Source organism: Homalodisca vitripennis, unplaced genomic scaffold (genome assembly GCF_021130785.1).
Source record: "Homalodisca vitripennis isolate AUS2020 unplaced genomic scaffold, UT_GWSS_2.1 ScUCBcl_9629;HRSCAF=18181, whole genome shotgun sequence".
NCBI classification, from domain to species: Eukaryota; Metazoa; Arthropoda; class Insecta; order Hemiptera; family Cicadellidae; genus Homalodisca; species Homalodisca vitripennis.
In genome coordinates, this window is record NW_025785830.1 from 14,827 (window position 1) to 77,996 (window position 63,170).

Genomic DNA, 63,170 nt, shown 5'->3' on the forward strand with positions numbered 1-63,170 from the left:
TACTAAAGCACCAAAAGTTAATCACGGATTAGAAAAAATAAATTATGAATCGTTATTTACTGAGCTAGGTGGAATGGGACTGGGTTGATGTTATAAGTTAATCATCTTTGTCTGGAGCTTTCGAGTTACTAATTTACAACATTAATACAGCAGTTAAAAATAACACCCACTCTTACAAAACCACGAGTAGAAATAAAAAACTCACACCTTGGATAACTGAAGTCTTGTGTAAACGTTTTAAAAACAGAAGAAAAATATATAACTTATTGAGAGCGAATCCTCATGACGAAAGAATGAAATTATATTACAGACGATACAGAAATAGTTTGTGCTAATATAAGAACTAGGAAAGACGAATATTACATGATTCAGTTTATAAATTGTGACGGAAACCCTAAGGCTCAGTGGAAATTAATAAATAACTTAATAGGCGAAAGTATAAGCAAACCTTCAGTTAGTGAGTTGTTTGTCAATGGTGAAAAAATGTTACCGATAAACAACAAATTGCAACAGAGTTTAATAGGTTTTTTCTTAGTACTGCAGATAAGTTGAGAAGTACCATCAACTATACAAAGGTAATTAACAACTCTTAAATTACATGAAAAACATAAAACCAATATTTAAAACTTTAATTTGTTTTGTGAGGCCTTTCAATAGCAAGGCTATCATCTTCAGACACATCACAAAAGTAAATACAAAAAGTAAATTTGATTATTAATAATAGTTAACATTATGTGATTTAATATTAATTTGTCCTGTGTGGCGTAGTGTGTAAATACAATTAAATTATTACTGGTATTATACTATATAAATTTTGAATGTTATTTTTGTAGTCTTCGTTTAAGTAATATTGAATTTTGTATTGGTCCATCTTCTTGATTTAATAGATCTTCTGTATTTGTTTGATTAATGTAATATGACTCCCATGCATTTAAATATCTTGGAGTCTTAACATGTTTTAATAGTTTTAGGTTTTTCTGTGTGATATAGTGTGTCCAGTATTGATACAGTGGTGTGTGACAGCCGATTTTTCTTTTCTGTTGAATTTTATGTGGGAGCAATGTTCTTTATATCGTGTATGAATTTTTCTTCTTGTTTGTCAAATGTATTTTTTGTTGCAGTCATCACATTTAATTTGGTATATACCTGATTTATTAATAATTTCTTCTTCATCTTTTGGATTTTTTAATTTATTCTTCAATTGACTTGTTGTTTTATATGTGACGTTTTTATTTGTATGTTTTTTGAATGATTTTTGTACATCTTTAGATATATTTGTCCATGTAGTGCTTATCCAATTTGTGTTTGTGTCTTTAATAGGTAAAAGTGTTGTCTTTGACTTTTTGTCATGTTTTCTTTTTTGCTTTTTTTAAATATATGTTCGACTAAATCTGTTTTATATCCATTAAAAACGGCAACATCTTTTATATACTGAAGTTCTTTTTTGAATTTTTCTTTTGATAGAGGAGTGTTTAATAATCTATATATCAATGAGTGGAAGACTGCTCGTTTTTGTGTTGGTGGATGATTTGAGTCATTTGTTATAAAACGATCAGTGTGTGTTGGTTTACGATATATATCGAATTCTAATCGCTTTGAAATTGTGTTTTTTATTACTAAAATATCTAAAAATGGAAGTGAGTTGTTGGATTCAATTTCATGAGTAAATTTAATGCTGGAGTAAAATGAATTTAGGTGATTTATAAAGTTATCAAGGTTTTCATTTTTGTTGAACACTGCAAATATATCGTCAACATATCGAATCCAAATTCTTGGAAAGTATGGTAGAGATTCTTTAACTAAAATTTCAAAGTGACTCATGAAAATATTTGCAATGAAGCATGACAAAGGATTTTCCATTGCTGTTCCATCAGTTTGAAAATAAAATAAGTTTTTGAATTGAAAACAATTTTGATTCATACATAGATTAATTAGAAGCATGAACTCTTCAACTTCTTTGCTTGATAAATGTATAGACTGAAGCCAATCTTGTATTAAGAGAATCGTAGTGTTCATAGGTACGTTAGGATATAGAGAAGTAACGTCAAAAGATACTAAGTACTCATCATCTTCAATTTCAATATTTTTTACTAAATTTAAAAATTCATATCTGTTTTTTATTGCTAATAAAGGAAATTGTGGTAGCTCTTTAAGTCTGGTTTGCAACCATTTAGACAGTAAATATGTTGGAGAATTTATTGATGACACTATAGGTCTCATTTCCTTTCCAGGTTTGTGAACTTTCGGTAAACAGTATAATCGAGGTAGAATGGGGTTTGATATTATAAGCTTTCTATATATTTCACTATTGATTACTATTTTACATTGTCTCATAGACTCTGATGTGGAATGGGTAAATTTTGAAAGTGGATTTTTTGTTGAAAGTTGTGTTGGGTCCTTTACTTAACATACTGTTTACTCTTTCATAATAATCGTCTTGATTCAAGATTACTATTGAATTTCCTTTATCTGATTTTAAATAAAAGACATTTTTATTTTGTAACTTGTGTAATGCGTCTTTATTTTTCTTATCTTCATTGCGGAATGTTAGCTTTTTAGACCTATTTAAGCCATTAGATATAGCTGAGTAAACATCAGATCTAATTAATGTTTTTTGATTTGAGTTTAAATTTTGAATGTTTGTTTCAATATCAATCACTAATGACTCATTGTTTTTTGAATCACGGAAGTTGAAGTTTAAAAAAGATTAATTGATTTTTTCAAGTCTACAAACTTTTTAAGTGAAAATCAGTATGGGTTTAGGCAAGGCCTAAGTACAGAAGATGCCTTAATTGATTTCATGGATAATATATACAACTCTGTTAACAGTGAAAATAAATGTGCTGCCTTATTTGTTGACATAACAAAAGCATTTGATACAGTTGATCAGTATACTTTTAAATAAATTATGGTTGGCAGGAGTACGGGGTCATGCTTATGAATGGTTAGTAAGCTACCTACAAGATAGAGAACAATATGTGAAAATTTATGGCAAATTTAGTGAGTGTGACATTATTAGATATGGAGTGCCCCAAGGTTCAGTTCTTAGCCCAGTCTTATTTTTAGTATATATTAATGAACTGCGCAAAGGCAGGTTACATGGCCGACTGACAGCGTTTGCTGATGACACAGCGCTATCATACACTAATCCAAATCTATTAGTAATTCGCAACTTAATGCTGGTTGTAGATTTAAATTATTTGCGTTTTTGGTTTGATAAGAATTTTATGATATTAACTGAAAAAACAAAAATACATTGTTTTTTTATGCAAAAAGCAAAATAATTTTTGAAAATCCACTATGTTATCATGACTTAGAATGTAAAAATAATAGCAACTGTAATTGCTTAAAGTTGGAATCGGTGACTCAAATGAAATACTTAGGTTTAATAATAGACTCAAATCTTTCTTGGAAGAGCCATGTAAAACACATTAAAGAGAGAGCTGGTGAGAACTGTTAAGGAGTTTTTACTTGTTAAGGAACATTTGTCCAAAACAAGTCCTGATTAACATGTATCATGGCTTAGTTGGATCTCGATTAAGATATGGACTGGCATGCTGGGGAGGCACTTACGTCAGCACATTATATCCTATCATAATCCTCCAAAAGTCCTTCCTCAGAATCATAACCAATTCCTGTTTTACTGATCATTCCTGGCCATTATTTATGGAGTTAAAAATTCTTCCCTTTCGTAATTTGTATATCTATAAAATTCTAAAAATATTTTTTATCAGAAGTTCAAAATATTTTGACGAACGGAATTTACCTTATACATTAAGAAGCAATTCTGTTTTTGTTCCTAAATCAAATCTAACTATGGTTCAACAATTTTTTTCGTGGAGTGCACCGAGGATATTCAATTTAATTTCTAAATATATTGATAAAAATGTTTCCTTAAACGTATATCTTAAAAATTTTAAATCGTTCCTTTTAAGTTTACCAGATTGTAAAAGCTTTCTCAGGGTAATTTTTTAAGAGAAGTATCCATGTCATAAATTGGCATAGGGTTCTCTAGGAACTGCTAGGCTATTAATTTGTAAGCACTTTATGTATTATAAAAAGGATTTATTACTTTTAATAATATATTTCTAATTCAATTACCGTACTTGTTTTGCAAAGTCTTTTTATTTAGTAATTTTATTAGATTTGAAATTGTGTGCACAAACTTGTATATCTGAAGTTATGTGCTTTGTAGTAATGCAGCACAGCCATCCTCCAAGTTGTTTTTTGTTAATAATAGGGATGGCTACCCCAAACAGGCTTGCCTAGGGGGTATGTCTACTATTTCACAGCTTTGTAGATACCTAGAAAAGTATTTATAATTTAAGAAAAACTGTATAAATTAATCAACCAAATTTTCTCTTTATGTTAATGTCTATTTCAGTTATTGTTTATTTTAAGCAATGTATATTATATCCTATATGTATATCATATGTGTGTAAATGTAAACTGTTTATCAAAGTTGTGGAATAAAAATTTTTTGACATTGAACTGAAATTGACTTTTCTTGCAGCAAAACATTATTTGAGGACCCTAGAAGTAAAGGGGTATAAGTGACAAAAAGCTAAATTTGAGTAAACGCTGTTTAAAGTTGAGCCTTCACTGTAATTGCCACGATGTTTAAATGATAGTTTTTCTTCTCCAGTTTAGTAACTGTAGTCATTACTAATATTATTAGTAAAACAAACTCATGATTTTATTAATATTACTCATTTTGAAGCTATTTTTATATTGCTAAGCAGCACTTGTACCCTTTTACTTCTAAGATAAAGGCCAAAAACGTGAAGAGATTATAAAGTTTGAGTGAAAATGTATTATTTACAATAAAACTAATACATAATTAACGTCATTGATCTATGATTCATCATCAGTGTCATAATTGTGATCTTCAATTTGGTCTTCTTCCTGTTCAGTTTGGCCTTCTCCTTGTTCAGCATCTTCTATGTTTGTTCGTTCTTCATCATGTTGACCATCATGTCGGAGAGTTATGAAAACCCATGGTAAATTGGAGGTACATAGTTCAGCAACTGCTGTAGATTTGAATATTTAGCTTGCTTAATACGAGGCCTTTTTTTCAATCGGTACTGGCAACAGATTTAGCAGAATGGCAGGGATTTTGCCAGCTCGAGTGGACTTCATAGATAGCTCATTAAACTCTTCCAAGTCACTTGCAGCTGTCTTCTTGTAAAACAGGGTGAAAGGCTTGTCCTGTTGGAAATGTGACCACTTCATACTCTGTATTCCATTTACGCTTTTCTTGAAGAATGGTGCAAGTGTGTGAAAGTCTAAAAAATCGTCATTTTCCATCTGTACTGTAAAGAACTTTCTACTTGTAGAAGTAACTAGCTCCATCCAATGTTGAGGCACATACAGGTCCTTTTGGGTTTTTTCCTTTTTCAACTCTGTTAAACCAAAGGCTTAGTCACACTCGTTATAAGAATGGCCACTTACAAAAAATCTATGATCTACAGTTTTTAATATTAGTGTTTCTGACAATGTAGAGCCAAAATTGTACTGTCAGATGACTCTTATTTTGGCCCCCACAGTTGTCACTAAATGCAGTTATGTGTTTCACAGATGGCGGAAGGCTTCTGATATATTTTAGGAGACAAGATGATATTTTCTGACATCCACGTGACGCCTGACCTTCGTGCCACATAAAGAAATGGGTTGTTCCAGTCTGTAGGTTATGAACACCTACGTTAAAAGTCCATAGTTGCCTAAGTAATATGCTTTAGAAGTCGATACATTAGGAGTTGGCATAGTCTTTTGCAAGTCAAAGATCATCGCAACTCTGTTATCATCCTTTAGCTTATGACACTCTTATTTTGCTGTTCTTACGGCTTCCGCCTTACGTATATTTTCAAGTAAAAATAAAAATAAAATCATAATATTGCTTTAGAGCAGCAATACCATTACCCATTTACAATGAAAACAAACTCAATTGACAGTCTGACACAGTGGAACAGGGGTACAAGTGCACTTGTACCTCTTCTCTTCCAAGCCCTACTGATAGTTGGCTTGGAGGTTAAGTGCTTTGCTGCTAGATAGCAGCACTTGTTGGACTCATCACTTAGATCTCTTTACTACCAAATAGAATAATTTATTTCCAGTTCAGTGATGCAGTTATCTTAATATTAAAAAAAATGTCACTTATAACCCCTTTACTTCTAGGGTCCTCATTTGATTTCCACCTTTAATTCTAGTTTTCATCTCATCAATAAAAAGCTGAACAATTTGGATTTTAAGGAACAAGGTCATTATCTTATAACCACTTAGAACATTGCACAGTGTTTATAAAAACATTTCGAGCCAATATCTGCATATTCATCGACATTGTTCTTGTCGTTGTCACTAACCTTCTCCTACATAAATGAAATGACAACAGCTGGTAATGACATCACTAGTCTAAATAATGAAAGCTGGCAATAATTATTTATGAATATCTACAGGTCAAACGTCGTATTCGATAGTATCGATATTTACAATCGATAATCATAATCCGATTGTGATGGTGGCTGCTTATTATACAGTGGCCAAATATTACTCTGTGCGAGAAAAGTAATTTCATTTTAAATGTTCTATAACTTCAGTATTTGTAATTTCACACAATGAAACCTTTTATTATTTTCTTCAAGAAGACATTAGCTAAAGGTTAATAACGCCAAACTCTTATTAGGCCGGATTGGACATAACTCCACATTGCTTTGTTTTTTTATTCACCATAACATAATTACTTTTTAAACTGGAATTTGAAATATCTATAACATAATTTGGTTTACGTTGAATATACTCTTGAATATCAATGATTCGATATTATCGATCATTCAAGTGTTTGGTGCTTCTTTCTGTTTATTGCTTACATTAAAAATTACGATAACTAAGTTGAAATTAAATGTTTAAAAATTGTAATACTGAATTATTCATTTGGATAAATAATCAATCCATTCGATAATAATAATCAAATGAGTGTAGGCCTCTTTAAATCTACTCATTTTGTATACTATGTGAAAAATTCATCTCAAGATTAAAGGAATGTAAAGTTTGAGGGAATTTTAGTGTGTGAAGAAAATTAACCTAGTTGTGATCATGGGTTCAATCAGTCACACTGACCTTTCACACTAGATTACAAATAAGTTTACTACAATTAAGTAAACTTAAACCTATTAAATAAAAATAATTCTACAGTTGGCAAATAGCTTACTTCTTAAGGGTGTCTTCTGGAATAGAAGACAATTTTATTTTGTCTTCAAAAATAACGCCAGGCATCTTCTGACTGTATTCCTACTTATTGGGTAAAAATATAGCAAAACTACAAAATAAAACAAGAGCACGTGTGTAAAACACTTGTCTCAAAATGTATAAACAGAAACTTTGACACAATAAGAACAAATTAGGTATCTTATTGGAAAACTACACGACTCCGCACAACGACATCAGTAATGCAACTGCACAATCCATTCCTACTTTCTTCAACTTTTTCTATGCATAGTTTTCTCTTTTACAAACAATAACAATAAAACCACGTACCACCGAAATTTACTCTTGGCGGCAAACTAATCCCGCCATAATTTCAACACATGATCTTTATATTTATTTTTAATACAAAGAGTATAAACTTTCTCTGTAACGAGGACGTCTAAGAAAGGTTTTTATTCATAAACACAGCTTGAATTCCAAACCATGTTTTAACCACATTAAATTACTTGTTATAAATTTCTTTCATTTAGTTATAAATAATTTACTTTGCCTTTATTCATTATATTATTTGACTAAATAGTAGTACTGAGTACTTATAAAATTATGAAGTATGATATATAAAATTGTTAAATTATTAATCACTCGATTCTAGCATTATCAATTAATAACCTTCAAAATTATAATTATTCACGAAAACAATAAAACAAAAGGGAAACATTGCCATGTAAACACTTATTTGCAAAATGTACTAAAATGATATATGTACCCCACCTGTAAAGGTGCTACTATCTTCAATCCAACCATTTACGCTGTTACATTCGGAAGACAAAAAAAGACAACGATACAGAGAATCTGACTTTGTCGTAATTTAACGCAACTGACTTTTATTTCATGCTTTAATACAACATAATTATCAGCATTCATTCATATCTATTACTTTGAAATATCGTTTACTGTATTTAGAAGCAAAATAACTACTTATACGTATCCAACTAAAATCAGATCTTAGTCCAGAAATAATCGCGTTAAAAATCGCATACTGTTTTTTATACATAGCTATTAAGGATTTCGACTCTCATAATCCTTCACGACTAGCATATGAAAATCAAAAGGGGAGTATGAGAAATTAATTAAAATATCAAAATAGGATAAAATACTAACAAAGACTTCGTCTTCATATAACAGATCAAAAACCAATTGTGAATAATTCTGAGAAGCCTTTGAAATTCAAGAATGTGTTAAAAGTAACGTTAACTTATACGGGTAGAAATATAATTTCAGATCCCTTAGAGGTTGCAAACACTGTTAATGAATTTTATTTCATGTTGGAGCATGGCAAACGTCATATCAACGAGTTTATTGCAGTAACTTCAAACAACTTGAGACATTGATTGTACCTCAATCAGGTTACCGAGGATTAGGTATCTAAAACAACACTTTCCTTGAAACCAAAACCTTCACGTAGTTCTGACGGAATTTCACCCAAAGTGTTTAGGCAGGTACACGAAGCCATTTATAATCCCTTTGCATCCCTTATTAACATGTCATTTCAAGAGGGTATACAGATTTACTTAAACATGCGATTGTGACACCATTGCAGAAAAAAGGGAAATGAGATGGTTGCTGCAACTATACTATCGTTAGAGTTGACTTTATCCAAACCCTTAAAAAGGTTTTCCTAAATAGACTATTGCCTTTTCCAAAAAAATACAATGTACTTCACTCTAACCAATTCAGATTCGTTAAGGGCAAATTGACGATTGAGGCTATTCACAATGTGGATTCATTCGTGTCGCAAGCTCTTGACTGAATAATCGGCTATGGGAGTATTTTTTTATCTAACCAATGCCTTCGATATGGTCTATCACAATTTGCTCCTGCGAAAACTTGACTATTACGGTATTAGAGGAGTTTCCCACTTATGGATCTCTTCATATCTCACGAGAATGACTGAGGCAGTTCGGGTTCCCTTCAGGAATTCTACAGATTATAAAGTTCTGTTTTATAAAATTCAAAGGAGATAAAGTCATGGGTTTCTCAAGGGTTAGTCCTACATCCTTTACTTTTTATCCTATTTATTAACGAACTGCCATCTTGTATTACAGGCATAAATGCTAGAGTCTCTCTGTTTTGCAGATTACACTTCTATCTCCATAAAGGCTCAGAGACGAACCGAACCTGAAATTTTTGCTAGAGAAACCAGTAATTTAATCGATTGGTTTCAAAGAAATCAGCTATTGCTGAATAAATAAAAAACTAAAGTCCTAGATTTCTGTATCACCAATAGATACAAACTATCGGAGTAGCCAAAATTGGTTTTGGGGGAGATTGCGGTGTCGTTTTTGTACGTCTCAAAGTTTCTTGGGGGTGTATATTGACAACCAACTAAAGTTCCAGGATCACATTGATTTTGTATGCAACAAATTGAGTTCATGAATATTTTTAATTCGTACCTTATCCAAGTTTGCGGACATTCGAGTAACTTTGGCCGCATACTATGGGGTGAAGTATCCAACCTGTCATGCTGTGGCCAATTAGAAATTAGAATGTCAACGCACTAGGCTAATATTCAAACTTCAAAGGAGAGCGTTGAGAGCAGCATTTTGGAAACCTTTCCGGTCTTCCTGCAGACCAATCTTCAAGGATTCCAATACTTTTAACTTTCAATAAATTTTCATTTTGAGTTGTTTAATCTTTGTGCGAAAACACATTGAATTGCTTCACGTAACAAACACAGCAATTCATTACAATCTTAGGCGGTTCAACAACATCAAAACACCTAAGCAACGCACAAGTTCCTCCGATCGGTATCTCCGTATTTTTTAATTTTTGTAAGGAGAATCCGATACCCCTTTTAAGCCTTATTCTGCCCGTCCTCATGGGCCACTGGCCTGTGCGAGGATCTTATCAAACAGAATAAGGAGGAGAATCGATACAATACAAGGTCGATGGCACTGATATATCAACGGTACTAAGCTTTTAATGCACTGCCTGACTCCCTCAAGGCCGAAAGTGACGTAAAAGCTTTCAAGAAAAGCATGAAAATTCTTCTGTTGAACAGTTGCCCCTACAGCGTTCAGGAATATTTAAACCGTATTATTACGGCCACCTGAATGTTAAATAATTTAGTACATGTATATTTTTTAAATTGCAATAGTTATTACTTTGTAATATATGTTTGTGAAAACTGATCCTAATGACGCTATTGCACAGTTGAACATTGTGCATAGTAAAGAATTTTGAGTTCTGAGAGTTCTTATCCAAATCTTGCAACAAATTACTGGCCAAACCTAACTTGCCTTCCTTCTTCAAATGTAATGTTTAGAACTTGTCGTCTAACTGCAAGTGTGATATGTAATTATCCATGTTATGTTAAGTTTCTTACACAAAAAACAGTACATTGTATGTTTATGTATGTAAGACTAGGGACGTCCGAATAGTCGGGCAATCGGGGATAGCTGTCCCAGACATCGCAATTTTAGGCTGAGGGAAGAGACGCACATCTTTCGGTTGAAGCAGAAGCATAGCAAAAGTCTACGCTTACTCGTATTAAATTATGAAATCGCAATAGAAAGCATACGTGCAAATAATATTCTAAATCATAGATAAATTTAATTAGGTAAGATAATCGTTATGATTTAACTTTTTATACTGTTGGTGGAGGGCGCCGAGGCTACGCTTACCCCAGATAACAACAAACCCTAGAAACAGACCTGCCTAGGATCACGTAATTAAAGTAACGTAATTACTTACGTTTTCAAGTACCTAATTAAAACAGGTAACGGTGACTAATAACCTAGATATGACATTAATTAGGTACAATTATTGTCCATTTGCTTATAGCTGAAAGACGCATTCAATGCAACTCAAAGGAAGTTAAAAAAAAAAAATAGAAATAAGTGTAAAACTTTTTTTTCCTCATGTTTGTAATTCTATGATAAACTTTGTGATGTGTCGAAGAAGATAACATTCCTATTGAAGGGCCTCACAAAATAATAAGCTGTGAAAATATTAGTTGTTAAAATTTTTCAATGTAGACTTTGAAGAAAAAAGCCAACCTTAATTTATTGTAAGTCCCCTACCGATGGAGAACGGCTGGAAACACACGTTTACCTCGAATCAGTAAGAGGTGCTAGGCGATGTGACTGATTCTTATTTCATATCAACAGATACAATCTGGGCTGCTGGATCTCGCAGCCTTTTGTTTAAGCGTCAAAACGTCAACAAAACAAGACAGTATACATAGTTTCAAAATTAAATCTTGTTCTATAAATAACAAAACCATGCGTGAATCAAACATCAAATATTCTTTGATCATAATTAGTCATGTCAAAAACTGGGCGTGAAAAAAGACATGACATCAAAAGAAGGAAAGGTTTTTAGCGTTGAAATTGTAGAGACTTGATCATGATTACCAAAAAGAAGAATCATGAGGAATCGGATTAAATATTACAATACGCAGTTGACGTAAGGGGGTACACTTTCAAGATAAAATTAAGCAAATTACAATTTTACTGGATAAAGACCGGCTTCTTGTTTTCTTAAGAGGGGTTTAGTACTGGTAATGTATCAAGCAATAACCGAATAATTTATAAACTTTGTCAAATTCAAAGAAAAAAGAAAGTGTGGATAGTTACAAAAATTGTTTGGATCTAAATTAAATCACGGATCACAATATACATCAAGTTATCAGCCAAGGAAAAGTATCTGAATATGCTTGTACGGCGAAGTAACTAAAAAGTAGCTGTCGCTAATGTTTATTTTTTAATTTATTTTTTTAAAGGTTTAATGTGTATAAAAAGTAACATTCCCTTTCTCCGGACGGGCTAGATACTATTTAACTTTGAACTCAGTCAATTGAGATTAGTCATTAGTTCTTCGGTCTAGTTGAATGTATCTTATAATTTGTAAACCTTTGGTTGAAACACAAACATTTCTTGGCTCTTGTTATTTTGTACTATATTATCTGGTTTTGCACATCGGACTATAAGAACCCTTTTGCCCAGTTTGAAGTTTTTTTCAGTGCGCTAACCTCAATTTTGTTACTGCTTCAGTACAAGTAAAATTATGAATAAATTATAGCTCATCGTTGAACTAGCATAATATGGGTTATGTGTAAGATATAAAGATCGACGTTTGTGTTAGTGAGATTAACTTGTGGTTGCCAACTATCGTTATCCATACCTAAACCTCACAGACCGTTATCCAAATATTTATATTTCTAGTATTTTAGTTTTATGTTTACATTGTAACTTTCTTCTTCCATAGTTTACTTTCGTTAACCTTCTTTCATTATTTTAGAAAACATTGTTATAATCTAATCCTGTCCACCCAAATTTAACCTATAGAATAGTTTATTTCCGCGCACGTTTAGGCTGGACCTGAGATGTCCGAATCAGGTCCAGCCAATCCAAGCCAAATGGCTACTAATGATTTGGAGCTTGAAAAAGCCGTGTGAATCTATTATGAATCCAAATGACCCCATTAATATGGATTTAGATCACACTTATTGTAGTAATGCTAACATTGACAGTAAAGAGTTAAAACGGAAAAGAGATCAGGCCAATGAGGAGTATAATTCTAATAAAAATGGGTTAGCTGCCAAAACTAATGCTAAAAAAAGTTTTATCAAAAGGTACTATACAGCTAAAAATAAAGGACCATATGAAATAATTATTCAACATAAAGATAAACACAAACTAAATCCATTTCAAGTGGGAAAAATAATCAAACAACACCACAATGATATAGATTTTATTACACGTGCTGGTAATAATCTATCAGTCATTTGCAAAAATTACACTGCTGCAAATAACTTAATTGATTCACATCAATTAATGAACTACAATGTTTTTGTACCCACCATCAGAATTTATTTCTGTAGGAGTTGTATATGTAGAACCTGAAGTAAGCGAGGATGAAATACTAAATGAATCTGTAAGTGAACACCCTCTAATTCAAGTTCATAGAATTAAAAAAAAGGGTAAACAATAATTTGGTTGATACAAACTTTGTAAAAATAACATTTGAATCAGATAATCTTCCAGATTTTATTAAATTAATTATGTTCGTATGAAGGTTTGAAACTTTTGTTATTCCTGTTAAACAGTGCTACAGATGCTTTTCATACGGACACGTGGCTAATTCACCATGTAAAAATGAGAAAGATTATGCAGAGATTGTGGAGACAAATTCCATTCGGAATCTGAACCTTGTTCACAACCTAAGAAATGTTGTACATTGTTATGGTCCACATAGTAGTTTCATCGAAGTTTTGTCCGGAGTTCAAAAGGCAGAAACTTATTAAAAACAGAATGAGCGTCAATAAGGAAGATTATTTTACTGCTAGTGCACACTATCCTATAACCTATAAAATAACAAGAGATAACCGTTTTATAAAACAATCTTATGCAGAAAAAATTAAAAACAAACAATGATTCGGATTATCCAGAACTACCTGTAACTGGCAATAACAAACCATCTTACTACCATCCCTAATAATAGATTTTTCACCTCTGAGTAATTAGTTGAAAATGATAATAGTGCTAGTTATAGTGCCTACACATACAGAAAACCTAAATCTAAAGTAAAAATACCTTCAGTTACAGTAGTAACATGAACTCCAGACAAATCCCTTCAAATAGATTTGGTAACACAAACAAGCCAAATCAAGGTACAGGTTCAGACAACATCGAAGAAAACATACTCTACGCTATCAACAGACAATGAAAGTAATAGAGAGCAATTAAAAACCTTTTGCAGGATAAAATTTACGAGTTAAGGGGTAAATGCCTTAAAATTAACCTATCAAATACTAACACAGCAAAAAAAACAAATTGAAGAGATCTTTTCTTCTTACCTTTATAGGCATAAATAAAGATAACACAAGCAAAGGTGAAAATGTAAGACCTCCTGAAAAACCGAACAAATTAGGTATAAATAGTAAAGGCAATAGCTTTACTAAAAATAAATAATGTCATCCTTACTTAACCTTCATCAATCTATTTTTGAGATCACTGAAACTAAATTATTAAAACTAACAATATTTAGCAACAATGGAAAATACATAATTTAAAAAAGTATTTCAGTGGAATGCCAGGTCATTGAAACATAAATGGCCTGAGGTAAATGCAATTCTTTTTCCAATCAGGGCATTCATATTGGTGCGGTACAAGAAACTTGGCTAACCAATCATGACAAGTTGATTGACAACAATTATTATCTACTAAGACTAGACAGATTTTATGGATATGGTGGCATAGCACTAAATAGTACACAAAGCCATAAACTACTCAAGTAGTTAGAGAAATTAATACAGAATCTACCCAACTCCTTAGTATTACCACCACCAATTTGAAGTATCCAATTAAAAATCATAAACTTGTATAGCACCAAGAAGAAAATAAACAAGGAATTTTGGTTTGAAAATTTATTTTCTGATGATAAAGGGGTATACTCTAGTGTGCGGTGATTTCAATGCCCACCACCTTTTTGGGGTTGCAATAAAGCTAACAGTAGAGGTAATGATATATACAACCATTACAATAACTCCCTATTCATACTTGCAAACTCAGATAATCCAACCACAGCTCCAGCTTTATACCATCAACAGTCTATAATAGATTTAACATTTGTTTTCACCTAAGTTATACTCAACGATGCTCAGTTGGGATGTATTGCATGATCCAATGGGGAGTGATCATTTTCCAATTACAATCAGCTTTCAAATTAGTCAATTGTATTCTAACATAAATCTAAACAAGAAATTATACTACAAATGTTAAGAGAGCTAATTGGGAAGTGTATACAAACTACATAGAGCAGGTGTTAGCGGATATCCCATCCCTGACCATTCATCGGTAGATATAAATAAATTTTATAACTTAATGACGGAGGCAATAAATATGGCAACTCCTTGTGCAAGAAAGGCAAACATTGCTGAAAAAGTTAGGTTTTTGTTCCTAAAACTTGGTGGACTGAACCAGTGTTTCTCTGGCAGTTGCTCAGAGGGAGGCTGTCTTTTAAAATATTTAAACAAAATATGACTGCACTTACATATAGAAAATTATCAAATTGCTCAACACAAAGCTCAGGTAGTAATTCAACAAGCGAAAAAACAGGGTTGGGTCTAATCTATGCAATCAGATTAGTGACAGAAAGTCATCAAACCTTATGCTTGGAAAATTATTAAACAAAACTAAGGAACAACACAATGGCCCACAATCATGAATTTGATAATAATACTGAATTGGCAGAAAAAATTTATGAGTCATATTGTTCCAGATTATGTAGCTCAAGTCAATGAAAATTAACTACCCCATAATCAATATTACCAGTCAAGGAAGCTTTCTTGAAGATAGTTTTAATATGAAAGAACTTCATAATGCTATTTATTCTAAGAAAAAGGATACATCCCCAGGATTAGATGGAGTCACATATAGTATGATAAAGAACCTCCCAATGAGTGCACTCTGTATTCTGCTAAATTGTTACAATAATATATGGAACTATAAAGTGGAATTACCTAAACAATGGAAAGAAATTAAAATAATAGCTTATCTTAAACCTAATAAAAATAAAGGTAATGAACAGTCATATAGGCCTATCTCATTAATCTCCCTGTCTAATGAAGATCATGAATACAATGATCAAGAATAGGTTTGAGTGGCTAATTAACAAACAAAAATTAATTCCTGAAAATCAATTTGGATTTCGGAAGAAGCGTGGCTGCTCAGATTATTTACTTACCTTAACCACAGATATACAGGTTGCGCTAACTCAAAGAGAAAATGTTATTGTTGCAGCACTTGACATTTCAGGTGCTTATGATAATGTAGCTATTCCACTCCTACTGAGGAAAATTTATACATGCAAGGTATACCAACAAAGTTTATACATCATTTTAGTAAATGGTCATAGGAAGAAGTCTACATCTGATTCTTCCAAATGAAACAATTACCAGACATTGCCTACAAAGGTTTGCCTCAAGGAAGTGTAATAAGTCCTCTTCTTTTTTCATTGTACGTCTCTGATTTAAAGAACATCCTACCTGAAGAAATACAGACAGTACAGTTTGCTGATGATATATCTCTTTACACTTGTCATAAGAACTATGACACAGCATTCAACAATATGCAAATTGCACTCAACAACATTGTTAAAAGCTTTGATAAACTATATCTTGAGCTTAATGCCACCAAAAGTAATATTACAGTATTTTCAAGTAAAAGAAATAATGATAATGAACAGTACGGATATTTTTATGTTAATGGTCACAAAGTAACACCTAAAAATACTATCAAACTGTTAGGTGTGACAATAGATAATAAACTGTCATTTTCAGATCATATAATAACCTATGCAACCAATGTCAAAAAGACTTAAAATATCCTTAAACTGTTAGCATGTGGAAGACAGGGATCTCATCCGGACTTCATAATTAAAGTATACAGAAGTCTCTACTGGCTAAACTGGATTATTGTAGTTTTTTGTTTGGTCATGTATCTGCAAAGTTACTAAATAAACTTGAAGTTATACAAAATCAAGCCTTGAGGATAAACCATGGATGCATTTAAATCTACACCTATCATAGCTTTACAAACCGAAACCTCTACATTACCATTAAGTATGAGGCGTACTGCCATTGCAGAAAGAGTCATATACAAACTAATATATGATGAAGAACATCCAGCACACTATAAAAATTAATTATCTCAATCTATTAATCAGCATGTCAAGTTATTGGAAGAATAGGAAAATCCCTCTGTATATAAAAGCCATACATAAGATTGGTGAAGTGGATCATAATTACTTTGACCATAAACTTAAAATACCAAAACCACTGGATTGGGCTGTCCAATTTTATTGACTAATCCAAATGTAGTATTTAATACATTAAATAGATAATGAAAGTTACAGTAAAAAGACCTGTAATGCGGCGGTAATCCATCAGGGAATAAATAGAATGTTTGTAACAAAATATAAAGATTGTTTGGCAGTTTTTCACAGATGGTTCAAAATGCAATGAAAAGGTTGGAGCTGTGTTTATATTCCTTCACTACAAATAGAACACAAATTTAAGCTAAGCCAGTATATGTCGAGTTACTCTGCAGAAATATATGCAATTTATTTAGCAGTTGAGTTTGTTCTACCATTAAATGAAGTCAGCATAGTTATATGCACTGACTCTTTATCAGCCATCATAGCATTGGAAAAACTGCAGTAAGGGACATAAAGAAAATGGTATTATCATGATGATTTTTAAACTGTTGGTGGAAACACAGAAAAGAATATATATTCAGTGGATACCTGACATATAGGAATCCATTATAATGAAAGGGTGGATAAATTAGCTAAGGATAGCAGCTAATGATGGAGTGGAAACACAATACCTGCCAGTACCTATTGATGATTTTAAAGCCTTCCAGAAAAAATTTTATGGTTTACAATTTACAAATCTCTTACAACAATCCTCAAAAGCTGGGTGGTTTAAACAGATACAGAGCCAATTTACAAAATACCCATGGTTTAAATCATGTAATTTTAGCAGGTGGGAAATCATTAATATCAGTAGATTGAGGCTTGGTCATGGCAATGTAAATTCATGTCTATACAGAATAAAAAAAATACTTCACTCCGCTATGCCTAAACTGCACAATGGCTAAGATAGAGACAATGGAACATGTTTTGCTGGAATGTCCCAAGTACTCTTATGCCAGGCAACTTAGTTACAAGAAAGTAAATCAATCAAGATACAAAGCCAATCAACAGAATTCGAATATTATATTAATCGATTTGCTGCGAAAAGCAGACACTCAAATTTTATAAAGAAATTAATGATTTTTTAAAAAATAGTAAGTAGAACCATGTAAATTTGATTAGGTTGTGTGGAAACACTTAGAATACATTCAGTGGCAGTGAAAAATATCAAAATCACTATCATATAATCCAATCAAAGAGATTTCCTTAGTTTTTCCTTCTCCTAACTAACCATAAAATTACACAGAACATGTTAGAAATTATGGTTCTAGGGTATGGATTTTACTCTACATAACCTTCATAGAAAACAAACAAAATGAAATAAACATCTGATAAGCTAATAGCAATATAGTAAATTACAAAAAAGAAGAAAAAAAACACATGAATTGGAAAATGCAAAGACTAAACTAATTGTTCATAGCTTGGCCGGCAACCACAAGGTTCATATGTAAAAAGTGAATACGGCAAATAACTAGAAAGAAGACATAACAAGTGTACTACGTGGCCGCATTATAAGATTATAAAGGCCAGCCAACAGGCAAAAAAGAAAAAAAAAAAAAAAAAAAAAAAAAAAAAAAAACCCTTTTGCCATATTTGAAATATTACCAATAAGATTTATTAATTATTAAATGTTGATAATTGTCTGCACAGATAATTGTCTAACAGATTGTCTGCATTCTTCTTGAAATGAGAGGCCTTTAACAGGCTAAGAAAATTTAGATAGGTCTTAATAAGGTCCAATTTAGTAAATTAACGCGCGCATGTGTATTTCACTTATTGTAATGAAAAACAACGGAAGTTTCTATGTTTCATAGGATTCTATACCCACATCTTCAGGAAGCAGGAAACATACAAAAGAATAATATAAAATTAACAATAATCACAACAACAAGAAAATAACCATAACATGTAAATACTGAGCTAAAGCATTCAAATGCCCAGCTTTTATATTAGTGTCATATATATTATTGTCACATGTGTTTTTTTCTACATATTTATACACTGCAAACTTATTTTATTTCAAACCAGAATAGAACGATTTATAATCAGTGTGTTTATTTTATGAGAGTTATTATATTTATACTGTTCGTTGTAGTTAATATAGTTAGGTAATTGTTGTTTGTTATTTTTTAACTACAATACTTTTTATTTATAAATTGCGTTCAGAATCAAAATGCTAAAAATAAACATACGCCAAAAACGAAAAAATCCTAAAATAATGTATAATAACTGTATAGTTTACCGCAGAAAAAACAAACAATCGCGTTATGTTCGGCGTCGTTTGGAAAATGTGACTTTTTATACTTATAATACTTTTTAAACCAGACAGTTTTATAAGTATTGACTATTGACGTATAGTAGGGGTAAGGCTGCGACTCTCTAACCAACACGTCACGCGTTCGATTCACGGCGAGGTTTTAATACTTGATACACGGCGAGGTTAACTGTTTGATACCGGTACAAACTGACATTTCCTTCTAATTTTTAAACCTGTTCGAACTCAAATACAATTTTACTGTCTATGGCGGGAATATTTTTTATTTTCAACTTCTATAAAGATGTTAATGCATTAAAAGCAGATACAACTAATTACAGCAATTTATAACGAACATAAATTTAATTCTTAAACAAAGGTAATAAATAAGTAGTGGCAATAATTTGTAGTGGCTAAAGTTAACTCTGGGAGTGATATCCAGATATATAATATTTGACGGAAACAGAAGTTAGCTGTATCTCGACTTTTAGATGTAACTTCCACGTAGAATATTCTAGTAGTAGTAACTACTCATTAGATTCTAATTTGTTCCGGGCTGGATAAGCTGTCCAGTCCTGGGTTTCTTCAGCCGTGATTCCTTCTCTTTTTGGGGAAGACTAGCTTAAGGACCCCTGGCAAAATGACAAATTCCGAAGTAATAGAATATTCCTATACAATCATCACTAAATACATTATAATCTGTTACTGACCCAAACCATAAAACGAGATTGTATTGAACTAATAAAATTACATTGATCTTATCACATTTGAATACAGAAGTAATGTAACTTAAATTATCTCATCGATGAAACTAAAATGAAAAGAATCAAATTAAAAATAATAATGAGTATAAGGCAATCACACAATAGAGACTAACAAAGCAGCACGGTAAATTTCGTTAGCCTGCCACAATAGGAGTAATCGAGTAATGTATTTTGTAAACAAAATAAAAGGGACAGTGTGAGTATAATAAACAATAATAATAATACTTAAAAGAATGGAACTACTACTACCCCTCGACTAGAAGTGACTGTAACTGAAAACGGGGAATTCCTCCAAATCCAATAAAAGAAAGTATGTATTTGAACATCTACTAATGGAGTAGTTTAAGCAAATATTCAGCATCTGGTTTCCATGGCAGTTGCGAGGTTATGTCAAATTGAGTTATTAACCTTACAAATTAAGCCAATAAAGTAACTTCTATTCTGGTAGACCTATTTTGAGTTTTTGCAAAGATTTTAACCCTAAAATTTTAACAATTATAAATACTTCGATGTTATATGCAATAAGAACTATAACACATTAACAACAAGAATAATACCACAATTTTTAATTAAATACATTTTTAGAATATAGGTCATTCCATTTCAAATCCTGTAATTTTTTAAATTATATATATATGTGTATATATATACACACACACTTGTTTTATGTTTTTATGCTCTGTGAGGCATTTCTTAATAATTACCATGAACATAATGATAGATGTTAAGAGTTAAAAACCAATTTATAATAGCCTACAATACACAGTAATATGCACCCAAATAGAAATATGCATAAGTCCATACTCACGGTGGGAAAAAATTTAGTCGTAAATTTCGACTTTGCCAGTTTTAAGGATAAGTAACAGGCTCAAAAAAGTAGTTTTTGATCACGTCTTGGTATTTAATAAACAACGTAATTATATAAAACTATTAAAGCTAAAGAGCTCTAATTTACTACATTCTTTTCATCTGCAGTATAATAAGTGTCTAACTCTCAAGTGATCGATAATATCAATCGTCAATTTGAACGATTTAAATGGTGTCAAACATTTTTACTGTGTTAAGTAATTGTAACTACCCAAATTTAATAAAAAGAAAGTTGCATTATTTTCTATAATCTAAAATGCATATACTTCTTTGACATATAAAAACCATAGCATTACTATAATACAATCTTAAAAGTGTATAACTTATTTCTGTTCAACATTATTTTTTCAAAGTAATTGAAACAAAATTTAAATTGTGTATATGTTATTTGAGTATTGGCCGCTAGATATGGGAAATGCTGTTGTTTGTCAATACCAATTACAATATAATGTGTTGAGTTATTATGTTACTGTAACTTGTTTCCATGGTAGCATGTTAAATTTAAAAAATGTAACTAACTCACTACAATGTAATGTGTATACTGATAAATGAGCTGGTTGGAAATGAAAGTAGCATAAGTCCACATCGGTTGCTTTTGAGATATTGAGTGTTTTCTAAAAATAGCTATAAAAAACATGGGATGAAGATTTTGTTTCTTCTACAATATTTTAATTATAACTAGATACCACTGTATTTTCTGATAACAAATATATTGCTTTTTGAAAATTATTCTTTTGGTTTGAGCTAAAAAGGGACTTAAGCCATTTTCATTCTCAGGAATTCTGAGGTTTGGATGATTAAACATTTTGAGTATGTGAACAGTTTAATTTTTTTAGTTAAAAATTAAAAATCCAGATATACAAAAATAAGCACAAAAAAAATAAAAACTTAATACTACGTCTACTAAATATATTTTTGTACTAATAAAATTTGTTTAATAACTTAAATACAATGAGAATTCACTATTATCTATTTTCATTAAAAGAAAGAAGGCCCGTGGTACAATGTCTTATTTATAATTTCAATTTAAATATTTTGTTATTTAACACAAGGTAATGGTCTATTATCTTCATCTGGGACTTCTGTTGTTTTTAAATTGCTGAAAAATTCATGGTACAAAGGTGGTATGAAAGGCAAGAGGTCCAACATGTCTTGCTTTTTCAACACACTTATTGGCTTGCTGTTTGAATAAAGATTCTCCCAAGGCACATTGCTTAATGATAGAGTTGGTCTAACCCCTCTTATTACTATTTGGAGTTAAGTCCAGTACCTGAAAACCGACAAAATCTTGTAAAGTTTCTTTGTATTTCACTTGAAACGGACAATCTTTCTCAACCCTGATCCACTGGATTTTCAACCAGTTTACAGGTACTTTATCTGTATTCGTTTTTCTTCTGGTAATAATGTTTTCTAAATTTTTGGTCGAAAAGATCCAAGTTTTCATGACTTCGTACCAGTGTTGTGGTAGGTAGATTATCTTGTCCTTAGCTGCTTGTTCCACAGATCCAAAGTCTGAATCATTTGGCAAGAATGAGTGCCCCAACACTAAAAACTTCTGATCAATAACCTCAAGGCTTGTTTTGTTGCTCTGGACAAATCTCATCAATGCTAAGGTCACTTTTATTTTTCTGTTTTGTCCGGTGCAAGTATCACTGTAAATGGTAAGTTCCTTTTTGTTTCCAGCCTGTAATTTTAAATGTTTTATAATACAAGATGAAATTTCCTGAGATCCTCTGCCTCCTATGGTTTCGTTCCACACAGAAAAACCCATTATCTTTTTCAAGATCATGTACACCAAAGTTGTAACAGTATAAATTTTCTTTTATAATATGTATCTAATACTGTTAAGACTGGGAAAGGGGAGAGTCTTTTGAAGATCCACACTGCAGACATAGTTGTCTGGATTTTGTTTTGCTAATTCTGTATCATTTTTCATGCACTCTCTCGCTAGCTCTGTCTTCCTCAAATGAAGTCCATGTTCAGTTTGAAACTTTGCCTTTTCTTCTGGTCGTAGATCAGGATCATTAATTTTTACTTTTAAAATATCGCCCACGAAGAAGAAGCCAACGTATGTCGGAGCAAAGCTGTGGAACGCCATCCCACTAGAACTGAAGAGGAGAGACCGGCTGCAGTTTGGACACAAACTAAAACTCTGGCTTCAAGACCATCCATTTTACACGATAAATGAATTTTTAAATTGTACTGTTCTCTAAGAATATGTTCAATAAAAGAATTATTATTATTATTATCACATCTTTTTGAGTTTTCCCTTCTACCCAAACATTTCTCCTTATACAGCAAGAACATTTTTTCTTGTGACTCACATAGATACTTCCTGTTTCCGTTGTGCATTCTTGTGTAATAGCTCACGTAAGAAGATGGGAATGAACCTATGTAATCTATTAGTATACTTAATGATTACATCTATCTATGTATCTATACTTAATATCTTCTTCTGGTATTTTCCTAGATGCACATTTAACTCCACGAAGATCCTTACCTTGTGACTTACCATCTTCAAGTATTTTTAGAGGCCCTAATAACTCTACCTTCAGACAAAACAAGTGTTTTCAAAAAGAAGTGTTGACATACTTGGAAAGACATGTCTTCAGCTGTTTTTAAGAAATATTTATTCATACCCTTTCTTAATAAACTTCCTTCCTTTCTTGGGCGCCTCCTTTTCACTTCATTTTTTTTTTAATCAAACCACAAATATAAGAATTTTTTGATTTCCAAAATCTGCTATATTCCAAAATGATTAAAAAAAGTTGTTCTTTTCTCTCATTGCTTGATATTTTCTCATAACTTCATTTTTTCAAAATATATGTTATTTATACTATAAATGACTACATATATGCATCTTCAGAATAGGACATAAATGGGACCTATTTTAAGAAATAGTTTGCTGCTGGAGTACACACTAGTTTGGTGTGAGCAGCTAATGTTATGTACATTAAGTAAGGTACTTTGTTCTGCCATCAGTTAGGTATGAAATTACCTTCTTTTACTAGAAAATGTTTAACATCTAATTTGGTTAATACTTCTAAATTTAAGAAGTTGGATTGTACATTACCTTCGCCAGGCAGGAATGATAATCATCATCACCCACTATTAATAAAACTGTTATCTAAAAATTAAACGAAAATTTGTTAAGAATTTAATTTAAAATGTTTTCCATGTATAAAATTAGAATTATTAATCAAATTAGATGTTTAAAGTTAGTCAACCCAAAATGGATTCACCAAACATTGACTGACAAAGGAACATAATTTCACACCAAACTGATTGCAGAACACCTTACCTTACCTTACCTTGTTTTAACTACAATTACTTGACTTCTTTTTGTCTCTGTTTCAAAAGGTATTTCACTATGAACTTGATCAAATGTTAAGTAATAATTACACAGTTATTAATGTCACATATCATTGAAGGCCTGTTCATCTTACCGATGACAGTTTACACAAGACCTATTTTTATTCTCAGATTACCTCAGAATGGGTTTTTATATCAAAATCTAGACATTGATTGTCTATGCTATTGCAATACTAGTTCCGTTTAGATGTGGTATGGAAATGCTTATTCAGTACATTTTTTATTACAGGAAGTTAAAGTCAACATTTGTCCATTAGCAAGCAGACAAATCGTGAACTGAAATGAAAATGTTTAAGAAAAAAAGTGATCTATCTCTACCTCCGTTACCAAAAACCACCAAAACCGAACAGATGATTGAAGACATCAATTCTGCTGATGATAATGATCCTGTGTTTCTAGGTATATAAGCTACCAAATTATGTTAAACAGTTAAGGTTGTTAACTACTTAAATCTTAAGAGCTATAAAAGTAGAACTTAATGTCATAAACCCACATGTGAAAAAATGCCAGGCACACACAAGTGTAGTTTGTGTCTACACTTTGATTAAAATGTTGCATATTTTGTTGTATTCATGTCATTGTCAGAATATCCATGTGTTATCGAGTTAATAATCTTGTTACTTTTTTGTAAGAATAATAATTACATTTAAATTTGTATATTATGAAACGTTTCATTATGAATAATTTATACTTTTTATAAATATTACAACTATCAGATATATGCAAAATTAGAATGCATTGAAACAAAAACTTAGACCTAGAAAAAATTTTTAAATGTTACATATAAAAATCACTACTACAGTATTAATAATAATTTTTTCTAAATGTTTCCTGAGTAATAAGACTATAGGTAAAAACCACTAAAAAGACCCTGAGCGATTTTAGTTCACGCAGGCTGCGTGAACTAAAATGGCCACTGCCACTGCATAGCTAATCTCACACCAAAACACAAGCTTCCTGGATACGTCTATGGCTACATTAATATTATTTACGCTTGGACTGCATTATTATTATTGTTTGTACTTTTTTTGTGTGTGTAAAAATACACTTGTCTAATGAAAATAAAATTTTTTATAACAAATTATCAATCATCCAATTATAGTGTTCTCATTAAGGTTTTAGTAGGGTCTACCCATAAAACTAACTGTTTTATTTTCAAACGGTCAGAATTACCAGCTGTTGCATGTAGCTCAATTTACAGAAAAAAACAATATTTTTATAACTTGATTGCAAGTGCTGAAATCCTAGTAGAGAAATCATATTGATTTTTCTAGTGATATTGGACCACGAGATGATGCTGTGCAAATATTCTTGTGTGTACATGACACTACATGGTGTGCACCCATCCAAGTAGACTGTCAATTTATTAGACATAGTAGGCATTGACATGATTGAAGCGTTGTTTTAAAAAACTTGAAATTTATGCCAAAAACTTGGTTTAGAGAGTTAAAAATTAAAACTAACTCCAATAAATTGAAGAATGTATCTAGATCCTCGCTAACTGTACATATGCCTTATTTAATCAAGATTGGACTATTGATTTAATAACACCCCACCTTTAAAGATTATACTACATAAAGATAGAAGTGCTATTTTATTTGACTAGGTTGTCCACTAAAAATCCAAACTAAAAGTTTTTGACAGTCATATTACTTTTTCTTACACTATATGTAGGAGAGAAACAGAAAAAAATATGTTTTTCATTGCTTACTATGTTAATAATTTGTGTTACAGAAGGGTCATGTAAAAGAATGTTCGATGAACGAACAAAAAACGGACGAAAAATTTGAAATAGTCAAGGAATGCATTGGAGCCAACCAAGATTTAAATGGTTTTAATCATCAAAACTGGAGAAAAACTAACAAGGCTTCAGAAACAGCAGAGATGAACTTCAGGAAATGACAGAGTCAATCAAAAATAAAAGTAAGCTGGAGCTTTGGATTAGTAACATTTCATCCAAAAATAACTTTTGGAATCAAGAATTAAAAGTTACATTTCCTCTGAAAACTAAATACTTAACTATAACTTTTACAAATACTTAATACACATCCATAATATGCAAAACTTTAATGTGTTGTTGCCATTATAGATTTTTACAATTGGGAAAGGCATGCAAGCAATATTTTACAAAATACTAATAAAACATGTATAAAAATACATTTAAATATATAAACAGATGGCACACTAAAAATGTATTTGAAGTGAGTCATTGGTTAGAGTGCCCTATAACCATTAAAGCTACAGGTATTGTTTATAACTGTAGCATGTTTTTAAAGGTAGGCCCATCAAACACTTCTAATAGGAAACACCATGGTAGCTGTAACCCATTAGTTTTGAATTATATAATTAATATTCAGTTTCCAACAACTATATTCATATAAAATAATTGTTATACATATGTCATCTTTGTCTCAAGTTATTGTAAGGCTTTTATTAGACACTTGTTATTAAATTCAAATTGTGTTATTTTTTATACTGTTTGAATGTATCATGTCTCTCTCTCTCTCTCTCCCTTAAAAATTACTATACCTCTCAATATAATGGATAATAGCAACAATAATTATTATTAATAATAATAGTCATCAGAAGTGAATAAGTAAAAATAACAATTTATAGTGCTAGCAATGTGCATGGGAATCTGAGTCGTGTATCGGCCATCTGAGTCATGTATCGGTCATCTGAGTCGTGTATCGGTCATCTGAGTTGTGTGTCAATCATCTGAGTCGTGTGTATCGGTCATCTGAGTCGTGTATCGGTCTCATCTGAGTCGTTAGTATCGGTCATCTGAGTCCGTGTATCGGTCATCTGAGTCGTGTATCGGTCATCTGAGTCGTGTATCGGTCAATCTGAGTCGTTGTGTATCGGTCATCTGAGTCATGTATCGGTCATCTGAGTCGTGTATCGGTCATCTAAGTCATGTATCAGTCATCTGAGTTGTTTGTGTGTCGGCCATCCATCAGCCGGCGGATCATGTTTTAAAATTTGTCTTAAACATGAAGGGAAAGATATATTTATTATTTGTTTTAATGAACATTAGCTAAATGAATCAAATATTAAAATTTTGAAATACTTAAAGGGGTGTTTAAATTTGCATCTTACTTTGTAAGAAAAACAACCCTTAGAGGTGGATCATGCGGTCAAAACTGGTATTAAATTTGAAGAAAACATTAACCCTAGATGGAAATGCTCATTCTTGGAGCACTGGAAATATTTATTCATTTGTGGAAGTTGCCTGACGATGCAATCCTTGATTCAGAAAGGCCTCGCAAAATTAAATTAATTATTGGAATATGTATTGTAATTCACTAGTGGTATTTAAATTAACCCTAGATGTTTCAAGGCTGACTTTCATTTTGAAGGTTACTTTATAAATGTAATTGATTATAATGTTAATAGCGTCTATTTATATAACTCCACATCCAGCTAAATACTGTTGATCAAATTCCTCAGAAATCTTTTAAAATAAAATATGGAATTGGTTGGATTTGGTTAGCCGACATAGAAATAACAGAGTATTAGTGGCTTCTGATTTTAATATCAACTTTTTGAATGAAAATGTTAATAGTGTTAAAACTTTTTAGAACATTCTGGCACAAAATATGGGGTTTTTATATAATTTTTTGACACCAACCAGAATTACAGATGTCACAATGTCATGCATAGATATTTTCTCAAGCATAAAATGTATAGTGGATAATGACAAAATAAATTTTGAAATGGGGGTGGTTAGATCATAGTTCTGTTTATTTCCAGTCAGTTACCTGAGAAAACTTAAAAAATAATTAATTTTTACAAGTAAAAAGATATTTCTGCAATAAATGCCTTTAATTTTGAATCAAGAATAAAAAAAACTAAATTGGGTCTTGGACCTTATCTGATAATATTAGCAGTAACTTTTGCTAGAATTGCAATTGCAATGCAATGCTTTTTTGTCAGAATTCTTGTTAATATTTAATGAATGTTTTTTCCCAATGAAAAACCGTTAATGAAAAGACGACGAGAAGGACAAAAAAACTCCTGGTGTACTACGGGGATAAGAATTTCAAGTATAAAAAAAAGAGAGTTATGTTTAATCCTCTGGCTGGTAATGTAAACTTTCAAAATATTTGTATATATATATATATATTTTTCACTCAATTTTAAAAATCACAAAAACCAATAATTAATTTTAACTTTTATTTTGTGAGAGGCCTATCGATAGCAAGCCTGTCTTCATCAGACACATTATAATATGTTTTATTAAGTAAGGCATTATTTTAAATTAAGTAATATCTATGAATTAAATAACCAATATACCAATATAAGCTCCATCTTTATGATTTCAGAAATAATGTTGCTTTTTTGGCTCCATGGCACTGGAAAAAAATTTAATTTTATATGAAATATGATATGTAGTTGATGTGCAATAGCAATAAAAAGTTGAGAGGCGACTGTGCTGTCTTTATTAGTTCACAGTGGATACAGTGCCAAAATATATACATGTGTAAACTATGTTTCTGTTATTGTCAGAATCATTTCAATTAAGTATTGTATTTTAACATTGAGGTAAAAATAAAATAAATTATTTTTGAATGTGAAGAAAATAAATTTATTTAATTTTAATGAATAACAACATTATAATAATAATAATAACACAGTTATAGGCACAGATAACAACATACAAAATATCAACAAATTTCAATCAATCCATATTACCACAGAACAAATGTTCAACTGTGTTATCTTTGGACAGTATGTTCGAGTATATGAATAATACCTAATTAATACTTAAAACTTTGAGAAGAGCAGTAAAAATAATACAAATTTAATAAAATTAAATGAGTTACATACATTATATATTGCAATTATCACTATTATATAAATACTTAAATTAATACTTGAAATTTTACATAAAGCTTAAAATCAATATTTAGTCGGTAGTTACAATAAAGTTGTGATAGTTCAAGGTTATGTGTAATTTCAAATTAGATTAGATTGTATTATAACATAGGTTACCATAAAAATTGTTTTACAATTATTGGCTACTTGTGTATTTTACAGGTATATTTCAAAACGGTTTTCGTAACCTAAAATTAAATCTGTAGTTTATTTTATCAATATTTCTAATTTCATAGTTTTTAAAAATCAGTTAAAGTGTTGTCCAATCCCTGACAGCTTGAATAATCAATACTTTACTGTACTAACTTTGTGCTTTGTATATCAACTCAAGTGATATTTATCTATTTTATTAATTTAATTACAGTAACTCTTGTAATTTGTTTTCACGGTCCTAGAACATTTGTAATACTTTAACACACATTTAGAAAAACTAAATTGTTGTGACAGTTGGCTTTAGCAAAATACATATACCTAACTTGTCAAAAAATGTGTAGAACTACACACAAAACATATTACAACACACAATAAGCAAGTTTGTATAAAAATACATTAAAAAAAAAGCAGACAACACATATTTTTAAAATTGAATCTTTTTTAGAGTACTCACAATGGTACAATACATATTTACTATTATCTATTGCTACAAGATTATTTATGATTTTGTGGAATGCTTTTAAAGATGTCACAAAAACATCTATGGTAAAGTTGTTTATGGTAAACTGTGAACCATTCATTTTCAGTATTTAAGTCCAGCAGTTCATCATAGTTCCTAAAAAAATATATATTGCTTTTTACCAAAAATTGTAGGTAAAATATTTTAAGCTATGTATAGACAGGCACTGCAGTGTGTGTGAAAGTTGAAGGCACCTCCGTTTAATACATAAGGCCCATTTGGGAAGTGTGGATCTTTTTCAGGAGGACCCAGACCGCAGAATACATCTAAAAACAAAATACAAATTAGTATAAAAATTAGTTCTTATTTTTAATTTAATTATTTTCAAGGTATTTTTAAAAGTGTACTACTGTTGTGTAACATATTGTATCTTAAACAGAACGTACCCTATTATCTAGGGCACCTAAAATATATTGGAATTTTATGTTGATCATCATAGGTTTAGACAGACAATAAATAAATGGGTTAACAATGCTGGAATTTTTAAAAAGAATTATTTAATTTCAGTTGAAGAATTATATTTATTTAATACTTATAGTCAATATATAATATCAGAATCACCAAGAAAGTAAAATGTTATTTACTGCAAATTTCAGCTTCCTCCGTTACATCAGCAGTGTACTTGCCTCATTGCACAGCTAATTTTCGTGTCCCTGACAGTATATACATCTATAGCTACGGTATATGTGGCACACTGGTCATGTACTGTCTTTAGGATAGCCAGGATAGTAACAGTGACTGTCCACCGCAGGTTTCATTTCTTGAAAAAAAAAAAAAAATCAAAGCTTTCTATATTTTTTCCATCCAATATCATGTTAATTTTCCAAGTCCCAGGTCTGGGATGTCCTCAAGGGTGGCATCCTGTCACCTCTACTGTGGAAATCTAGTAGTAGATGGTCTACTTGAGGACCTTACTAACAACGGAATCTATGTCCAAGGATATGCAGAACGCCATCATAGTCCTTATGGTACAGGGAAAAATACACAAATGTTGTTGTTGATATCATGAATACCAACCTTCAACATGTACACAACTGGTGTCAAGGGGAGAGGGACTGAAAGTAAATCCCTCTAAGACAGTAGTTGTACCATTCACTAGAAAAAAAGAACCTAGAGTCTCTTTTCTAGGCTGAAACTCGCATCCACTCAGCTGGAGTGGTCAAAGGACCAGTCAAATATTTAGGACTGACTCTAGACCAAAAAAATACAACAGTATTTTTAGTAAATTGAATGATCATCTTAATAATATCCTTGCACAAAGCAAAGTGGGCGCTCATGACGTCCAGGAGACTTGCAGGAATCTCATGGAGGCGTAAAAACCCCTATAAGCACTATGGCTTTACAAAGCCAGTTGTAAGGCCTCAAATCACTTTGGTTCATTAGTCTGGTGGACAAAGGTGAATCAGGTAACTGCCAAAGCCCAAGCTTGAAAAGCTTACAAAGGCTTGGCACAATCTTTGTAAACCGGCGCATTCAGGAGCAGTCCTCTCAGGCGTACCCTCGTGGTGGCTTTTAGGACTTCTACCTCTTGATGTTTCATATAAAAGCTTGAAGCGCGGTAAGTCAGCTTATCGGCTGATGGTTGCTGGCTTGTGTGGAGGAATGGCGCGTCTAACGCGAGCCATGGCGCCATCACTGAAGCTGTAAACCCACAGCGCTATTCTCGAAATGGTCTCTCGACACAATGAGAACGGAGTTCGTATTCAATAAGCCATTTTCTGTTGACTTCTACTCCAGAAGATGAGTGGAAATCGCAAGACAACATCCCAACAATAAGAAAGAGCTTTTGTCTCTGGTTACAACGGATGGCTCGCTTATTAAAGGGGTAGAACTGGATATGGAGTGTTTAGTCAATCCCCTAGAACTGCCCTTAGCGGCAGTATGCAGTTGGGTCGGAATGCTCCATATTTCTCTAAGCCGAAATCTATGGTATCCTAGCCTGTGCCAACCTTGCCTCACCAGAAGGTACCAGGAAATGAACATCTGTAATAATGTCAGGACAGTCAGGCAGCTCTTAAAGCTCTTGACTCCATCAGCATTTGCATCACAAAGCTTGTTTGTGGGAGTGCTTTAAACACTCTCTGCAAGCTTGGTGGAATCACGAAAACTGTGTGCGTCTTGGGTTGGATTTGGTACCGGGCCACACAGGCATAGGTGGCAACGAATGCGCACGACAGGCTTGCAAAAGCGGAAGCAAGCATGCCATACACCGGTCCAGAACCGAGTTGTGGTATAAGCAAGTCAGCCGCTTATCCAAAGTATAAACAAATGGTCCAGGATGGGGACACACCGCTTGCCGAGGTGGCAGAGTCACCAAGGACAAGCACTCGGCAAAAGACTGGCTTTGACCGATTCTAGCTCACGGGATTCACCAGATGGCTGATTGGGGCTGGGGAGGGATCGGGTTAAAGCAAGTGAATTTGCCTTGATCACTGGACTCGGTCGGCCACTTCAGGAAAAAACCTCTAAACACTCTAGGTTTACGAAATGAGGACTCGGAGTGTATAGACTCTGCAATAAGTCTGAAGAGACTGCAAACACATATATACTGGACAGGACTCGTTGAGAGACTAGGGAGCAAGGAGAAGGGCTCTTTTCGGTGATAAACAACCAGGCGACGAACCAGATGCTAGTATCGGGGGAAAAAAGCTTCTTAGCCTAATTAAGGGCACGAAGATAGGCTTACCCCTCTAACATCAAAGGGGCACCAACACAAATAAGCTCAGGTTGACGTGTGAGGATCCTCTAGGAAGGAATTCCACACCCAACTATCCCAAAGGGAAAAAAAAAAAGTCCCCATGGTCTGGTGGTCACATTTTTCTATTTCAATACATTGGTGCCCGGAGGCCCATTTACTCAGTACAGGAAGAACATAATAATAAACTGGCCTCCTACCACAGGATTATTTTGATATAGTCCTCCTCGATAATTCAAAACAGCAGTAGGAACACGTGGCAAAATTAGTTAATGGCTGGAATGGCCAAGTGTTGGAAATATATAATATAATTTCACCATCCTTTGGGACTGTGCGAAGGCCATGATCGGTGTTTAATTCTTGGATCATCCATGATCCTAACTTATAAACTGCATAATCACAAAAAATAATCACCTAGTCTTGTACAAGTGGTTAGTGATACAACACCTAGACAAGATTTTGCTCATGAGATACTCCCAATTACGATAACTGATATGGTTCTAGTATAAGTGGGACAGCTTTAGAGAAAACGTTGACTAGAATAGAATCTTAGATGATTTATTCCACTTTGGGATACTAATGTTTAAAAACCTGTATTTAAAGGATGTTCATGTCTTCTAAAAAGAAAGTAATTCACCTGTACCTGAATGTCACACTGGGGTTATATAACTTCTGCATTCATATGAATTTTAAGAATTTGAGGAGCTGGCTGTAGGAAAACAAAAAATTTCAACCTTCAGTTTTTACCCAATAAGAAAATGACATAAAAACTTATTTTTGTTCGTTTAAAACTATAGTGAGATATATTAATTTTAAAAGATATTAAACTTAGTATGCAATCCAAAATACTATTTGGTTTTTTGTTGTAAAGTGTATACTTTTATAATATTTTAAACAAAAAATACAAAATAGTTTAGTTTTTTTTTAAATCACCGAGTAACCTATTAAAACATCCAAAAACAAAACCTAAAAAAGTGTTTGCATTAGCGTACTAATCATATCTTTAAGAAATGAGACATCCCAAATATAATCACAACTTAAAATAAGGGTGATAAAAGAATTTTTAAGTTTAACCTTTTATTTATAGAGTTAAAACCTAGGTGGGATACTAGCTATAGGCTGCTCCTGTCAGTTTCTCCGAGGCAGATAAAAACAAACCAAATATGCTTCTTGAATATATACATTTTTTTTGCACTTGAAAAAAAATGTTTATATGATATCCAAAGATATCAATGGTGAATTTTGTTACTTTTTTATGTAGTTCTAAACCTTGTTTTAAGAGTTTTTCCGCTGTGCATTTGCATTTCATTTAAATTATACTGTCTTGATATACAAGTAGTCCTTTTCAATCCAAATCATGATAATTTATTTTTGTACACTGCTCACTAAAATTACAGAAAAATATTATATAACTGTTATATATATAGAGAGTATATATAGAGGAGTTTATATATAGGAGAGATATATATAGGTGTTATATATAGGAGAGATGTTATATATAAACTGTTCTCATTTTAAAAGGTTTTATACATCATCAGTTAATGTGAAAATCCATATAGAAACAGAGCAAAAATTCTCTAATGTAATCAACCTGTCAACCAATGGATTTGCTGATATGATATCCAAACACAATGAGCGATATCATGAACTGTCCGAACTCGGTCTTGGACATACATACAGATGCGATTGGTATTGATTTTGAATACTAAACTAGATTTATACTCAATGGGAACTTTAAAGAATCAAGAGAAATAATTGTCCATTGTGTAACATTTCTGTAATGAAAGTCCTGTTCAAATAGCAGGTATGAAATTGCTGAATTGACGAAAAAAGATGACCCCAACCATGTTTTTAAAACTGTTAGTGTAATGACAATAAAAATCTAATAGGTCTGTGTCAATTTTCATGCTATACACTTAATCTCTTTTACACTCTAAATCATCAACCTCTCTTATTTTAACGTGCAAAAAACATGCCCAATACAACTTTTTATTAAAACATGCGACAAATAGAGTGAACCCAATAAAAAACTAACTATAAACGCGTACCACTACTGGCAAGATTACAGCACTAAAACTTACACTTATTAATGAAAGAGATTAAATTAAGTAAAAAAAAGGCTCAGTGCATGAATTAAACAGCACACGTGTTTTATGCAGGCTAGAAATAAAGTCTGGCCCACCATCCCTCTCGGTGTATTTTGACAAATAAAATATTGAAAAGCCAAACAAAAAGATATTTATTAGTTTTCTAAATTTGTTTTTAAAGTTTTTTTTCGCATTGTATGTCCCTTTTTCTGAAATGGGAGGTGGTTGAAAAAGTTAGTAAAATAATAAACCTATTTATTTTACAACGTTTTCCAACTAAAAGAACAGAAAAAAATTTTATTTAAACTTTATAAGAAAAACTGTTTTATTGCCCACCGTACTAAAATAGTGGCGGTTGTTTTTGGGACAGATTATAAATTCATTCCAATTTAATACTTTTGAAAAAATCTACTAACAGTAACTAAAAGTTAATGTTAATGTGGTAGATAACATTTTCTTTCCTTTTCACTGGTTATCTATCTTAAAAACATAAAAAATAAGTTTTAATCACACCCACGAAGTACCACCAATTAACATCACCCAAATAAAGTACTCACACCAAATATTTTTAAGGGGGAAACATTTCCAAAACCCACTAGATAATTTTTAATATTGGCCTTCTTTGGGGAAACTGATGGTCAGCGACCTTTCATTTCAATGATAACTCCATAACTCTAAAGGTATAGAGAGTGAAGGTTTGTGCAAATTAGAACTTTATATACAGTTTTCAATTTTTAATTGTTATTTTTAAAGTAAAGTTCATGGATTGAGAGTTCACTAGCGAATTGGGGCCCTAATAATCTCACCACCCATTGACTGAAAAGGGACAAAATAAAACAAAATACACCAAAGCAAACTTTTAATTTATTTAATTAGATTTATCCTAAAGACACTTATGTTTTAATTTTCCGTTTGAGTCTAATAGATATTCTTAAAAATCAAGAGAAAGAGTAAATTTACTTGATTTATATTCAGCTAACCCCCTTTTCTGTATGGTAGGCAAAATAAAAAAGTTCCTTCTTTCATTTGTTAATTTTTAAGAGAGGATAGAGGTTACCTATTTGTAAATTTTGTGTAGATAATTCCCAAATTTCAGGAAAGGGACCCAAAAATAACGACTATGTAGTCCACTAAAAAATGTCTAAAAGTTTATTTTATATTTTAACACAGTAAGAGGGCAAACACATTTACTTCACATCATGGTAACACATAGAAAATAACAGAAATGAAGAATGTGATATTGAACCATAAGGCCTCAATTTACCAAGGATGAATAGCCAAAAAGATTGTGGTTTAATTTCATGCAGTTTAAAATTTTTTTTCTTTAATGCAATAATAATTCATTTATTAGTACTCTATTGAATAGGAATTCAAACCCAAAATTGTTATATAACCAATGGTTGATTTAAATATTCATGAGTTGGATTACATGATACGAAATATGTCTGGGTAACGATCACTGACAATATACTTGGTTTGTATTCAACATATTGTGCTTCTTTGGGTGGTTGCCCTTGGTTGATTGGATTAATATTTTTATATTATTCTAACATTAAACTTATAAATTAATTAGCGAGGTTAAGATTACTCTTGTCAAGTATTGTAAAATTAAAATACAATTTTTAAACAAGAATGTTTTGTAAGATAAGTCCTATCTACAAGTACACCAATTCAATATTATTATGGGGAAAATGGTGTTTCACTAAGAGAAAACATTTTTTAAAAATAATGGACAACAAAATTAGTAAGGTGTTGAGAACCATGAGGAAAGGAATGGCAGTGGTACCATCTCTGTCATGTAAACTATTCTACTTTGGGTTCTAATAAGGCTAACTATTTTTGAATGGCCCTGTTTCAGATAATATAATTTATTTTATCAAAAGCATGTATGAATACACAACTGGACCTTCTGATCCCCTTTAGACAAGCAAGTTTCGAACATGGGCAGAATGGTAAGGAGTTACATAAAGGGACCTAAAGTGGGACATTACACATTATCAAACAGAAGTGAGAACTAAAATATAAGTTAGCAAATAATAAGAATTGGGGAAATCCTATCCACCTATTATGAATTCTAACTCGAATTTGATTGATGAATTATGTAAACATCCAGTTAAAAATTCTATCAAAAAAATGATTGTACTAACTATGAGTATTAAATAAAGAATTTGTATACATCTGAACCAAAAATTGTTTCTCACAGTTTTACTTAAAAAAGATTCCTAGCAGTTTGTTTCACATTGAACATTCGTATAGATATTAAAACATGTTTTCTATTTATGAATAAAATTTGGTTCAAAACCATGTAATTACATACATTTAAATACTTAGCAAAATTCTTTTCTCTTATGCATAAATTCACCGTATATAACTGATTGTATTATTACTATAAACAAGACAGAAACCTGATACTCAATTTCAGAGAAGTTCCATTGACCTCTTCGAATTTGCCTGATTACATTAAAAGAGGAATTGTATAAGTTGGTGATAATGTTTCAGACAGACTCCACAGTTATCCGGCTTGTGTATAACAAGTTTTTGCATATCTCTATATTTTTCTCTGAGAACAACTGAGCTTTTAAAAATAACTCCTTAAGCTTCTCAAGATACAAATGGACGAGTTGAATAAGTTTAGGTACAGGAAATTCATACCTGAATATCTTTGATTCCACACAAAACTATGCCAATATGGTGAAACTTTATACGTTGGCAGAGTAGATTTTGATATTTTTATCTTTTATTTAAACATTAGCAAATACTATTTATTTGGATTTGTTTGTTAAATTTCACAGCTCCTTTATATAATACTTCATCGCAAGTTGCTTCTTAGGCTTGCTGTGAACAAATATACAGGAAACCGTTTATTTTCGTGGTCAGCTTCCAGATGTTATTTGCCTATCTTTCAAATCCTTTTTGATATAAAATTTGTGATGTGCTTATCACATATGCGAACAAATGTGCATCTTAGACAAATCAAATTTTACATAGTTAAATATTAGCTTTTACATATCAACGGCAAAAAACTCTTTAACAACTAATTAAGGCCTCGGGCTTGTACAAAAAAGAATTTCAAAAAATTGGCCTCCAATCATATACCTTTTGCATATTTAAATTATCTTAGGATGTCGCATTCAAAGTTTTATTAGAGTTAAAACGATGATATTAGTAACGAAATTTATGCATGTATGACCAAGGAGTACTATGTTAGTCCTGTTGTGCATAGTACAGCATTATGTGACCGATGGGCTGTGCTACTTGTTGCTTAATAATAAGGCTCCATTTGGCTGACAACCACGCTCCACTAGAGCCATTGGCTACGGGGCCTCAGCGGACTACATCTGGCTGCCTAATATAAATCAGTATAAAAAGAATGTTTTCCAGTAGACAAGAATGTGTAGACCGGTAACATGACTCAGCGGTGATAGCCTGGTTGTCTACGCGGTGACCAAAAGGACCATGTTGTCTAATTTTTCGTTCCAATAAGAGTAACTCATATAAATTATTGCAAATCTTGCTGAGTAATGGATCGTGCATAGCAATTGCCCTCCTTCCCTTCACCATCAAACATTACCATTCCAGTGTTTAAACCATTAGGACCCTTTTGGATTATACTATCACTTTTTTTATGTGGTTCTTTGCCACGATTGCATTCAGCTCTTTTTTGTTTCTACATCTTAGGCAGTTTTGTGCGACTCAAATTCAGTAAGATCGTGGAAAGATCAATGAAGTTATCTATACTCTCCCTTAGTAACACGTCCTTATATTGTAATCATCAGGATCACATGATAAACAGCCTTTTTAAGGGGTGGGTCTTGGCTTAACCTTCCTCCATCAGTATAGTTTGCCTCCTCAATTATACAATTTCAATAAAAAAAAAACATTCTAAATCAACTTTAGTAGTACCTACCCCTATCAACAGTGAAGTTACATGTCCTATGAATGGCCCCAACTTAAACCAGTGGTTAGTTTAAGAATTTTTTTACCCCTTTTTTTTGGGTATCATGTTTGCACTTTGGAGCTTCACCGATGGAATTTAATGAATTTCCAAAAAATAAACATCAATTGGCATAACCACTTGTGGATGTGTATTTGTTTGGTCAAAGCCATCTACAAGTGGTTAACTGTGATCAGTGTACATTCCACATTTGGTCTACATTTTGCATGTACTTTTTAACATGTTTACTTCTTTACAGGAGTTCCATCAAGTCTATATTGAATTCTCCTTTTCTTTATTTTTTTCATTAATGATTCATTTCATTTATATGAATGTCACCAATTGTTTTCGTACCGTGACATGTATTAATGCTTAATATAACATCCTGATTATTTAATCATAAATTAGTTGCAAATTTAAATTGTTATGTCAACTCCTTTTTTAAATCGAATTTTCAAAAATGTTCTCATTAGAAATCAGGCTCCTTTATCAAATTTATCCAAAACCTCAAATTGTAAACTCCTAAATCCAACAAAATAACCAACAAACTTACCTACCTGTTTTTCAATTAATTTTAACCCATAAATATGGAGTGCGAATTAAACAAAAGTTTTTTTTCAAAGTATTAACTATATATTTATCACGATTTATTATAGTTGGATGTTTAAAATGGCATAGTGAAATCTTATTGCCAATAAAATCACTGGCTGGTTACAACTGAGTGAGACGTCAGACTTATTAAGTAAATGGAAACAAAAACTAATATAGTCATGATTTATATTAATAATTAAATAAACAACCTTTGAATTTAATTAAAGTTTAATGAAGATTTCATAAATAACAAGGTTATTTATTCTTAAGTTTGGATTCAAGTTACTTGTTGTACACTATTTACTGTTACAACCACTTTGTTATTTGTAATTACATTTAATTCATCCATACAGGGTGGCTATGACCCTATGTGTTAAAATATATTTTTATGGGTTAATAATAACAACATAAATGTGAAACTCAAATACAAAAAAACTATTTTAGTTTTTTTAATAAAAAACTGAAATCATTTTGCCAAAATTTGTTAAAAATTAATATGAAATTTTGACACATTTCCTCAAAGTTTTAAAATTACTACCATTGTATGTCTAACATTTAAATTTTGAGTACAAATATGGATAGCTTTAAATGGGCCCTGAATGCACCAAACATATTAATTGAAATCGACTTTAAAACTAAGAAGTAAACATTTTTTTTTATTAAAAAAAAGCTATGACATTCAAATATTAATATACAAAAAAATCTACAGACTCTGCAAATGAGTCATAGAAAACATGCTTCAAAACCTAAGCTTTCAGGAAAAGTATTTGATACATTGTTTTATTTTATTAAAGTACAGTTATGTGAGTTTTCAATAGTGTAAAACTCGATATGATCAAAAATTTCGCAAGTCAGAACATTAATTGGTTTTAGATATTTTGAGCGTCACAATCCTTACATTGAAATTGAGATCTTAGTTTACAGTTAGATTCTGAATAAAAATAAGAATATCTATGGTAGATAATGTACAACAAACAAGAACTAGCTATAGCACTTACTTAACCATATATGACTATCCCATATTATCATTGGATAGGTGCGACATCGAGTGTTATAATTTGGTTTGGATAATTTGTAGTGGATTTGGGTCATTTTACTATTTGGCCAGTGTGATTTCAGTATATTGTGTACATCAAATTCAGGAATATGCAGAAAATATATTTTGTGTATATGGTGTTCTGTTGATGGCAATGCTAGGTGCAGCTCAAAGGGAGTTTCACTATCTGATATCCTGATCAGCGAGTTCCCAGTACACAAGTTTTTACAAGACTGCATCAGCGTTTTGGTAGATTACGATTGTGCATCTTTGCACAATAGATCAGAGTGAGGGTGATGGCCTACTTGGGGGCCCCAAGCCAACGCCCCCCCATCGTCAGCAGCCCTCCAGCCCGCGTCAGAGGCCAGCCAAGCAGAAGGCCAGGCAAGCCCAGCCGTCCTCGGAGCATCCCCCCGAGCCAACCAGCCCCACAAGGAAGCACAGCCAAAGGCAGCAAAGCGACTACCCCTAGCAGCCCTAGCATCCGGCTTCCAGGAGATTAGCAGAGGAGCAGGGGCCAGCAGCCGAGCATCCCTACAGAAGCAGCTTGCCCAGCCCGAGCTGCCGAGCTCTGCAGCCAGCCCCAAGGCGCAGCAGCGTCCGCCAAGCCGGGCCCCACCAGGCAGCAGCCGCCGAGCTCTAGCAAGCAGCCCGGCGAGCAAGACCCGCAGGAGCACCTAGGAGGCAGGGGAAGCACCCTAGCGAGCCAAAGCCCTGCAACAAGCCAGCTCGAGCAGACAGGGCCAGCCACAGCCCCGGCAGCATGACCCCGAGCAGGCGAGCCAGACTGCGCAGCCCACCAGCGCAGCCGCTCTCCGGCGATGCGAGTTCAGCCAACACCCTCGCAGCAGACCTCCCTCCCTCCAGCCAGCGTCCCCAGCCCCAGGCAAGCGAGCCCCAGCAGAGCCACTCCGAGCATAGGTACCCACAGCAAGCAGCATCCGCCGCCAGCAGCAGCATCGTAGCCCATGCAGTCATGAAGCTACCCAGCTCACGCAGGCGGGCCACGCCATTGCCCCAGCAGCAGCCCGACGCCCCCCAGATCCCCGAGCTCGCCAGCATACAGCGCCGACCGCCAGTCCAGGCCAGCTCAGCACAGCCGGGCCCCTCGGTCCCCCCGGTATAGAGGCACCAGGCAACCGCGCAGCCACAGATCATTGGGATTTGAAACACAGAAAAACAAATATTTGGACAGAGCTTAGACAACACCCGGAGGATTTAGTACTATGGATCTTGCAGGTAATACCGGCATTGAGTTAAAGTTCCCAAATTTTCGAATGGTTTTACAGAAGAATAATTCTATCCTGATAATTTTACAAATATGCATGGCCTTGTAACTTAATAATTAGTGTTGTTAGACTGAGACTTTTTTCACTATTTATTAAATTCAGGCACCTGGAACATAGTATTCTTTTCAAAAAAAACTACATGGACGGACAAAGACTCTTTTTACAAGACAAGGTGGGTGTGTATTTAACTTTCACAACATGCACTTGTGGAAATACTGAAAACCCAAAAGCTATCTTGCAGTCATATTTTTCCCAGAGAAGATGTAGTATTGTTTGAGGCAGTGGTGATTGGTGTTTGTTTCTCACATTTTTCCAGTGGAAGTTTTAACTGGGTTATGTATGTATCTCGACTTTTTGCCAAACACAATTATGCCTCAAATTTTGGATGTGTTGGACCCTTTACACATGCTAAGACATTATTAAGATTGCGCTCCTCCTCACTTTAACTATTGACATCTGAAATTGGCTAAAATGCTATCCTTGGTTAGTTTAGAGAAGACCTTGGCCTGGGAAGAATCTCCTGATCTCCTAGCCCATGGACTTTTTGTGTGGGGACTCCTAAAAAGGGTCGTGAGGTGTGTGACAACATCTGTAAATAAATGAAAAGGTAACGTCTAAATAAGATCCATGTTGCAGCACAGAAAACTTAGGGATAAGCTAGGCCATAAAGTGGATGTTATGGAGCAATGAGGAAAGAGAAAGCAGAGCCTGCATGAGAGAACCGGAGGTATTTTGAAAAATAAACTGAAATGAAAAACTGCTAAAACTGGTGTGTTGTAGCTTAATTTAATAAAAAAACTATGTCCGGACATTACTTTGTACTTATTAATATTTAGGAATCTAAAAGCAGTATGTGTTCTGCTAGCGAAATTTTGATCATAATTGTGTTTTACAATATTGAAACTCCACATAAACTGTTCTTAAATTATAAAAAAACAACACAATGTATCATATTTTCTAAAAGTTTAGGTTTTAGAAGCAACTTTCTATGAAAATTTTGCTAGTTCTCTTTATAAAAAGATCATGCAATGTCAGCTTTTTCCGTTTTATTCTTGGTCAAAAAAATGTGTACTTCACAGTTTAAATCGATTGAATAATCTGGAGATTCCAGACCCATTAAAAGTTATCTTTACTCACTTAAAATCTAATGTAGGAAACACCAATGGGTTTTGTAAATAAAGTAACAAAGGAAATGTATTAAAATGTCCATAAGAAATTTTACACATTTTGGTTTAAAAAAAACAAAAAATGTCCATATTTTGTATAGAAAAAAAAAACTAAAATAATTTTTCTCTTGATGCGGGAGTTGAAAAAAACTTTTAAATTTTCCGTATTTGAGTTTCATTTAATGTTGTATTACCACCCACAAACAAATTTCCACTCTAGGTCATGGTCTACCCTGTTTACACAATGTACATTGAGTGGTCACAAAATTTTAATGGATGCAGCATGCAAGATAAAAAGGTGACGATAGGCACCATAATTGTATAAAGAATTTAAATTAAAGTAAGATAGCGTTTCTTACAATAAATTTATTACAAAATTGTAACATTTAAATTTAGTACTGTTTATAGTTACAGTTATTATTTAATTAACACAGAACACAGGTTTTGACTATCTGTGACACTACCAGAAAATCAGTTTGTTTTCTTGTTCATATAAGGAACTAATGATTACTAAGCATGTTTTGAAGGGGGATCAAATTTATGGAAAATCATTAAAACGACAAATAAAAAATATGATAGCCCTAAAATACACTTAAAAAACTTATATAATTTAATTTTAAGAGTACAATGCAATGAAAAGAGAACTAATCACGTTATTGCCATAAAAAGTATGAGGATAATTTTTATTCAAAATCAACTTAAACATTTTTTCTTCTTATAAGATCAGGCAAATTTGTTAAATATCTAAAAGTGAAATTTTCATTTTCCAAAGGTGATAAAAGAATTTTGTTTCACTATTCTAATTCCATGTGAATTAAAAAATTAAATTATGTTGTGAGAAAGATAAATTAGACAAATTTTAAACTTGCAAAATGCTGTGGTTAACAGAACAAAAATATAAAAAGAAGGTGTTAAAAAATATTTTAAGCAACACAAAAAGTTCATGGCAAATATTTGTTTTCCATTGGTCCCATCATCGTTATTGAAGGAGATAACAAATAATGCCTAGAAATCTATCACCTTGCCATGATATGTGCAAAGAATGAAGGATCTCAAGATCCGTTGCAGAAGCGTTAAATGCTAGAATCAACAATCTCACAATTTTTACCTGGGGGGGTGGGGGGGGGGGGGGGGGGGGGGGGGGGGGGTGGGGGGGGGGGGGGGGGGGGGGGGTGGGGGGGGGGGGGGGGGGGGGGGGGGGGGGGTGGGGGGGGGGGGTGGGGTGGGGGGGGGGGGGGGAAACTGGTTGCTTAAAATGGACATCTCCAGCAATGCCTGAGGACAAACGACTTAACCAACACATCTGCTGCTGAGATAACCAACTTGATCACGGCCTGGGAAAAAACCTATTGGAGGAATATAATATCTAGGAATGTACAGGTGTTCTACTGCTTGCTGGAAATGTGCGAGTTGAGACTTGCCAAAATGTTCCATTCAAATCGTTTGCTTCTTAAAAAGTCATCCAACAAACCTATTGTTTTAAATAGTTTGCAACAGTTATCTTAAGTTGAATTCACGATAAGTTTATTGGTTCACATTTTACTCGTATAGTTTTACTTACACGGACAAATTCAAAATAAAATTACTACAATTTAGTTGAGGGTAAAAGTTAAGTTTTGTAATTTTTTTAATCTGACCAAAAAATTGTGTTTTTTTAAAACATATTATGTGATTTTTTGAGATAATTAAGTTATGAATAAAATATTAATATTTGAAGACACATACCTGTATATAGAAGTTAAATTATAAAATATTTAATTTTAATTTACTTAATTATCAAATTGAGTTCTTGGTCGATATAACCAAACCCAGTTATTGAATATGTAAATACTTAATTTTTAACAAAAGACAAAATTAATGAGTTACTATTATCCATGAATAAAAGCCTTGTTTAAGTTTCTAATAAAGTTATGAATGGTATTTTCTGCCATCTTAATAACATGTTAACTATTGTTCCATGTACTTACATAAATATTTGCCAATTCAGTAAGACAAACCCCATAATAATTAAGATTAATTGACAATATGTAATGCATCAGGAGTACATATTTACAATTCCAAAATAGTCCAATAAGTCTTAGGTATGAAAAAATCAAAACATGGTAATTGAGTATCAGACAACCATTTTAATTGATACCCTCTCCCTCAAATTACAATTTTCAGTTCTTTTTCAAACATTTTTTTTAAGAATTGTCTTACCAGAAACAATAAATTATAATCGCAAAATACTTATCACACTTTTTGTGTGGGACCTAAATCCAAATTTATAACATTTTTATCAGCCACTGAGTGTTAAAAAACTGGTTAACTTCGTTGCTTGCAAATATTTACTAACCACAACAGATTTGTTTATGACTATCAGTAAATTACTTGAAAAACCGAAACATACAAATTTAAAGTTTTATGATATTATTATGTAATGTTTAACAATGCTTATTAGTTGATATTTTCTTCTTTGTACAGTTCGTAGGGCATACAACGATTAACCTTAAACGTCTGTGGTGTACCCAGTTATTTATTTTTGAGTTAACACTTCTTGTAAAAATTAACTTAAAAACCTCCGTAGAAAGTTTAAATATCACTGTCCAAAAATCGAATTTTTTCAAATTAAATTAAAATAGTGAGAGATAAAACGCATAAAACCTGTTGCATGATAAAACAACAAAATTGTACAAACAAATTTTCTGGCATCTGTGCCATTAGGAAAAATACACAATTAAAAGCCTAGACAAACATAAACAGAGCCTAACTTTTAGTAACAGTATTCTTAAACAACTGCCCCCACCTCTTTTGGATTGTCTTGTGGGTTAGTATAACTTGGTATTATGGATATGTGTCCAAAGAACTCTCCTTATCTATTTGATTTGGATGTGAATGACAGAATTGCCGACCACAATTCATTTCTTTAGGTGTTTCTTGTATATATCAATTGCAATTTTAATTGACATCAACCTTTTTGTAAAGGGAATGAGTCCAACCATGTTTAAATTTTTACCTTTAATCTCCCAGGGAAATTAAATTCTATCTATTGATTTCGGACACAGGTCTTACCCCTTATGCTATTGTGTATGTACGTCATAACACAAAGCCCTTGAATATCATCAATATTTTACAAATGTGTCTTGTCCCAAGATGGGATTTTAAAAAAAGAAAAAATGACAGCAAAATGATGGATCCCTTGGTTACAATTAACCAAGTAATGAGACATTATTACCTTTAAGATTTGTATAAATAAGGAAACTGATAGATAGTATTAATTAAACTTTGTGCAAACGCCATTATATTTATTTGTATGAATTTTCCATTGTACAAAGATGGCCTTCCACATGTTTTACAACCTATCTACAAACATATTGTATTGGTGAAGTTTTTGATACAGCAATAATTAATTTACCAAAGCTTTGTTCACTCAATTTTAAAAAAAACTCTACCAATAAAAAATTAAATTTTCTATTTCTGTGAGGCCTTTCATACATAAAAAAAATACAAAAACATTATCAGACCCCACATAACTGAAATAAAAGTGGTTAAAGTAATTAAATTTATAGTATTAGAATTACACCACGAAATTAAATTAAAATTATTACTGGAGGTTTTTTGTTTTTTAAATGTAAGTAATAAAAATTTAAAATCCGATACCAAACGTTTTGGTTTCCAAAACAATAGATATGAAGTAGCTAATGATATAGTTTTTCAAAGTCACATATCGACAATAAAGTTTAAAAGTCAAAGAAGATAAAATACAATTTTCACTGATAAACCAAAAGGCTTTTCATCATTGATTATTAAGTCAAAACCAGGTGGTGGCTTTCCTGAAAGAAAATTATGTAATTTATCTGACATGTGAAGAAATACATGGTACTCTTTTATGACTAAAGTAACTAATGAGATAAAAGACTCAAATTGGTAAACCAATAAAAAAACTGATATTCTCTGGTCATATATTTCTCTAACCTTTTTCTTCCTGTTCATTCATTGTTTCTGTTGAAAAACAAGTTTACGAATACACTACTGTGTGTAGTAATAAACCAATAACATTTGTAATGAGAATTCATTCTTAGCCATTCCCTTTTTTGTTTTGTTTTATGTACCAGGCCTATATTTGTAACTACTTTTACTGTTTTGTTTTATTCATTTACCTGTTAATCAGTCATATCTGTTTTATGCACAGCACATACACTACTTCACATTTTATAAAAGAAATTATGCAAAAAATAATACTATTTCGATGGACTTGGGAAATTTCAGAAAACAACATTTTTGCTGTCCAATTCTTTCCTATCCGAAAACTTGATTTAATAATAAAAACACATCACTACTAAAAGTTAATAGACTGTTGAAGAAAGAGGAGCTTGATAAGTGTTTTGCTGGTGAAGAGGGTATGCAGGGTGTGGGTTGATGAACGCAACCTATTCAGTGCACCTTTTACAACACACAAACACGAAGTGAATGAATAGAAATGGGATCTCACACTTATAAGCCCTCCACAAGGGCAAACGGATGAGGGTTTTTTTTGCTCAAGGCTGCATGGAACACCATTAGTGGGTCAATGCATTAATACTAAAACAAAGGACTGTCATTCGGTACCTACTATAGTTATTCTTGGGGAAATATATGTATAGATTATGAAATATAAACGATGAGAAAATACAAAAGTTTCTTTTTATTTATTCCTTGTTTTTAGGAATCTGGTTAGGGGAAATACTATTCATAGTAATTTTATTTGGAATGTCTAACAGTAAAAACTGTTTCCCCTCTCTAATATGTTTGTAAATATAAAAAAAACATACAAGGGAAACCAAAAAATTAAAACTTTTTAAGCTTAAGTTTACTTACATTTGTGTTAAATTAGTCTAACAGAAATTAAATTGATTTTTTTTTCATTCCAGTGATATATAAAAATACAACTGTGATTCCTGTATATTTTTGCTAACTTAGTAGGACGTTATCTCACGTAGGGCTGCCCAGAAAAGTACACAGGATGTTTTGACATCGGCATGGCAATTTTCAAGACTAAGTGTCGCCATCTCTTGATAAGAAAAATCACCAAAACCAATTGAAATTTAATCCCCAGATTTTGTGACATGTACAGTTCGAGGAATAATGGAGTGAAAGCCAAGAGGGAAAAACACAACATTCGCCACAAAGAAAACCGAGGATGTGTCTGCCAAACCACTACTCCTGCAAGAAAAATCATGGCTTCTGTGTTTTGGAACGCTCAGGGGAGTAAGTGATTCTTGTTTGATTCTCTTCAGGCCGTTTCTGCTGATGAAGAACTCGAAGTGAACACCCTGGTATTATGTCCCATATCACTTTGTTTTTTTATGTGGGTGCCAAAAATTAGAGAGAAGCTGTTCGATTTTTTAATAAATTGGGTAAGAATTATGCATACTTTAATTACTACAGATTAGGTCATAAGTTTCAATTAAAAAAAATTTTTGACCTGAAAGAGTATTGAATGTTTTTTTTTTTTTTTTTTTTTTTTTCTTAGGATTTGTGTGCAATGTGTCGGCATCAAGCTTGTTGGACTGAAAGGTCCTACAGAAAACAACGAGGATTGGGTCAGGATTAAAAATATTGTTCTATATTAACATCAAAAGATTTAATTCGTAAAGACTAAAATGTAACATGGGTCACATATTACGTTTGATGTGAAGAGTTTAAATCAGCCAAAAGGAAAGTTGCGAGAATAAATTAGTTCAATCACTTCATCAACAAAAACATTTTTGTTCAAAACCTGATGAGGACACTCAGAATAAAAAATTGATACTTCCTGTTTTTTTTTTTAGGGGGCAAAAGGGACGCTTAAATAGACGTGAGGAGTTTTTAACTGTCGAAACATTAAAAATAAGCTCTCTGGAGTCGATGCCTATCTCTCAGTAACCTACGAGGTTTTCAGGTAGGTCTTTGGGAGATTTATGATTATTAAGAAGGCAATCTTCAAATTTTGTTACAACGAGGGCTCAAAAAAGTTCATATGTTAAAAGGAAATTAATTGATATACAAATCCAACATTATTTTGAATTTTGTACACATTGCTTTTAACAAATAAAATTATTTTTATGGACATTAAATATTCTTAAGATCATTCATCTAACTGTAATAAAGAGAAAACAATTAAAAGAGTAAATGGATGCATGTAGAATATTGGAGCATTGGGAAAAACTAGTTATTGTAGTATCACTAGATTAATGGAATACGCACATTTTCCAATATATAATTTTTTTATTTTGTGGCAAGGCCTTTCCTGAATCAAAGATTCCATCATCAGTGGGCACTTCACAAATTAATCAAATGTTTACATTTTTGGAATAATAATTTAATTTTATAACTAACATGATGGTAAACAATTTTGGATGTATGAGTTAGCCAGTATCAAATATTTAATCAAGAATTTTAATATTTTAATTTTTTTTTATAAAAAATTTGAGATGAGAGTGTAAAACTGAATTTTGAATCGGTCCGTCTATCATTATTGAATAATTTTTTTCTTGAGTTATGGTAATGTAAAATGTTTCCCAAGCATTTAAGTGTGTTGGTGTTTGTAACTTCTTTTATTAATCGTAAAATTTTTATTAGAGATATGTGTGTCCAGATTCCAATACTAGTTGATTCGCACAGCAGGATTTTTCATTTCTTCTTCATATTTTTATGTGTTGGCAAAAAGTGGTTCTTTGAATCGTGTTTTAAATGTTTCCTTTTAGTTTGGCCAATGTACAATTTATCACCAGTCGTGCTCATTTAATTTCCATAAAATTCCTGATTTTGTTTTCGAATGTGGTTTTGTCCTTGGGATTTCCTTACTATTTGTGTATAATTTGTTGTTTGTTTTAATAATGTGGTAGATTTCTGTTTGTATGTTTTTTAAAAATTTTCTTGCAATTAGATTTGAAATGTTTACTGTATGTTTGTACAGATGAATTCTTGTTTATTATCCTTGAAGTGGTAGTAATGGTGTGGTTTCTAGATTATTCTTAATTTTCTCTTGATTGATTTGTGAAGTATGTTGTCAATAAGTTGTTTGGTGTAACCGTTAAAAATAGCAATATCTTTGATGTAGTTTTAACTCTTTGTTGTAGTTCGTTTTACCCTACCATTAAATGTACATACGAAATTGAGCAAAACAATAGTATACTATATTTAGATGTGTTAGTAATTAGAAACCAAGTCAAAATTTAATTTTGACATTTACAGGAAACCGACGCAAAATAATAGATTTATTGTCAACGAATCGAACCATACCTCACCTCAACAAAAAAGAACTAGTTTCAACTCAAATGATTTACAGGACTTTTGAGAATACTCCACTATCTATCGATAACTACAACAAAGAGTTAAACTACATCAAAGATATTGCTATTTTTACCGGTTTTTCCACCACACAACTTATTGACAACGATACTTCACAAATCAATCAAGATAAAATTAAGAAAAATTTTTTTCTAGAACAACAATACTACCACTTCAAGATAATAAACAAGAATTCATCTGTACAACATACAGTAACATTTCAAATCAATTGCAGAAAATTTTTAAAAAACATACAAACAAAATCTACCACTTATAAAACAAACAACAAATTAAACACAAATATTAGGAAATCCCAAGGACAAAACCACATTCGAAAACAAATCAGGAAATTATTAAATTAAATGCAACGACTGTGATAAAATTGTACATTGGCCAAACTAAAAGGAACATTAAAACAAACGATTCAAAGTGAACACTTTGCACACATAAAATATGGGAAGAAATGGAAAAATCTGCTGTGGCGAAATCACTGTATTGAAATCTGACACACCACAATCTCGAGTAAAATTTTCCGATTAATAAAAGAAGGTTACAAACACAATCACACATTAAATGAGCTTGGGAAACATTTTACATTACCATAAATCAAGAAAATATCAATAATGAAGACGGACCAATTCAAAATTCAGTTTAACTCTCATCACAATTTATAAAAAAATTAAAATTAAATTTCTTGATTAATTAAATATTTAGATACTGGCTCAACATCACATCCAAATTGTTTTACCATATGTTATTATAAAATTATTTATTATTAACAAAAATGTAAACATTTGATAATTTGTGAAGTGCCTGAAGATGGAATCTTTGATTCAGAAAGGCCTTGCACAAAATAAAAAAATTATATATTGGAAAATGTCGTCTTCCTTTAACTAGTGAGACTACAATAAATTGGATGCATTATAAAATCATAACATTAAAAAAAACAGCATTTTTTCATAAAAATAAAACCTCTGCTTATAAAGATTTAAAGGAGTATAAAATGCTTAAACCCAATTGGCCTTAATCAGTTGTTTGAAAGGGCCTGTAGGGGCCTCTGTACATAAAACAACTTACTTATACAAATGACCAAAATTGCTACTCGAGTTTGGACAAGAAAATTGTTTCTAGTTTTTTCGTATACAAGGGCATTTAGCAAAAAACTAATTTTTAGAGGTTTTCAGTCAACTTCCTTCAAAAATTAAACTCACCAAAATATTTATATCCAATAGTTTTTTTTTTTTAAATATCTGCTCTCCTTTGCTTATTTTTGGCTTTCTGTTCAGTTAAAAAATTGTTTATGCAGTTTTGGTTTTTTTGTTGTTAAAAGTATATGTAACAATAGATCTGATTCTAAATAAAAATTAATTGGGTTAATTTTTGAGGTTAAAAAAGTGAAAACTCATTTATTCACCCATCGGAGTTATAATTAGATTTTTCTCCACGGTTTTACTATAAAAATCACCAACATAATTTTTTGTTCATTCAAACAACTGATTTGGAAAAAAATAATGATTAATATAATATACTAACTAACTAAAAAAACATTTTACTTTTGTCAACAAGCAAATTGAAAGGTTTCAGCAAATTAAAAATTGCCTTTAAAAACAGCATAAAACCCTTAACCAAATAAAATAGCTGCTAAGTCTTTTTGCTATTTACCCCGAACGGTTCTATTTTATTATTATACAACAGAGGGGACTTGGTTCAAACCACTTAGCGGATCTAGGTCGGAGTCATAACCTGTTTGGATAACTAGTCACAAATAAACGTTAGATTAAGAAGGGATAAGACTTTTTCTCTTTATAACTGAAAAAATGAGTGGACAATTAATGTCTAGAACATAGGTGTGATCGTGCCTAATGCGGTCTCGCAAGTCTCTAGGGAACCAATGGGTTAACCAGCATTTACTTTTCCGAATTGTAGCACTGGAGTTAATAATTGATTTAGTCATTACAAAAGGGTCCAATGGGACATATCTTTTACATGTCTGCCACATATCAATGTTATTAAAAAGTTTGAACCAAATTGTTACTCAAGGTGTAACAGAAGAAATTAATATGGGATTGAATTCTTCCACCCAGGTATAGGTCAAGTTTTCTTTGGGGAGTATTAAAAGTAGGTGCTTGGTAGTTGAGGTTAAATTGAAGAAATTACAAGGGGTAATTATAAAGTCCTATCTTGTTCACTATTTGTTTTTTTGATTTCTGAGATGGGAATAATTAATTTGCAATCCTGACCTGATAGACATGAAGATGAAAACTAAGGCATATCACCAATGGAACAGTAAAATAAGGTGTAGAAACCTTTTTTGAGCTTTGTAGGGTGTGCGATTCTAGGGATTACTGTGGATTAGGCGATTTAAACAGCTGGACATGGCCTGCTGCACTTGAATAATCATAGAGGCCCTTGGCCCTGTTTCATTGCTAAAACGCTTTAATAAAAAAAAAAGTCACACTTAATCAAAAATTTATAAAACATTGTTAAAAATGTCATTTTAATTATAATTATAGTGTCCATATCGATTCCTAGCATAGCAGACTGCTGTTTATTGGACCCAGACATTTAACATTTATGTCTATAATTGAGGGTTTGAATAATAAAAATAAGAAAAACAAAATAGTGATTTTATCTTGGGGGGACTTAGGGGAACAAAAAAATTGATTTAGGCGTTATGGTGAGGTTTTAATGATTTTGATGTTGTGGGTGTGGAGGTTTCTAGGAGTGTAAAAAGGACTAAAAATATAACCCTCTACAAGCTTATAAATGGTTATTAAAAGAAGAATGACAACAAGATATTAGCCAAATGATGGTTTTGAGGAGCCAAATAGCCAATTCATGGCAGTTAACAACAACCAATTATTAAAAGGGCCGAGTTTGTTGTCTCTGAAAAACCAAATAAAATCATTCCTATCTTACAATCAGGGAATTAATTTTGTTGTATATTTAAAATACTACGTGCATCGTTTTTAAAATGAATATAAAAGTAAGAGATAATGTACTGTATCAACAATATTTTTAAACAAAACACAATATTTTTCCTAGGCATTTTTACATTTAATTCCTTATTTCGGGTTTAAAACTTTTATATAAACACATGTATAATCATAATCAAATTTCTTTCTAAATAAGTCAACATTAACTTAAGTACATTGGTTTAACTCTCAAGTACATTTCCTCATGTTTAGTTCACCACACGTTTCTGTTATGGGACGGATTTTTCTTGGGGGGGGGCGATGAAATATACCTATTAAAAACACTAGATTGGAAGCTAGTTACAACCCATGTTTTGATTCCAAAAACTGCAGTTTGCTAACAAAAATTTTAAATGCGCTCATCTACAAAAACCACTGACTGTATATAATAAATGTTTCATTAGAATAAGTAAAATTTAACATCTTGGTACCTAGTAAAACCACTACTCGTCATAAATGTGAATAATATAAAATAAAAAACAAATTTTAATATATAATGTCTTCACCCGATAACAAATGTCAATAAAAAATTGGTCGATCAACCTTGATGATGCAAATATAAAAATAAATTTAAAAAATATTCTACCTCATCTACCATGGTTATGAAAAAATATACTCATAGATTAAAAAATCTCTTTTGAATAAAAGCTTTAAGAATAAACTATTAAATAATTACTTGCCAAACCAGTTTGGGGGAACACCAAAACTAGGGGGTAGATATACTTGATGTACTATTGTAAAAAATCAATCACTAACCAATATAATATTTTCAAGACGAGATGCCCTCACCTAAAAATTATTAATTATACCAAGAAACCATAGGGTAAACACAACACTGTTCCTTTGGACGTTTGGCATGTATTGGGGAAAAAAAGCAAAAGCTAGTTTAATTGTTCGATGTCGTGTATTGTTAGTGTATTTGCTCGTTTACTTATGGGAATACAAAATAAGCTGACAAAAACCTTAGAAGCGGTACAGTTCAACTTTATTTCCAGGTACACCAGTTCACCAGTGGTTCAGGGGTGGACATGGTTTTGCCGCATAATTACAACGACCGATAGTATTTTGTATGAATGGTTTTGAGGAATTGGAAAAAGTAGAGCGCTCCAAGGAAGAGAAGATGGAATTATCTTTTTTGTCGTGGAAAATTACAAAAATATTTAAAACCGAAGGAGGGGAAAAAAAAATAATTTTATTAATAATTGATTTTGAAAAAATATTACATGATTTTTTATGTGTGTGCATGGGATGTGCTGGCTGGCATGTTCCTTGCTTTGCCTAGGCTTTGTAGAAGTATATAAGAGGATGGCACTTTATTTTTACATTATATAGTTTTTGACCTATTTTACTGGTTAATTGATTTTTGTGCTCTATTTTTGTATTTCAAAATATCAAGAACAAATATTCACTGGGAATGAGTTGAACTGGTCAATTTATTTTATTCCGCTATAATAGATCCCAGGTGTTCATTTTTTCTTCAAAAAACGGCTACTATTCTGCAAATAAAATAAAACCTTATAGTGTTCGTTAGGTGTGTTTGTTATAATAAAGGATTGTTTCTAACTAAAATTAGAGTTTGCAGCACTGTATTTGTAATTTTGGCCCATTTGTTTTTTTGTATGGTGGTCTGGATTATAATCATTACCTCGTGAGATTCTAAGACCCTTACCTTGTAAATTGCTTTTTAACCACCAAATTTTCATTTAATACAAAAAAGCTCCTTTCCTTCTCCGAAAGATAATTTCCTAAATTACAGTCTAAAAAGGATAAGTATAATTAAAGTTTAATTATCTTTATATAAAACATATGTCTTAAAAAATAAACTATTAGTTTAAATAACGCGTCAGAAAGCTCTGCCATTTATCTGACGGAATTTTGATGTTTAAAATTTTATTTATTATATTATTTATATTTATGGTTATTATGAGTTTTTTCAGTATTATGAGATGATAATAAGATAAAACTAAAACTAGCACATCTGCACCTGGAGGAACAATTAATTTATTTTTTGTTCTATCCATAAATGGTGGTAGGCTTATAATAAAATTATGAATGGACATTTTTTGTTAGAAATTCCTATAAAAAAAAGTAAATCTTGAACGAATTGACTACTATAAGTGATAATTTCACACTATTTTCGCAAATCATCAAAATTGTTAACTTGATCAATATCTTTCAACAAGAACCCCGTTAATTACGTAATACTGGCATAACACATAAATATAAGGATTGTTAATTTTGTATATCAAACCAACAATGATTGATATTATCTGCACTTATTTTATATTCTTTAAATTGAGGGCTGAGCAGGTTACCAACAAATCTACTATTATTATCTCATAGTTAATTCTCTCACCAAAAATTGCTGTGGCATATTGGGACAATTCGATGTGTTGAAGCGGGTGTTTCAGGTACGAAGCGCTCTATAAATGGTGAAAATTACACCAAATGGGCGCAATTATATTGGAACTTGTCGACAAGTGAGGATACATTTCAGGTTCTTCATTAAAAAAATTATAATAATTTTTATCTGGACAGGACCTATGTGAGGTGTTAGGTTCTTCCCTGCCTGGACCTTGACCCATTTTTCTCACCTAGAAAGGGGTCTGGTTTTAAAACTTATCATTTACTTTGAAGTTAACATTATCTAGTTTTATTTACACTTTCTGTGAGAAACAATTATTTATTGGTGCGTTTTTCTATCGATAAAACTTATAAGTAAAATATGTAAAAATTACTTCTTTGGAATGGACATGGCTAACAATAGAAAGAAGGTAATGTAAATTATTTAATCCTTTCAAAGTTGAAACAAAAATTGGTATCCATGTGTTCAAAAATATTGAGGCTTGTAATTTATAATTTTGGATTTTTTAAATATTAAATAGATGGCATATATTGTTTTCAAGTTAAAGTATGTTGGGAATATTGGTTTTTGTTAATCCAGTGGTTTTTTTATAAGTACTTTCATCTTGGATAAAATGTTCACTTTGGATTTAACTTGCATTAGTTAGCTTAAAAAGAAATGTTCTAACAGGATATTTTAAATAAGATTTTATAGAATAAAAGATTTAAAAACTCATTAGAAAACAAGTCTTTTAAAAACACAAAACGTTTTGTCCATTGGCAACTATAAAATAAAACTTAATGAAATTAATTTTTGGATGTCAAAAATAAACCCGATTTGACACAAAATTATCGGGGGACCCCTCCCAAGCCCATATCACTGCCACTGTTTTACAAGGAACCCTATTTTCTAAGGGCATTTTGCCCCCCACTTTCTCAACAGTTTAGTTGATATATAAATAAAACAATTGTTTGATTGTATACAATTTAAAAAAAAATTTATATTCCTAACATAAAAATACTAAAAGTTATATTAGTTATCAACAAATGTTTATGTATTATACCCCGGGCTGTTGTTTTGGAGTTTGTGAAGGCACAATAATGCACTAAGGGCAACAAAACCATACGGTTAATCAAGGGCACATGTTGGAAATAAAGAGGGAGAGAACTGCCTACAACGAGTTTAAGTAGTTCCCAGTCCCCAAACACAGTGAGTGAGTAGACCCGAGCCAAGCTGAGGTGGAGAGACTACTGACAAAGAGGGTTTAGCCTCGGTATCGCACCCGTGTGGAGGCCACAAACCACTTTTAAAACCACTCAAATTCCCCAATGTGTACAAAACAAAGGTAAAACAATAATAAATTCAAATGGAATTTTGTTAGAGTGTTTTTGCAATAGATAGAAGGCAAACCCTCAATACTCCAAAAAAAAACAGAATTTTTGACATAAAATTTATTGATAGATGGGCAGATGAGTAGCAGAAAGCTGGAGTGTAAAATAAAAAAGATATAAAGAAATAGCAACAATAATAAAATATTTAAAGTTTTTTTATTTTTGATGGAAGGTATAGGACTCGGTTAGATGTATACAAGGGGTTTTTCTCATGGCATTTGGACACCATTTTTTCAGTGATTTTACTATACAACTCATTTCAAACACTATGTTTTCGAAGGACATGCAATCTTATCTCTTTTTCTAGGTGGGATGGACTATACTAACCACATATAAGATCGTAGTCGTTGGGTTGGTTTAAGGTTCATGATTCTACATTTTCAATTCTATCTTTTTAAGTTAAAACAAAGTTTTTCAATTTCGGACATGAGTCAAAAAAAAATCCTGCATTAGTTAGTTATCCAACCTGAAAGGGAAGGGAGGATCAGATTTTGCAGATTCCTCAAAATCGTTAGTCTGATTACTGAATTGGGTACTCTCTATCGCTGAAAATCGATGGGGAAAAAAAGGGAGGAAATAGGGTACCGAAAAAAAAAACCATCTACTTTCAAAAAAGGTCCTAATGTTTTTTATTTATAAAATTTTGTTACCTCTTTTCCTTTTTTGGAGACATTTACAAAGAAAGAAAAGAAAGGAGTAAAAGTCTTTTAAGTATCATTACTTGTCCATACGTAGTTATTTTTTTTAAACAACACCTTCCTATTGGTACGGTAGGGTAACCTCTTTTGAGGAGTTGTTTTACTGAAATGGAAAAAATTTCAGGGGGAAAGAGGGCCACTAGAATTTGTTAGGTGGGGACAACGGGGACAACTTGGACCTCTTGGCTTGTAACTTGAGGTAGTTCCTTCTATGAAACTCTGAAACGGAGGCAGCGGGCGGAGATGCAGAGTTGACGGGGGGAGTTGGGGGAGGGCGTTATTGCCGACTTGGTCGTGACCCACACAGGATCTATAGCCGCTGGCGCACAACATGACCCCAAACAACAACTTTCACCCAGCGCGGAGGAAGAGTTGCGCAAGAGAAGACCCAGGGAGGGCCAACGTTTCCTACAAACCCACCACCACATAAAAACAGGCTGTTAGTTCGTACAACCCCCACCACCTACTGTCGCAACCAGGACATCAAATTGTTTCAATTCCCGTCAATGTAACCTTTCATATAAACTTGGTACCGGATTTCAATTTTCAGTTGATATTTCAACATTCTTAATCATGGTTTTATTGCCTACTTAATTATTTAAAATTCTAGGTTGAACGAATTTTAGTTTAAAGTTGGGAATTTTAAACAAATATTTTCCCAGTTTAAAATTTCAACAATATAAAGAAATATAACAAAATTTTTTTAATCGGTTTGTTTTTTAATTTTAAAATTTTTTTAATTGTAGCATTAAAGAACCATTATCTTCAATTTTGAAAAATTTTTTTATTTTGTAGTTAGTTGAAGATTTTGAAATACATCTTTAGAAGAATGGATCCAAAAAAGTTTTACATCTACAATAAAATGGACAAATATCATTTGGAGCCTTAGAATCACTCAAACAAAAAAGAAAGCTTTGAGGACAAGTACTAGACAGCGCTAAAGCTGAAAGCAAATCAAGGGGGGAAAAGTAATTTAGTGTTTGTACCGAAAGACCGGACGAGCCTGTTCACGCTAGCCATACAAAACAAAACCCCATACTGTGTTTACTCAGGGCACTTTTTGAGTTAGGTACAAAACCATCAAATTTTACTCATTATACTGAGTGTGGAAAATAAAAACTCAGTAATTTTCAAGGACTTACACTTGAAACATATTCATTTCCAAAAATTTGTACGTGGTGGTGATTACAAAAAAAATGATAGATATGGAGGAAATCTGGATAAAAACAGGGTGAAAGTTATATTTCAAAAACTTTTCAAACTTACTCATTAGTTATTCTTATAATTCATTATTACAATTTGAATATAGATTAAATCGTTTTGGAATATGTTTTGATTGATTGTACTGAATTTCCCTTGTCCCCAGCCTGGACAAAATATATTAAGTGATTTTGAAAATAGAAGGAAAACAAAACATAGGATATTGTTAGGTGAGCCAAACAGTTGGAAAAAACTCGTTCTGGGACATTTTATTTTTACTGGACAGGGAGAAGAGATTATTCTTTTGAGGGGTGTAGTTTTTTGTAAAACTGCTTTGTTTACAATCAAGATTAACTCAAAACCTATATTTGTGTGAAGATCGGGGAAGGATTATAGGAAAATCTGTATTATGTATTTATAAATATTATACTTCAGAGATTTTGAAAAAAAACTTGAAAGTCTTTTTAAACGCCTTGAACATTTTTGGCTTTTCTTTTTATTTTTTTCCTCGAGGGCTGAAATTCTTTTCACTGTTATGCCCTTATTCTACCCAACGTGGGGATGGTCCAATGACCACTCTTACAAAAACCTTTGTAAAAACAGGGGTAATAAGGAAGAGGAGTCAATATAGTAAAAGTAGTTGAAAACAATACTGAATTATTAGTGGTTTACAGAATTTGAAAACCTGGCCACTATTATATTTTTCTAAACTTGTACAAGGAAGTCCAACTGCCACAGGGGACTATGCAAAAAAACATCTGTTTAACCTCCCTCCTATGAGAAAAAAAGGTGATATTATTATAATTCTTGTTCATTTTACTATTAAGATGTATAACAAAAATCTCAGAAATAACTAATTTGGATTTCCAAAGTGTTAAAAATGTCTAATTACTTTGCGTGCTATGGGATTTACATTATACTAATCAATTGTTTGTTGGTCGTTGGCCATACCACTATCCCTTATAAACCTACTGAGCAATACTACTGCCTAACCAATTGAACTCTTGATGATTCAAGAATCCCACAACAGCACTATGCTTCAAAAAAACTCACATCTCTCTGAAGAAGTGGAAAAGTCCTCTTTAAACCCTTTGGGGCCAATAATCACATTACTGTGTTAAAGGAGAAGTTCTTTTTGTGGGGTCAGGCAATAGATGGGACCAAGAGAGTGGACATTGTTTCGAGGTTGGGAAGTAATTTTTTTTATTTAATAAACTGTCAAAAATAATAATGAGAAAACATAAATTATACTACTTTGGAAGGCCAGTTTTCAAATGAATCCTCTAAAGGGATTTTTTTCATGACAAAGTCAAGGCATGATTTAGTAGTAAAAAAATTAACTTCAAATATAAAAAACTTGCTAAAGCTCCGCCCTTAAAGTGGTTCCTTAAAAAGTTTTAATTTCAAGAATTATAAGCAGGCATTTAAGTATGTATGATTTTGCTATATAAATTAAATATTTATATTTTAATTAATTTTGTTAGAAAATGATTTATAACCTTTCTTGAGGATTGAAAATAAAAAATAGTTATTTTCTGCTTAATAATGGGGAATTTTTTTTGTTTCAAATATACTGTAGAATGTTTTCGACATTGTAAGAATGTAATCCCAGACGCCTCACCATGCAAGCATTTAATTAGCATTTTATTTATTCAAAGGTAATAGTAAAATTATCCAACTTTAACGAGAATTTTTCAAATTTTTATTTAAAAATAATCCCAAAAAACAGCAGACCACCCAACATTCCACATGCAAATAACCAATACTATCTTTCAAGCAGGGTGAGATGACCAGGGGACGGGTTTAAAATTAAAGCCACACTTACTAGCAAAAAACACAATGTTTTCTAATTGCTTTGAAATTAAAGATGGTGACCAAATTTTTTAAAAACACCAGCTCGGTTTAACAAAAAAAAACCTTAAACCTTTGACAATTCCAAATTTACTCTCCCAAGCATTGCTGTTTTTTTTCCTTGACCCAAATGCTGTAATACTACCTTTTTGTGATTGTATTCAACCATTGTTTATTGCTTGTTAATTTTGGTGTGATTCAATACAAAAAACATCTTGTTTTGGATCTAAGTTAAAAAAATGCAACAAATAAGGGAATTAATAAAAATGCCAGAGCACAAAAAAACAAAAAACTATTGTGACAACTTCATTCGATTTTAACCCTTGTTCTGGAGGTTTTGTTCATTAATGTATGAGCCTTTGTCCGATGGCTGTAAAAAATAAAAAACTATGGATGTAATGTGTTTCTCTTGAAAGTGAATAAACGTTTCCTTAAACAGCAGACTGAGGAGATCAACATGGGGGAATATATTACCTATTTTGATTTCTGGTTATATTTATAGGAAGTTTTCCAACACCAAATTACTTACCATTTCAAAGCCTTCCTTTAAATAAATTTAAAACCATCTTTATTGCTTCCTATTTCCCCTTGTGATCTGAGCCAAAAAAAACATTATTTTTTTACACAAGAGGTGTTTATAATATCCTCAAAGTATTGAAATGGAATGCAGGGCGGTTTATAAAAGGCGAGCCCCTAAACTTCCACCTCTAAATATAGGTTCATTTTTCATGAGTAATTTTCAAAATACTCATTTTATACTGCTTCAGATTGGGATTTGAACGCACCTTCTCTAACAAAAAAATTTCATTAGCCAAAGAAAAGGAAGGACACACACCTTGGGACCTCAAAACAATACCAAAGCACAAAAATGGAAATTCGTGTTTATATTGAAATTTTAGGAGGGGACCAATTACCAGGGTTGACTAAAAAACTGAATTCCCGAGTTCTTTAGTATATTCCTTTCACACTTTGGAGAGGATGCAAATAGAGCTAGGTAAAAACACAAAAGTTTACTAAGTTGTACACACCTAGGTCCTTCTCTGGGAAAGGATGTAGTGGTCACAATTGGACTGAACAAATGTCACAACCTCTCTACAAGGATATTTTTATACATCATAAACTAAATTATTACTTCAGAATAGTCATACTTCTCAAAGCCTAAGTCAGAACTGGGTGGATCTAAAAACAATAATCCAATTTTCATAATTATCTTTATATCAGCCGCTGCTATAACGAACCAGTACAAAAACACTAAATAAAACATCACCATAGACACTATGAAGGGCTAACGGAAATAAAACAGGCTAAGTACCAATTTTTCCTCAATTTTTGATTTTTTTGGCTTATAATGTTGGTAACTTCCTGTTGCGGCATATTGTAGCATGTGCTAGTTTGGGAAATATTCAAGCCTCAGTCCCGAGAAAAACAACAATTAAAAAAAACACCAAAGGGTAAAGAATAAGCTCAGTCCATCCAGTATTGGAAAGAACAGGCTCAGTCCATAGTGCTTGTGTCTGCCACTACGCGCACCACCTGACTTCTTTAAACTTTGAATACTGAATTAATGTGAAATAATGGTGTTTATAGAGTGGTGGTTTTCAATGTCTTAGTGAGTTATTTAGTATCTAATTATCATTAATAATCCGTGCTATTTTTTAATCAACTATGGAAGGTGACATTCCCTCTGATGGTTCTCCAATGAAGCTAGATACGTCGACAGAAAAGGAAAAAGGTATGGTAGGATGTCAGAGGTAAGAAAGAAACATAACCTATCTTCACATTACTATGGGTGAAGATTGCCAATGATACCTTGAAGTGCTTTGATGAAAGTCCCAGAAGGCGACTAGAAATAGTATAACTTTAAAGGAATTTAATTTACTAAACTCCTGTTGACATGCAAAAATAGTTACTTGTGTGGCCTAATTTCAGTCTTGCCCATTCAACGTCAGACGGCCAAGAAATGCAGAAAATGCCCGACCAAAACAATGCCTCCTACACATATAAGAGTTAGGGTGAATAATAATGGAACTTTTTGAGGATACTGTAATTTAGACGCAAAGCTTTACATTGCTTTTCATGGCATAACTAAAGGCAAAGTTGAGTGTATTTAGTGTCTAGTTTGAGGTCAAGTGGTCAATCCCCTTTAGATAAACGGGAGTTAAACACGATAAAAGGCCCTTGAGGCTTTCAGTCAACGTAACTAGAAATTCCATCAAGGCCCACATAGCCATCTTTTTCCCAGACAGAGGCAGTCACAATGGATTTAAAGACTCCAAAAAAAACTATATCGTTCTAGAAGAGCTGAATACAACCAAGATGTATAATTTTATTTAAAGAAGCATACCCATCATGTAAAGTGTTCATACAACCAATAGTTACAGAGAAATCTTTTCAAGTGAATTCAACATATCTTTCTGGAATATCCTCGCACAGACACGTGCAGTACTTGTGCTGAAATTTTCAGCCCAAAGTTAAGGTATTAGAACATGAAAAAAAACACATAACAGACAAAAATTCGTTTTTGACAAAGAATTAATAAAGAAATCGAAACTTTACATGTTGAAAACTCAAGCTCAGAAAAGCAAAAGCAAGCGCATTCTATAACAAGAAAAAAAGATGCAAAAAGAGTTTAGTAAGACTCATGCAGATTATGAAGCTATTGCTTTTTTGATTTTGGCAAAAACCTGTCTTTGCCCCACTCCCCTACTAACGATGTGTACTATAAAAGCCGCAATATGTCTGTTTACAACTCAAACGTTTCATATATTTAGCAAGTAAAAAAAGTCGTCTTTTTCAATCTACCCAGAATGTTCTACAGGAAAAAAAGGAAGCGATGACGTATTATCAATGCTTCAC

At 32.2% G+C, this 63,170-nt stretch overlaps 1 protein-coding gene across 1 annotated transcript; it reads left to right on the forward strand.

Moving 5' to 3' along the window:
- Positions 1-36,310: 36,310 nt before the first annotated feature.
- LOC124374708 (translation initiation factor IF-2-like) lies at positions 36,311-40,791 on the forward strand. Its single transcript, XM_046832875.1, has 2 exons — positions 36,311-36,347; positions 40,430-40,791. The coding sequence occupies exons 1-2, from the start codon at positions 36,311-36,313 to the stop codon at positions 40,789-40,791; spliced, it is 399 nt and encodes a 132-aa protein (XP_046688831.1).
- The last annotated feature ends 22,379 nt before the right edge of the window (positions 40,792-63,170 follow it).

What these genes read in the sequence shown, in the direction of transcription:
- LOC124374708 (XM_046832875.1), top strand. Translation starts at nt 36,311, where the DNA reads ATGAGGAAAGGAATGGCAGTGGTACCATCTCTGTCAT. An exon ending in AGTGGTACCATCTCTGTCAT is followed by an intron (nt 36,348 to 40,429) that starts GTAAACTATTCT and finishes GGGGGCCCCAAG; the next exon opens with CCAACGCCCCCCCATCGTCA.